The sequence below is a fragment of the Mastacembelus armatus genome, chromosome 8 (genome assembly GCF_900324485.2).
Source record: "Mastacembelus armatus chromosome 8, fMasArm1.2, whole genome shotgun sequence".
NCBI lineage: Eukaryota > Metazoa > Chordata > Actinopteri > Synbranchiformes > Mastacembelidae > Mastacembelus > Mastacembelus armatus.
In genome coordinates, this window is record NC_046640.1 from 10,635,940 (window position 1) to 10,707,091 (window position 71,152).

Consider the following 71,152-nt stretch of genomic DNA (forward strand, 5'->3'; position numbering starts at 1 on the left):
ACCACGTACAACATGAGCAACATTTTTTTATATTAAACAAATTTGATAAAGTATCTGCCAACTGGGAGCTACACATCCAGGTTGTTGTTGAAAAGTAAAAACAGGAAAATTAATTTTAATAAATAAAACAAGCAGCTCATGTTGATGGATGCTGCTTATCTTTCAATATTTGAAGTGGTTTGACAAATGCTTAGATGTACAGTATAGTCAAACCAGGTATATGGAAGAAGAAAAATGACAGATGCCAGAGGAAGAGAACAGTCCTAGGGTATTATTATCTATATCTAAAAATTCACTTTGGGCCTCATAGATGCAGAAAACAGAAATAACTTGTCTGTACACTGCTTCAAGTACAGCTGTGTCAGTGACTGACATAACTTCACTATGACATTACAGTAATTCTTCAGCGCATCCAGCTCTCCTCAGTGTCTGGGCCAGAGAATAAATGGCAGTGACGACGTAGCTCTCTTACCTCAGCACAGAAACTGCTTGCCAAGGAAAATGGAAGTATTTAAAAATGGATTGCCTGTTTAAACAGCATGTAAAATTAAGCAGATTATAGCTGTATAAATCTCGCACTTGCATTTAGGAAGGTTGTCTCTCATCCTCCATTTTTTTCCTGCTACTACAATTCCATCTTTATCTCTCTAGCACTGATTACTTCTTTTTCTAAGACAATGACACAGACTCACTCTAAATTGCCAGTTATGAGGAGAGATGTGCTCACCGTGCCATCGCCAAGGAAATTAGCCTGTGTTTGTGATTTAATTTCAGATCTACAGACTTAATTACTTCTGTGCGTGTGTGTGCTGCTAGGTGTGTGTGCTTGTAAATGTTTCTGTGTACAGTTGTGTGACCCAGCACTTTCGCACATATGATCTATGTGGGGGGAAAAAAGAACATTATGTAAATTGACTGCAGTATAATTCAGGCGGGGGCACCAACAATGATCGCTCTGTAAGATGAAGATAATTCTTTAAGACAAGATGGTTTGGCTCAGAGCTGTCTCTTGGAAACAAGAAATAAGAGCATTGGTATTAAAATGTATCCATCTATCTAGTATTATTTGCAGTGTTATTTGCAGCATCATAGGAAATGTGATGGGTAGAAATAAAAGAAAAAAAGACCTTATTGACCATACTGAATGGAAGCGTGAATGAGACTACAGTATATGTGTACTGTATACACATAATGAAATGCTGATATTCACTTCAAGCAATTGTGGGACCCCAGGCAAGTCTAAATAGGTCACCCAAAGTTGAAATATGCCTGTCCATCCTTCCTGTCCAGTTTTGTGTTTCTTAATAATTTCTCCAAGTGAAGTATTGATTTGAAAAATCAGTTTTTGGCAACATCCATCCACCCTGTTGCAACTGCAGTCTGCAGGTTAAAGCTTACATACTGTGCTCTCATTTTGCAGTTATACAGATGCTTCCTATTAACCACGATTTAATGGCGCAACCTTTTTAAATCACTACTTAGTAACTTTTAGTTTTGAAGTTCCTAAGAGCTGCTAAAGGACTTCACATTCAACATTAGTAATGGAATAGCTGGTGCAAACCAATCAAGGTGTCAATTTCAATTTGCTGCGGTGATATATAAGTGTACTCCAGGGCATGTCAGTACACTGTCACACCACTTTTGGGTGTGGTTATAGATGCAACAGACTTAAAAGTTCACCCACAGAGGGCAGCTCACAATGATTTTAAGCCTGGTGTGAAGTTCCTCTTTAGGGTTGGGCAAATAAAAGACTTACACACAGTTAATAAGGCAAATGTTAACTGCAGGTTTAAGACTAGGAGCAAATCAAATCCAATGTCAATGTAAACACAATTCCTAGAGATTGTGGCCTGTACATTTGGGCCTAAATTTTCCTCGTTATGAACATGTACAATAAACATATTGCTAAAGAAAAATCAGCATCGCTCAGTTTTGCTGAAGAGACCTCTGCAGGAACAGCTAAACTCTGTAATACTATATTAGAGTCCAATACTATATAGAGTATTCTGAACAGTAACTGTGTACTTATTATAGCAGAATGACATACAAACTATATTGCTAAAATATGCAGAAACATTTATTGCAAGTCATATTGTCACTGCAGCACTGAACAGTGTCATCTAACATCGCAGATTTTCCTCATATTGTGCAAGTCTATTTCATACCCATCACTCAGGGGACCTTAATGTTGGTTTGAATTGGACTGAAATGCAAAATTAAGTACATACATTTAAGTTTTAATAGTTTGACACCTTAGCCTAAGGTTGAAAACGCTTGAAGGATAAACACACACTCGTACAGTGTTTATGTGCCATTCGCAGCATCTACACTAATTATTTACACAGGTGAATGATGGGTACGGTGCTGAGCTCTGCACCAGTGACACAGCAGTGTCCTTCTGCCATCTGCTCAAGGGCTCACCAGAACACAGACACGCACATGTTAACGTGCACGCTGCTTCCTGAATGAGGATCAGGTCACATGAATTTTATAGGGCAAGTGACAGTGGCAGTAGAGGAGATCGCTTACTGACACTGAGCATTTTCACTGAGTGACAGGTGAGTGTTTCATACACACAAAAACTACCAGGCTGAAATGATTCTCTCACTATACAAAGTAGTAATAACAAAAAAGACTAAACCTGCAGCTCTAGTATGGATACCTGATATAAACAAATTCATATAAGCTTTGTCAAAGCAAAGTTTTAATGTCATTCTGTGAAAAGGAAAGTTAACATACCAGAAAACAGAGAATCACAGTGTGCACCACACAAGTTCAAAATCATAATTCAGAGAGACAATGATACAAGTGAGCCTTGAGCTCTACATCAATATCGCCTATTGATTTCCCCTTTGTCCTGACACAGAAAAACGAACAATTTCACAACAATAGACTGTTCTACTCAGTCTTCTGTTCTCTCCCCCTACTCTTATCTCGCTTCATTTTTCTCTTCAGGCTTTGATTGCTGATGCTGGGAATAATGACATAATAGCAGTAGTCTGGACCGATAGATGAGAATTGGTGGTGGTCAGAGGTGGGGGTGGGGCTGCTATTTCTTCTGGCTAATGTCATCATCCTGGGTCATGACCCAACGGAATCAGGGGTCATTCAGGGCCAAGGACAAAAGCACAAAACAACTGTGGGGAATTTAGGACTCCGGAATGCTGTTTATCTAACACATCGTACATGATAAACATGAACAGTCTTAGTATCAAACACATAACAGCCTAACCACTGAAAATATATAAATGAGAGTGTAACCTCACTGTGACCTCAAGTGCACATATGTGGCTGTTCCTCAAAAACCCATTTAGTATCTTTTAGGAGCTGTGGGTTACACAACTATTAAATATACATTGGCACTTTGGCTGTGCACTTCTCTGCCTTTGTCTTGACAAATGAGGCCAGCTCTGGTGTTTTGATAACACCGTCTTTGCAGCGATATCCTAATGCTTTATTTACTACCAGCGATGTTTCAAAAACCTGAGAGCAATATATGGGTGGCAGCAGCAGGAATCGGACTATGTGTCCAAATGGCTCTCCTGGCTCACATGTACACACTCAAAAGACACAGGATGAGGTGGCGGGTGTTTTTGGCTTGAAGCTTGATGAGTTTTTAGTCTCTTCCAGTGGGTATTGTAATAGCAAAGAGGCACAACACTGACCTGTAAGTAGAAGAGTGACAATTAAATCCAATTAGAAATGTGCATTTGCTGAAGAAAATGCAGTGTGAATGGTGAAAGCTGTTGCTTCCAGTGCTGCTGGGGAAATTACCGGTGGGACAATGTAGAAGCGAAAGCTTCTTTCTTTCTAACTGTAAGCATATTGGAAAAAGATAATTTGGAAGATTTAAAGACTTAGAGGTTTGTAACTGGCCATATGGTGCCACCAATAACATGTTATACTGAGCAATCATGAGATTTCTTTAGCATGTATACATAAATTAGTTACATAAACTCTTTCATACAACACTATTCAAAAGAAATATTAATAACTCATTACTTATTCCCAATATTACCAAAGTGGGTATAAGCCTCTAGGTCCTACAGATGCTCAACATCTGTGAATTGGTTCTAAGACAGATCATCACCCATAGACTTCAATGGTAAAATTATCATATTTGAAAATTTATATAAAATAGAAATATGCAACTAATACCAAAGGTAATAGAACTACACTTGGTAATAAGCTTCACAGTTTGATGTTTATATGATCTTTATAGCACAAAGCTTTAAACAGTCACACTCATTAGCTGAGGAAGATAGAGGCATTCCCTGAAAAGCCGCCGCGACTATGGCGACTGGCAAAAAGACAAAGCCACTCCCCCCAGCTCTCCTGAGAGGAAGAGCTGGGCCTCCACTCCCCATGTGGTCACAACACAAACAAGCCAGAACCAAGGACTTCAAAGCAGCCACACACAAATGCCACACACAGCGTCTGTCTGAGACGTCTCCGGTCATGTGACTCCAGGCCAGGTGCACACAGACTGGGTCCTTGGCAAAGCAACGTGGTCGCTGCCCCTGTCAGTTTTGATCAGCAGCCAATCAGGGGGCCTCCCTCCTTTGAGGTGGCCATTTTGGGGGTTCAGGCCACCTCCCAGATTGGCTGAGCACCCGCTGCTCTCCAATATGCCCACCCGCTCCCCACAGTGTCACAACAGGCCCCTCATTCACACTCCTACAAGCCCCCACCCCCACTATCTTTCTCCCCCTGCCAGGTGGGACCAAACACATGCCCGCTGTCTCATAAACACGAAGATGTGCCAGTGCTGCCCGTTTAGCTGTGAAGAGTCCTGAGAGACATCCAACTATCACACAGACTTGTGGTGGAGCCAAACGTTTCAGGGAGGAACCAGACATCCAATAAGACCAAACAAGCCTCACAAAACTCACAAAACACGACAGCACAAAAGCAGCTGGCAGACAGGCAGCACACACAGGCATTCAAAGTTAATCAGACAACAGAAAGAACAAGGCAACAAAAGCGAAGGAAGACAGAAAAATGGCCAACAGCTGTTGACAAAGCAAATGCCTAATAAATGATTTTCAGCATGAATAAACACAATATAGCAGAACTCCACAACATATTTATAGGAGAGAGGAAAGAAAGGAAGACTAAATAAGAAATTGCGTCTCCCTTCTTTCCATTCATTTCCTGCAAAGACATGACGAAGACCGATATGTCTGATCATCAAACCACAGCGCCTTCCTGGAAATAGCCATGTGATGTAGGCAGGAGAGGCATTAGGAGCTACAGCAGAGCTTCAGGCCTGCTGATGGAGTCAGACCGACTCACAGTGATGACAGACACACAGGGGAAATCAAGCCAATCACTCACTCCCCCTCACACCTTCACATGCCTGTCTCCTCCCTTTGCCTCTAAATAACCACACTCCTGCTCTTTTCTTTTCTCTCTGCCTGCTTAGCTCTCTCAGCCTCCTCCGCCATTGATCTATTAACCTGCCTCTCTCAGCAGAGGAGCCGGGGTTAGTCTCAGCCATGCAAAACCAATTCAGCAGACAGTGTAATGCCATCCACTTCAGCTAAGCTTCAACTAGAGCTCCTGAACTGGAAATTACATTTTCACAGCTTGCTAACACTGAATTAATGCCAATTATAATGGCTGTTGTGGATAAAGATTCAGCTAGATCTTAAGCCAGAGTCCTAGTTATCCGAGCCAAATTTTAATATCACTGGGGTTCAGTTTTGGAGAACTGCAAGTTGAATTGAAAGCAAGACAACACTTGTAGCAAACCCCCCCACCCCCACCCCACATCTGCCACTTTTTTCTCCCTCTGTCTGCTCATCCAAATGAGGTCATTTTAAAGAGTTAGAAAAACTGTAAGAAATAGAGATCATGGCAGCAGCAACATTACCTGCATCGTGTACAAATGAGGGAGTTTAAACGGCAAGTAAGAGAATTTGGAAGACAGAGGAACAGTGAAACAAAGTGCTCTTGTGTCTAGTAGAGAGAGAGAGAATAAATGGAGAGAAAATGATGGCACTTAGGGGGGAAGTTAATAGTGACAAAGTACTCCTCTGGAAGAAAGTCCCCCGAAATTCATAGCTGTAGCTACTCAGCTGCCACAGAGAGAAGAGAATGTAAGCAGTTATTTTGACAGACGTGCAGAGTTTTTGGAAACAGTGAGTGTTTGGAGACAAACTGAGTCATAGGCAAACGCACAATATTTTTCAGACAGTATGCCACACTCAAATTGAATGCATATAACTCAGAATGCCAATGTTTCCAACGCAAAGTGTTGGGATGTCATACAAATTTGGGATGTGAGAGGCATTCAATAATTGAAAAAAAACATATATACATATATCTATATGTGTGTGTATATATATATATATATATATATATATATATATAAGCAATACATGGAAGTCCAGAAAAAGTAAAGTGACACCAGTTCCTTATGATTTGATTGTCCATTTGTTGTCTTTTGTATTACATACCAAAATCTAATTTTACATTTATTGTTCATATTTGAAAAGGCAAAATTGCAACATAAAATTAGCTTTTTTCACAGCACCACAGTGATCATCATGAAATCCAATGCTAACTGGTGCTTTGCTTTCAAACTGGAAGACAATATGTAAGATAAACTGCAATGGGAAACTTAAAATGAAAGTGCAAACTGGATTTTTAATAAGATAATCAGTTTGCCATGTTTGCCATGTCGGCCTAGGGGAAGTCAATCAAAGTCTTGCTTTTTTATTCCAATTTTCATATTAAACTTTAATTTTGATAGACTTGAACTTGATTTTGCGACAATTAAATTAAACAAACAGTTTAAATAAAATATTATAAAACTGATTCCGATGACAGCATTTAATACACAGGTTACCAGGAAAATCTGAATTGTCTTTGATCTTTGACTATAAATAAAAAATGCCAACCCCTTAATTTTGATTTATGAGCTGGTTTGATGTTTTGGAAACCTCTTTTCATGCTTTACTCATTATTTTCAACAGACCTACAGTGCAAATGCTGGCTGTCTGCTTGGTTATGTTGCTCCTGTCAATTTCAAAATCCATTCATATTCAAGGCACTTTTCTTGTAGTGTGATGTGTAGCTGAAATTAGAGCCGAAATATCACACATTGTGCACGGCAGAGCATCACAAGTGCAGCGTAATTCCCAATGATGATCACACCTGTCACTGACACCATCTGGAACGTTGGCGTTCTGCTCTCAGATTCAGCCCTCGCTCTTGATCCTCTCCCTGCTCATGTCTGTGTCCACAACTCTTACCTAGGCTGGTTGTGTGTGCTTTTGATAAATCATTTATCAGCTGAATCAAGCAGGTTAGGCATCATAGCCTCCTCTGATGATGGAGACGTGGCGCATTTAGCCTGAAAAATATCCAGCCACTATGTGTTGGTGAAATGCCAGTGGAACAGGTATGAAGTTGGTAGGCAACTCTAAAGTTGCTATTAATGTGTTTGTTTAACAAAAACATAGTTGCCTGACAATATTACATTAACTCATGCCCAAAAGATAGCAGATTTACAAAAAAAAAAAGTTTTATTTAAACATATTAACAGAGCATTAGAGAACGCTGGAGACAACCAGGCCTTGTTGTGTGATGGTTCATCTGTGGAGGCTGTGCTGTGGATGTACACAGCTCATTAAAATGAGCAGCGATAATGAGAACAAGCTTGATTATCTAGCTAATGACATGTTGTCTCATAAAGAACCGCAGTGCTACAGCGCTGGGATTAACTAGTGTACAACACTACGTAGCACAAACTATTTCAGTTCCATTGTCAGATGCTAATTGTTTCACCATGGGCAGATGACCAGTGCTAATATATTGTATGCTTTGTAAACAAAAGCTTGGGTCAGCACGGGTTCCCCCAGATATGCAATTTAGTAACTAAAGATTAGATTTGCTCACAAGTGGTATTTAGACATGCAAATTGTGTGAGATTTCTACCATACAGATGAATATAGTGGAGGTACTGTAGTGGAGGCTTAAAGGTTAGATAGACGTGGGCATCTTCCAGCTGTGAATGTGTTTTAAGGTATTAATATGATCAGATAAAATAGGGGCGAGCTCTCAGTGAAACTACTTGGAATAAATACAAATAAAAATAAAAATAAAAATAAAGGGTGAATAGAGGTCTGCTTGTGCTGCTCACAGAATGACTGAATAACATTTATCGTGTCAGACAGCAGCTGTGCGGGGATGTAAATAGGCACAGTGGAGCTTGATGCATACACCAGTGTTTAACAGGTATAAAGCTAAACCTTGTAAACCATCTTAATTTTGTTAACGTTTGCTAATAAGCACTAAACACACAACACAGCTGAATTTAACGGAAATGCCATTGTCACTGGGGGGAGGGGGGACTTTGGCTACCGTTGGCTAATGGTTAAATTTTGTTCTGGCCTGCACACAGAGCAGTAACAGGTTTCTGCAGCAGGTTCCTGTTGAAGGAAACACAATACACATCTACTGACTGAGAGGCTGCAGTGGTCCAGTGGCCGTCTGCCCATGAGCAGAGGGATGTTTTTGTGTATGTGTGCCCATTTGCTCTCTTCCTCACACAGAGCCTCTATTGTGATGTTTCTGGCGTGCTGCGGTAACATTTGACTGGGGGCTTCTGCCAGATCCCCTGCCTGACTCTCTCTTGGGACTTAAAAAAAAGAAAAGAAAAAAAAAAAAAAAAAAAAAAAAGAGGTGAAAAATCGCATCCTGAATTATTTTTGCTGTGAAAGAGCATGAACAAGAGTGGCATTCTTGAAGGGCAAAATGTCAAACAAAATGAAACAAATCTTTTTTTGTTATATTCATGAGAAATCAGATTTTTTTTTTCTTTCAAATGCTATTATTGAATCCTGCATTTAAGACATTAATAACGTGTCATTTCAGATGTGATTATAGATGGCACCTTATCTGAGAGTCTCCAAATGTCTCTTAAATGTCAGATTATTCTATTTGCCTTTGTAGTGTAACATCAGTAGCAGAAGTAGAAGGTCTCATGATCATCATCACATTTCCAGTGCCACAGAGCTGTTGACATTTGGGATATTTCAGCCAACAGACTATTTTGTTTGGAGAGCACTGAGCTGTGGGATCAAGTGTCAGCCCAGGTGACTGCTTTCTTTTTCCTTAGAGTAGCTCACCCCTCTCTGGCCCCACACCGGAGCCCTCCTCACCTGTCAGTCAACCTTCTTCCCGCTGAGTGACAGCTCTCTCAGCTAGTTGGGACAGAGTGGAGACTGAGTGAATCCAGTCACATCTGTTGTTTTACAGGCAGTCTGCGTTCAGCCCCAGGGATCTCATTATAGCCAGGCCTGTCGACAGAATCACTCATGAAGCACTCAACCACACAATGACACACACATACACAAACAAGCTTTCTGACAAAAATGGCAGGCATATGTTCCTCATGTTCACCCAGCACAGATATGCATCTATCCATCCATCAATTTTCTATACCACTTATCCTGGAACACCTATGGTCACAGGGAGTACAGATCTGTCACCAGTCTTAACTAATTGTCAAACACATATGTAAAGACAAATGAGAGAACTGGATGACATTGCAAAGAAAAACTGCTACTTCAATGCAGCCCACGACATGCAAAACAATGCGTGACACCTCTCGGTATTCACTGCCTGTACTCTGCTGTGCACCTGTCGATCCGGGATTAAACACTGCCTGCAAACAGACACCAAAGGTGAGCAAATGCAGCCTTCAAAGTCAAAAAGGCAGCAGCCAGGAGGCAGGGAGGTGCTGGTTTAGACTGCCCACTGGCTCAGCGTCACTTCTTGATGAGTCAAAGTAGGCTGATTTATGTCACATTACTGATTCTCACTGGCATGACGAGCATGGCTTTCCATGCAAATCGCCAGGGTCTGTTTTGGTGTGCGTGTATGAGAGGAAGGGGAATGAACAAAGAATGAGTGAGTGTAAAGGGCAAGGGGTGTGAAGGATAGCATGGATAAAAACAATGTCGGTGTATGTGTGGTAATGCAAGCCATTGTGTCACTGTAGTTCACTGTGAAGGCAGGTTACCCATTTACTTCCCACTGGTAATTACATCCTTCATACATCCATGTGGTTACACACACACACACACGCACACACACGCACGCGCGCGCGCACACACACACACACACAGACACACACACACACACACACACACACACACAGTCCTATCTGCAGCTGTGCCCTTCATTGAAATAACTGCTATGGTGCTCTCCTATTTAACAAAATAATAAATGAAACAGTGATTTCAGATTCTTACCACTGGGTCTTATTTTAACTGTTTTCCCCACCATTTCTATTTTCATTGCACTCCTTAATGTAATGACATTTGCAGGCATTGTAGCAAAGTCAGAGTACAAAGTACAAAGGGCCAAAATTAATCCAGGAATTAGTTTTCCATTCAAGTAAGCCCGGTTAACCTGTATGATTGTCCAACTGTTTGTGTTTCTTTTGGCGAGGTGTGATATGTTCCCAGACCTTTGTAGTGAATTTAATATCTGCATCACTGTTATTACCAATAGGAGTAATGGCCACTGATTCAAGTTTTAATATCTTTTCAGTTAAGTGGTGGAAACTGTGTACCTTGAAAGCTAGCACTTTGTCAAAAGAAAAGGTAAAATCAGCTGCTAGTCGTATATCTATTATATAGGCAGCATATACCCTGCACATACAATCTCAGTTTTTTTCAGTTCTTATTCTTTCCCTATTCACCACTTTCCCTCTCAGTGCCCATTAAATAATTCAGCACACTCCTTGCTTTTAGTGAACAGCACTGGCCCACGCTCCCCAGTGTCTGTTTTGTTTGGACACCATGCACATGCTGGGGAAACTATGTCAGTGTTTTTTAGCACTTGAGATTCTCAGTCTAGCCGGTGGATCAGGAGTGGACATTAAAATTCATTCAGGAGTCATTTATATTCAAAGACATGTCAGGCGTGAAGAGAGGAGATGAGATGATAAACACTCGAGCCTTGGGTCGACATGCACAGACAGCAACCCTGGGCCAAAGCAAGGCCACTGTCTTCTCAGTCAGCTCACCTGGGCTGACTTGCAGCATTCATGTCCACACAGACCAGTTGATCTGCCTCGCAGAAGATTCAGAAAGAGACGATGCATCAACGGACACCGTCAGGATGAGTCTGACAAGAATAGTCTTGATTTGGATGGTTAAATACCTCTGTTCAAATTTGCCATTTGCCCTGCATCTTCTCTGCAGAAAGCAGGTTATGATGGCTGCGTTGCTCCAACTACAGCAGATTAATCTGGCTGTACAAGTGAAGAAGAACAGAAACTACGAAAAGAGTCAAATCCTACTCTAAAAGAATTTTAATCCAGAAACTATCTCAATAATGCACTGGCTGAAACTGTCCTTGATATGATGCATGGCTGCAAGGCAAGCTCCACCACAGTTAGCTATTTATAAAATAATCTCTCGCCTGAGGCTACACACCAGCTTAGACAATTCTTTTTAACCAGTGTCTTATCCAGCCTCACGTCCATCCTCCAATAATCATTTAAATGCCCTCTCCCAACTCCTCTTAATGCTGTTTTTGTTTTTGCCACCCACTAAAATGTTAAATGACTTAAAATTGTATCATGTTACAACTTCATTATTTTTATGTTGAAGTGTAAGGTATTTGTACCATGAAACACAGTGGTGGGAGTGCGCAGATATGTGCCTGTGTAAGTACAAAAAGCAAAGGGGAGGTGACATTTATAAATGGTGGTATGATTGCAATCCTGTATACCCACATACTGAAGAAAACAAAATGACTCCACTTCTCAAAAAGGTTAGCAGGAGCGACATTTGTGCAAAGCAGCAATGATCCCAACAGCAATGATCCCAACACATTGCAACACATTTTTTAAACAAAAAAAAAAAAACACTGACCTGGCCAGCCAAATATGTGGTCTTACATCAACAGAACACCTCAGGAGTTTAAAGCAGAAGGCAACAACAAAACCCCTCCAGCAAAGAGCATCTGTGAAGAATGACAAAACATCTCTGCACAGTTAATTGTAATCATTATCACTGGGCTTTGGCTAAAATAAATTAAATTATATTTAACGGACAGAAATTGCAATAAATCAACAGTTTTAGTGATACTGACCCAGGGGGGGCACTTGGTTTATTGAAAATGCTCTGTGAATATAACAATGCTGCATTTTAATGGATAAAAAAAAAACAAAACAAAAAAAAACGCACTAACATTTTACAAAAAAGAGAAAAGGAAGCCATTGAAAAGAAGAAGGTCAAAAAGAACATGACAAATATTAAAGCATCAAGCTAGTCAATATCTGACATACAAGAGAATAAAGACATGTATTTCATCATCTAATAGAAGATGTAGAGATATATGTACATGGTTTGTTTGTTTGTTTGAACATGAGCACTGGACGCTGCTCCAGATGAAAGAGACAGATTTACATATAGTATAGCGCCTTGATGTGCAGTAGCATTATCCCAGCTGCAAAATAAAACATTTATACAGATACAGCAATGTAGTGTTGTATATGCACTGATCAGTGAAATGCAGACAGAACAAGTCTTTAAATAGGATCATCTGCATTTGCAGATAATGTACAGAGGCACTGAATATTATATGTCTATGTGGTGCTGTAGAGGAGACTGAAATGCTTGATAAGTTCCATTCATAGCCACCTTCATGGTCTAACATTTTTCAAAAAAAAAAAAAAAAAAAAAACCAACCGAGATGGCTCATAAAATGTCCTCTCAACTGCACTGAACAAGCCATTCGACTGAAAATTTATGCTTCGTTCAAATTCTAAAAAAAAGGCCTTAACCTTTCTCTTTTAGAGTCTGTTTTTTAAAGCTTTAATGGCTCATAAATCAATCCTGCCTGCATTTTTGCAAAGAACTGAAAAGCAGAGAAGGGCAGAAAAAGTTAAGAAATAAGGTACTTTGGTGCCACATGAGACAGGACTGTAGAGAAATTCCCTTTATTAAGTCTATAATGACCCGATTGATTTTCTGTTGTGGGTTGGCAATAATAACGTAGCTGGTGGATGTCAATGCAGCCACAGTGTAATCAGTGTGTGTTCTGACAGACTTGACTGATGAAGAGGACAAAGACTGGCCTGGCAGGCCTGTGAGATCGCAAATAATTTGACCATTTAGTGAAACAAATGAGTTTTTAATGTGGAAATACCGATCAAGATGTTGTCAGTTCGCTATTGTTGAAAGTTCAAAGGAATTGCTAAACCTTGCGGCACCAAAGTCTGACAGGGCAAGAACCACATGTGGCCAGACTGTAAACAAGCTCACAGTTTAACCAGAGTACCTAAACTACTTTATTTGAAGGTAAAGATGAATATGAGCCCACCTCAAAATATCAATAACACAATTTAACAAGACTGGAAACTGATCCTGCACAAACGTAATAATATGGTAGGTCAAAGATAAAAGCAGTCTATTTGGATCATAAATTACTTTTCACCTTCAGTTTCTTTGTCACACAGGTTTGTCTAAGGTGAGGGTTAAAACCTGCCTGATCATGTGATTGTTTTTATAACTTCAATATTCTCAGTTTGATTGCCAACTCTTTTCTTTTGCCTCCAATAGTGGAGAGATGAATGACCTGAAAATTTCTGAGGCTTATCAGTGCCTCTGTATTAATGACGTTGTTTACTGAAAGAGGCGAGAGAGAACCTTGTCTATCTAAAAGCCGACATGGAGCCAAGTCAACAAAGAGCCTCAATTTATTCTGTTAGTGCTTTCCAGAAACGTCAAGTCGTCCTCTTTTCTCTTGGTACTAAAAGGCAGAGGTTCGATCACATTGTCTCATTCAGGCAAGGTATTATGGGACTAGGAATAATGTAGGCTATTTCCTGGCTGGAAAAAAACATGTTCAGGGTAAAAATGGCAAAAACGATTTTTTAAAAAAGTGATATATAGAGGAAGGTTGCCATAGGATGACTTCAACAATCCCATCTCTTTTCCCATACATGCGCCCTAATGTACACCACAATCACACACACTAACACACTCAGAGGCAGCATAAGCCACACACAGATACAGTATGATGGCCACACAATCCCAAACTGCGGTTTGACACCTTAAGCGTTCGTATCGAGGGCTTTTTCTATGTAAAGTCCCAGCTCTTTTGCATCCCTTGACATTGTCATTCACTGCTCCAACAACACTAGCCATAGGACAAAATTCAAAGAAGCTTAGCAGACTTTGATCCTGCTGAATACAAATGATGACATAGCTCAACAAAGAGGCCTTTCACATGGACTGCTCTGTCACACCCTGCCGTTACCTTGAAGGCACGTGGTGGTCAGATTAACTACACATGAACCTGAGAGTTTCTGCACTATGCAAGGATGCACAGAGCTCATGACAACAGTGAACACAGGTAAAACATGGGTGATATGACCTTCTCATCTACTATATGTTAAAAGCAAAGCAGCGTAGATTTCTATAAGTTGAAGGTGTGAGGGGATTTTTCTCAAGATCAGGTGTAACTATCAAATAGTACACACATTACCTTTATAAAGTCTAAATGTAAACCAAAAATAATGGTTACTGATCAATGTTTGGTTTTTGTAATACTACTACATACATGATATTACTACATGGACTTGTACAATATTGTTAAACTGTTAAATTAGGGCACTGAGACGATTATGCAACTCCAATTTCTGTGTTGAATTATTATATTGTAACATTAATTACTAGAACTAGCTGGACGTCTAGAGCCCTTCAGGTGTAAAAGCTCCTAGTGTTGCACACTATTAGACACACATAACAGCACCTCCACTGAAAAATATGTTGCATATATAAATGATATGTGGCACTGGCAGCATGTATACACAGAACAGGAGAGGGTCAAGCATGGATCCTTAGGGAACACCGCAGACCACTGCAGGCATGTCCAAAAATTTGCTAAGTCAGATTTCAAACAATGTAGGACAGTATTCCCACTGTCTACAGTTCCTCTTTAGTTCTATAGTGTTGTTATTTAGCCAACATGTGCTATACTACTCTCTTGGCTTTCGTGTTGGTGCTATAGAAACGAGAACAGGTTTCCATGTATTGTCAAAGTGATTTAGTGGCTCATATGTGGATATACTTATGTGTAGGTTATAAGCAGTTGTGAAAGCTGCTGAAAGCAGATATTGTGCAAGTGGAATCTGGGCTTTAAAAATAATAACTTTGCTGTCAGAAACACACAATCAACACCAACAATAGTAAACCAGATGAGAGCCCTGGAGAGAGCTCATTAAGTGAGGCCCTCAACAAGATTAAAAGACTTCATAACATCTATAAATAAGGAAAAAGGAACCACAGTCACTGCAAACATGTTCAGTATATAACAATCACCTAAAATTAGGTCTACTAAAGAAAGGAAAACCAAATGCAAAAAAAAAGCTCTGAGAACTGATGATAAAAACCAAGGTTGAATTTCGACAGCCTGTAGATTAAAACACAAAAGGACTTTTGCCATTTATTATAAAAGTGATTTAAACAAGATAAAGTTCCCAGAAGCATATGCTGTATTTAAACGTATCCCCATAAAGCCCTGCCACGACCTGCAGGCTGGTGAGAATTAAAACCTGGAGGATGTGTTCCTTTTAATGCAACATATTCACCTGAGCTCGTCTCTGCATGCATAAAGAAATCCAGCTGATCTGATAAAATAAAGCTATGACTGAAAAATCTTATTTGCCGGAGATCTGACATTTAACAAACCGAGGATGGGCATGGAACAGGACTGTCCAATAAGAGCTTGACAGGGACAAGATTATTGGCATTTCCTGCACAGCTTTGTTTCCAGATAGGAACACTCTTCCTGCTGACAGGGGCAGATACAGGTGACACAGAATGACTTCATAGCTGTTTGTCATGTTTGTGGTGTGTATCTTTGTTTTCTTCTCTTTCTAAAGCACTCAGAAACACCTTTTTGTCCACAAAAATATGCTCTATATAAATGAACAACCATAATCAAGTTTTACTATAATCAACCAAATAACATTCATGAGCTAAAATAAAAACTGTCAAACAGATTCACACCATGAGGGGAAGTATGACCAAGACTGAATCAACTCATACAGGGGTATTTATCACTTCAGCGCCTAAAGCAAGCATGTGCCAGACAGCAACACGACAAAAGGCCTCAACTACTGCATGAACTTATATTTCATTATCACTGCAATAAATAACTACACGTATGTTGCAGACAGGTAGAGACTTTGCAAAGGAATTCATAATAACAAAGCCAGCAGCAGCATCAGTAAGACCCAGGAACAGGCTAAACACAGAAATACATCTAACAACAATGCAGCCACAGCCAGTTTACTGTTCCTGCACTGAAAGCAGCAAGTAGCCTTTGTTACCTTGGGCCTGGGCGCAGTGGCGAGTTGACATCCGACAGACTGGACGCTGTCCCGGAAGCAGGCACAGGAAAACTGTAACATCACCGACGGCTGATTGACAGCCGGCTGACCACCTGGGCAACAGAAGAGGCGTGCACGCGCACCAGGTGGACTCCGCACGTGAGAAGGACTGGGTCACGTGACCAGGCGAAGCGAGCCGAGCTCGCGCTCATTTGTAATTAAAGTACTCTCACCCGTGGCCAGTGTTAGTGCGGGATTACAGTAGGCTATTACGTCAAAGACCAACATCAGACCCGGCTTTAAGGCGTCTTCTTTAAATGACTATTTTTATTTTAAGAAATAAATATTGTTGATTTGATAAAATCAATATTTTGCTTTGATAAAAACCTTTCATAAACTATAAACTGACACAGTAACTGGGCACTGGGTGACTTTCTGGTTGTCCTGCGTGATCTGTCAGTTTTGAGTGGAAATAAAACAATATGCATAATAATCCTCCCAAAACATGAAGCTGTCAGCTACATAAATCACATGAAAACAATAAGTGTCTTTCATAACTTGCCATCTCTTTGCTGCTGGCTCAGCACAGGTTTGTGAGACTCAGATGAGTAACAAGCACCTCAGCTACTGCAAAGCGCCAAGAGGAGAAATGTGTTAGTGACTTCTTACACTGCATAAAGCAAACTAAACGCTGCCACACTTAGTTGTGTTTTAACACTGTTTAGGAAAGTTGTAGTTTCACTGCTTCTGTGTTTGAAGCATGTTTCAGTATTTGTGTTGCCTTGACCGCTGCATCAGCCTGAACTAACACCATTCATTTGCTGTGTCTTCAGTAACAGAGGTAACACTTAACAAGAAAGATAAAAAAAAATAGTGGCCTGTTCTTTGAGAGGAGAAGGTTCTTATACATCATTTTCCAAACTTAATAAAAAGTTCACCCTCTTCTTTTGTATCAGGTTTCTGGAAGATAAGGGATGAGAAGGAGACAAGCAGAGATAGAGGACTGTTGGACACAGCATGTGAGGGTTCAGAGAGGGGTGATATATATTCAGAAAGATGTTGGCTCTGTGTGACTTATTGCTCCTCTATAGCCTTTTTATGTAGTGAAAAATCTTCATGTCGTCTACCTTGATGTGCAGAGTACCGGCTCTCTGGGAGATGATGGACAGCCAGTCTGTGAACTGCAGGCATTTCTTTCTATCCTGTCTCAGCTTTTCACTTTTGTTATTCGTCTCTTTGGCTCTCTGGTCTCTGCAAGAGAAAAGCAACACTGCCTTTCACTGTTCCATCCCTGGCTTCATCCCTCTGTAGCTGAGCATGCAGAATGATTTTTGGGGTTTGTTCCAACAGGAATTGAGCCTCCAAAAATTTTGCATGTCCACCTGCTTTGTTTTCTATTTTTCACTATTGTCATTTCTAATATTGAGTAAAATTTATAAGACTTTTCCTAAAAATGTATGCTAGGTAGGTGGTGTACACAGTTGGAAAACTTATGAATATACGAATATAATGGCTTGTTGTTGTCATGCAATGTTTTTGGTCATTTATTATACAAATGCAGCTTTTGAATTTTACAGCTTCATAAATCTAAAAAAACTGCTATCTTTTTGCATTAGAGTTACTCAAACGATAATTTCATAACTTTGTTTCTTCTACTTTTAAATATCTCGGCCACGTCTCGCTGGCTAAGTCCGTATTCCTTAATCACCACAAACACCAAAGGTATCCCTCACCTCCTCCCGCTCACTCTCCTCTCCACTTCATGGCCTGGCCCACCCCTCTCTCTCAGACAGAGAAACTCATTATAGCTAAGGATTAGATCGATCAGTATGAGGGGGGAGATGCCCAGTGGAGAGGCAGCATCCCAGGGCCAAGCAATTTATACCAACAATGGAGCTCATCTCTGCATATCCTGACTGCTTCATGGAGGAAAATATTCAGCACCAAGCCAATGGGTGGAAACACACATACACAAAGCACACATACAAGAAAGACACACTCATAGGTGCACATTCATTTTAGCACAGTTTATTTCAAGCAATTGACTAGGAATATACTTATTAACACATAACAGCACCTATAAGAAATCTAGATATAGTACCTGAGATGTGACATAAATCAAGCCTTGCTCAAAGGCAGGTCAATATTGATTTTAAGCCAAGAAGCTTTCTTATTAGAAAGTAGTTTCTCTTATTTTATGTAGCTAATTTTAAAACACACACACACACACATGCAGAATGTATATTAGCGTTCTGGGAAATCTGCTGCAAAACAACAAAATGCTACCGGTAATGGAACATTTCCCCTCCACATCTTTCTCTCAAGGCCAAAATTTTCTCCTCTAAGTGGGTTTTGCCTCTACAGGAAAGCTGTCTTGCCATTTCCCTGAAAACCAACGAAAGTAAACACAAGTAGGATTGTGTTGTTTCTCTGCAGCGTGTCTTTGAGGTAGCCTCATCTCACTCATTCTGCACCCTCAGCCTATCTTTATTTCTCAGAGGGCTAATATTGGCTTCAGTACCCAATTCCCTTAAATCCTGAGCTCCTCCAGGTGTGCTTGCATGAGAAAGTACATATGCAAGTTCATGTGGATATGCCTAATGTTGTGGGGGGTTAATAGTGGATTAAGCATCAAAGCAGTGAGCATCAGAGCAGCTGAGCTTTCCATAAATTAACTTCACCTTTTGTCTTTATTTCTTCCTTATTTGTGCCTCATTATTATTTTAGGAGTTGAAATCATGCAAATGAGGACGTGTCTAATCTTGTCCCTGGTTAGGGGTGATAATGGTACCTTTTGTTGTTTACAGTAAAGAATTATCACCAGACTAGAGTAGGACTGGGCACCTTGTGAAGTGACCCTGTGAATGCTGTGTCATTACTTCATTTGGTGGCATCAGCTTAATGAAAAGTGTCCTGTTGAACATAAATTCCAAATGTATAAATTTAAAAAGAACAGTCTACAATCTTAGACACATACAAAATAAAGGATGTTGTTCTATCTCTGTCTAGCAAGACATTTTTACTAAATCACAACTCCCTTATCGATTTATAACCTGGAAATAAAGGTGTTTGCTTTTGAAATTAGTGCAAACTCTTCAGCCCCTAATTAGGTCCATTAAGGATGCTAATTACACACCTGAAAAATGGCCAACAAACAAAATAAGCGGGTGCTGATCCCAGCTTCCCTAAAGGCAGAGACTGGAAACAGTGTGCCCATAATCCCTTTCACCACATGGATGCTGTCCTTGGCCTGAGAAAGAGCAGCATCCCGCAGGCGAAGACATGTTCTCATCTGCACAGAGGAGATAACTGCACCACACCCAGCCTCCAGTCCCCCCCCCCCCCCCCCCCCCCACTTTTGCAACCACCAACCTGCCTCTGCACACCATCCATCTCTTCCGGGCCTCCAAGTTTTTTCTCTTGCAACTAACTGTCCATTTCAGCACACACACACACGCACGTATGTACGCACGCTTGCACGCACGCACACACACACGAGCACGCACACGCACAGAGAAACACACGCACAAAGAGACAAAAACTAAAGCACAACGCTGCTTCAAAATCACTGGAAAGATGAGGCGGCAGAAGAAAGACAGGAGTTAAAATGAATCTGGACAGCAAAGTAAGAGCTTTTTTTCCTTCCTCTTGCTCTAGCTTTGGCGCTCTGTGTGTTTCTCTGTTGATCCAGTCACTTTGAAGTGAGCAGTCTTTGATTTGGACAAAGATTAGGGAATTTGATCCCCATTCTAAAGGAGCTGGCACACAGGGGTTGTTTTCATGGCCATAAAAAATCATTTTGACTAAAAATCAATGGGTGATTCCAGATGGTGCCTTTTCGGCTGGGAGTGAAGTACATCATCTCTGGGTATGTCAGTCTGCCTGCAAAGTGTTTATCGGGCAACCCACTGGCCAAGGAGATTATTATATTGACTCCCCACTCACAGTTCACAGAGGTTCGACAATGACAAGCATCTAGTAGTGACAACAGGTGGATAGAGAGCTGTCATACTGCATGATGACAAACCAGAAGCAATCTCAGCCAAGAGCTCTTGCCACTGCAGATAACAGGGACAGGGACACCACAGTCTATGTAGTCCCTCTATATAAAATGAATCAGGTGGAGTGCAAGCATGCAGTGTCTACCGAAAAGCATAACATTAAATCTGCACCCCTTATAGAAGAAGCTTTAAAAGTTTGAGTTTTTCTTAAACACTAGAACATAAAATCCATACAGGGGCAATATTGAGCTATATAAATGATATGAATCTGTCATCGTCCATAAACACTGAGGAAGCTAACCTGTCAAAATGTCTTGGGTGATTGTGGGCAATGTTGCAAATAAACGAACAGGACTGGATTTAAAATACTGAATCAGATATTCACATATTTGATTCAATCGCTGGTATTGAGGTGGCAGTATACATTTCAATATGTAACTAGCTCGTAGCTCATTTTACTCTTAAAAATAACATCTGAAGTGAAAAAGATTTAAAATGAGGTCAGCCTTCACTCACTGTAGTGACAACCAGTCCGACTGATCATACAAAGTGACAGGCGCCTAAAGTGCATGGTGTTGCATTATGGATCGTAATCAGTACAGACTATTATTATTATGGTGTAAATTAGAGGAATTGAAAGTGCTGTATAATTATTAGCTGGTTGCTGAGAAGCTGCATAGTCAGTTTAATTTTGGACAAGAAACATCAAAAGGCAACTGATTATATAAGCCAACAATTTAGAGTGCAGAACCAGGTTTAGAAGGCAGCTTCTATTGAAAAGAGCCCTTTCCATTGCTGGTGTTCAGAGGGAAGGGTGCGTGATCCGATTCCTTTCAAAACTCCCCTTTTTCTGGATTCACTTTTTTCTTTCTCCTTTTCTCTTTTTCTCCTCCACTGCCAGTCCAGCAGCTGCTTCTCCTTTGGCCAGCCTCCAAATGGATGACTGAGGAGAGTGAATGGGTTTTTAATTTCACTTGTTAACGCCGCTTTTTCTCTGGTTCCCCTCCCTCACCCTGCAGTGCCAACACTGCCAGAGGAAGAAAACTTGAAGTGGGAGGAAGAGGAATAAACAGCAGTTTATGAACAAAACAAGAGCAGGATCTGAACATCAAACTTTCAAATTAAAAGGACATTGATTAAGTTGAGTTGAGCTATTTGAAGACTTTCATTATCCTTTCTCTCTTTTGTTGGTTAATTAATCATGAAGGGTTTTACTCAAGTATCTCAGAGGAGATGAAAAGGAATGAAACACGGCTATTGTTGTTACTCTCAGAGCAGAGACCTCCAACGCTGCAACCTGTCTTAAAAATCCAGTACCCCAGACAGGTGCATTCATGATGCCTCAGGCAAGATGGCTGCATCCTTAGCAATGAATGCGATACAAGAGCAAAGAGAAGCCCACAGGCCACGGTGAAATACTCCTCAGGATTAAACCCTTTTCACCTCACTTAGACAGTTAGACTTTTATAATACCCACCTGACCTCTCAGTGAGACAGTTTTGCGTCAACAAATGAGGAAACGAGGGAAGGAAACCTCCCAAATGTGGTGCGACTGCACCTAGTAAAGAATGCCAACAAATTGAAGGCATTAAAATGAAAAGTAGGTGGAAGAAGGGCCACAAAGAAACGTCTTAGCTTGACGTGTCAGGTGTTCTCATGATGACAGATGACAGAGATTGGCAACAAAAGGTAGCACACACACAGGCGCAAACTATACCCTTCACTTTCAGTTTACTTTAGCTGTTGCCAGGGAAACATTTTAGTTAAATGTGTTTCTCAGTCGTGATAAATACTGAGGACAATGGTGCTGTGAAAACTTCTGAATAATTGTTGGAGTGTATCACCCCTGGATGTTTTAACCTGAGTGCCTGCGGCATGCAGTAGGATGAGTTGTGACATTCATCCTAAGTGAGATGGATTACACAGAGCCAGTTTGATTTGAATAACAAGCAATTTACTGTCTCTGATGCTGCAGAGCTGCAGAGCTGCAGAGGGGTCACAAGCTCGCCAGGGGTCAGGCTTAAAACATCCACTTGTCTTCGCGTTGGTTTACCTGTGTATCCAGCTGGGGAATGGAGAGGGGGTGGGGGCATTCCTCGGTGGCTGCTGAGCCCGGGCTCACACTCAGGAAACATCGGATTATGGGATCTGAACAGAGGTTAAGTGTCGTTACAGTGACTCACACTGGAAAAGAGGAGAGAAGCTGCACAGCACAGACAGAGTGAAAACTCATAAGACACTATAAATGAAGGATAAATGAGAGGGTGGACAGTTACAGGAGCTCCTGTACTATATAATCTAAACTACCACAATAAAATTACAAACAATAGCATCAACATTTCCATTTGTCTTTTAAATAAATGTCAAAAGGTAATATCTAGTCCTTGGCCAGTGTAGCAGCTTGCATTAGGCCAGAATTACCTGCATAACACCTGCAGTTCTATATTAATCCATCTCATTAATAAGCCTACATTATGGGGTGCTGGTGAGATTTTCTATTTAAATAAACAATTTTCGTTTTTATAAGACGCCTTATAATGAAGCCACCTATTTGAATGAAACTGCACATTGGTTATACTGAACCAGAAGAAGAGGAGGAGACATCTCACTTAACAGGTGAGGTGTGCCCTCTTGTGGAAAAACTTCACCATTGCAAGCCGCATTTTCCAAATCAGTTCCTCAACTAATTTCCCAGCTCACTTTTTTGGAAACCTCACAAGATGGAAAGGTTAGCACTAAGTTATAAACAAATTACTAATTAACTGGTGCTATCCTTAAATAAGATTTATATATTTGGTATGTAATGATTAATAAGCCATATATGACAGTGAAAGCAGAAGCTTTGAAAACATAGATTTTATTCATTTGATATAAAAATTACACAAAAACTTGAACAGGTGCTTCAGTTACTCTTCACAGGGACAAGAGCCAGCCTGCATCACAAACACAATCTCCTCAACAAGTTCACATCAACTGCATATAGAGCCAGACCTGTGCAGTTCACCACCAGCAGAGGCCGGGGTAAGTCTGGGACAAACAGCTGAACCCTTTGCACTCTACCTTTCCTGCCTTCCTCTCTTCCTACGTCCCCAAATCCTCCTTACACGCCTCCTTTTCCCCTTTTCTCCTTCATGGTTTTCCTTTTCTCAGTCTTCTTTCTGACCCTCCGTGTCCCTGAGCCCTCCTTCTCTGATTGGTTCCAGACGTGCCACTGAGCTCTTCTTGCCGACTCAACATTCCACAGCTGGAGACTGCACACACTTACGCACACACACATACACACTCCTCCTTACTCTCCTTACTCTCCTCCTCCCTTCCCCCTCTATCTTAGTCCAACTCACAGAGCAAAAAAAAAAAAAAGATGCTTTTTTTCACAGCAGCCCAGTGAAACACCAAAAGCCTCAGACTGAAATGGCTCCAAAGCATTCCTCCAAGCAGTTAGACAGAAATGTACTCAGTGGCAAGAGCTGGAGAAAAAAGAAAAACGTTTGAGAAATCTGGTCATTATGCTGCACAAATGTGAAACCTTAAAATGACGTACAATGAGAATGGAAGGAGTGAATTCACTTTTAAAACATTCTTTGGCTCTCATATATATACAATGGTGTCATTCACATGAGGGATGCTTTCCTTTGTGGGAGGTTTAAGAGTTGCAATTATCACATAAAAGTAGGAACGTTTCCAAATGTCTTCGCAAGTCATACTTAAGTCAAAACACACAGAAAAACCTGCATCACTGAAAACTCGACAAAGGGAGAAACACATCCAGGCAATGAAGTGCACAGAGAAATGAGTTGTGATCCATAAAGAAGATGAATCAGACAAATACCAAATTAGAAACCAATTTTCATGATGCACACTTAACTCCAGATTGAGGCATGGAGTGGAAAAACAGCCAAAAGACACAGAGCTGCATCTAAAGTATAATGAGCAAAGGCAAGCGATCGACTATGATTGAGTTAGGTCAAGATAATACTAGGAACCAAAATATACACAGTCAACATGGAATCTGAAAACTCTGATTATTTGATCTTTCCTGCATGTAGTCTAGACAATGTAGTCAATTTAAACATCAACTTTCAATACACAACTTCTACTTAGTGTGCCGCTCTCAGATGGTTTGAGGGCACTGGTCCCCGTCACCTTCCACACATTCACATTTGGACTTCTTCCTCCTCTTCTCGTCCGACAGCTGGTGCTGACGTGTCGGCTCAGAGAGGAGGAGAGAGGCAGGCTTGCAAAAAAAAAAAAAAACCCACATGCATCATCAGTAACAGATAACAACAGGACGACGGGAAGGACACGAACACAATGAAAAAAAAAAACACACACCTCAAGTTTAGGTAAATACTGTCATGGCAAAAAAGAAAACATAAAATGTAATAATTACTTTGGTCCTGTAGAAGACAAATTGTGTATTCAAAGAACAGACAAATGTTTTTAGTTTGGAGATGATCTTTCTTTTGCTTTATAAGTCTTTCAGTCAAAATGGGAACATGAAAGGAAATACACACCAAGCACAAATTTATTTTGGCACCAGAGAAGACAGTGAGGAGTAATTTCATGAAACCCATTTTATGTTGAACTTCTCCAGCTGCAATAAAACTAAATTCCCAAAAGATCCATTTTCGTCCTTTATGGATGCTTTTGGGGAAAAACTGTACACACAGAATGATGTGTCTGGAGAGACACTGCTAGATGTGTTAAATTTTGGCAAAACAGGACTGAAAAAAAAAGGGGGATTCAATTTTAAAATGAGACATCTGCTGTGCTCTACACAGCACTTTTAAAAATCTTTTGATTGAAAGAAAAAAAAACAAAACAAACAAATGCCACAAAGTGTTTCTGAGTCGGCACATTAAAATCAACCTCTCCTGTGTCAGGTTGGGTCCGGTCCTGGGTTGATCTGTTGGTTGGTGCAGGGTGGCTCGGCTACTCCGACTGCTCGTTCAGTTCCATGTCAGACACCAGGATGTTCTTCTCAGCCTGCTCGGCGAGACTGGAACTGGTGCGGCTGTAACGGGCTCCCTCATAGGACCCCCGGGAGCCCACAGTTTGTCGACGGTAGAAGTAGATAAAGCCGACAATCAGCACCACCAACACCAAGCCCGTCACCATGACAACAATCAGAGTAGGAAGGTGGTCACCATCCACTAGATGCAGAGGATTGAAATCTCATTTAGGGTTATTTCTTTTATTTGAATTAGAAAAGAGGCATCTCTGGTAAGTTTCAAATGAACATAATCATATAATCATCTTACTTACTTGTAACTGCTGAGGTCTCAGCACCTGTGAATAGAAGAAATTAGTAAAAATCAATTGCTTCAGTATTTGGGAATAAATTTGACTGCACTCGATCTCAACCCCTGCAGGGTGATTTCTCAAGCTGCTCCATCCTACAAGCTGTCTCATTGTCCATTTATGCTCTAAACCAAACCAACTTAAAAATTTAAAGTGATGTACAGTATGTGGATCTCTATGAATGAATCAATCTGACATTAGTTCTGCTCTTAATGTTGGTTTATTTGAATTCAGACACAACTGCCTAGACCTGGTCCAGAAAATGACGCACATAGACACAGGTATGTTGTAGATGTAGATGTGTGTTCTTACTGCGTGGTCGCTTGCAGATGACACCATGTGTGCGGTTTCGGCAGGAGCCGGGCTTCCACAGACCGCTGTTGCTCTGGATCCAAAAGCACGAATTCGGAGACAGAACGGAGAAGGCAGCATCGTGCACTTCCCAGTTGGTGTATGACATCTCTGTGTCCTCAGTCCACACTAGACCTCTACCTGTGGCAGGAGCACAAGCACACACACACACACACACACACACACACACACACACACACACACACACACACACTTCAAACTCTGGGTCGTCAGTGTTTTTATCTTAACCAGAGCTAATCCATCATGTCATGCTCTGTCTGACATTTCCATTCATTCATAAAGGTTTCTAATACCACCATTTATCTAATTGCATGAGTAATAATCCTGTTTAAATTAACTTTTTTTAGATAAGCACCAAAAGAAACAGTCTTAATCAGGTTTCCTCTACTTAACTGTTTCACGATTATTCTAGAAAAGAAAGAATGAATTGGGAAAAACCTATTAAATTAAGAAAATTAGCTACTAGCAGAACAGGACAATTTGACTAAAAGCTGCTGCAGAGAGAGATGGAAAAGATTGTTGGCTTCACCTTTCACGGTGATGCCCAGCCAAGCTCCGTGTGCCTGTTCTGCATAGCTCTGAATGTGTTCCCATACAAATCCGTTCTCTGTCTCATCCAAGACAGAGAGGAGTTCTGCTCCCACTAGAAAAAAGAAAAGGGAGGAGATGGAACAAAACAGAATTGATCAGATTTAATACTGGTGCAGCAGACCCAATAAAACACTTCTAAATTTAGACATATTGATGTTTTTTTTGTCAATTTTGTTTGCTGTATAGAAGGTCAGAAGTGTTGTACTTTCAATTCAGTGACGTGTTGTATTGGCGGCACAGCAGGAGAGTGAGTAGAGTCAAACTGATGGAGGTGCGGGGGAGCTTCTGAGACGTTTCCCTACCTTTCTTACAGGACAAGCGTGCGTCCTGCTGCAGTTTTAGATTTTGCAGGTTGAAGGCATAGCAGTGATTTCTGAAAGGCACCCACGCCCACTCTCCCAGTGAGTGGGGGCACTGGCCAGGGTAAGTCCACTGGTGGGCTACAGGCTCATCTGGCAGGGAGAAGAACAACAATGATGAATAGTTTAATCTAAATGAATGATGAAATGCTACCAGTTAAAAATGATGGGTTAGATTTTTACAAGGACCTAACGTCACTACACACAGCACTCATGTATGTTTATATTAGACATCAGACCCACATACCACTAATTTGACAGATAGCAGCTTCCAGTTTAGCATCACACGGAGTCATAGTCCACTGCCCAGTAGTGGTCATGTGACCGCATCCAGCCATCTGATTGGGCTCCCCGTCTTTCCAGTTTGAATATGATACATCTTCTTCACCCAACCAGGTGAAACTCCGTCCCTGAAAACATTAAGAAAAAAGCTGCAATAAAAACCCAGTTCCCCTCAGGCTGAAGAACCAAACTGTGTGAATTCAGTGATACATTATAGTGCGATATTGTGCATGTGAACAGGTTTACTCCATAGTTGTAGAGCGCAATCCAGGCTGGTCGGCGCAGACTGTTGATCAGCAGTGTGAGGTATGCCTGCTGATACGGATCCTTCACCCTGGCCAGGGTCCCATTCAAAGATTCACAGAGGTGCAGAGCACCAGTCCAGTCCAGGAGCTTCTCCACCACCCGGTACGTCGCTCCACCCAGCTCCACAGGCTTTGACAAGGAGGCAGGAATCAAGGCAGGTGATGGAGGGAGGCCTGGGTCTGAAGAAACAATATATCAGACCAGATGATTTACTATAAGTTGACGGACTTCTCTTTGTGGCGAAAGCAATCTTCAGTAAATATTACTGAATTTCACACCTTGTTGCCTTTGACAGATGAAACCATTACTTTCCATCTCACAGGCTCGGGAAGCCCACATGCCAGCATTCTTCTGTGGGTTCCCATGAATCATCACCACACAGTTTCCCTAAGAGGTGACAGTGAAATCATCAGGAAAAGAAGAGATTGAGGACAACACCATGGTACAAGTGCTGAAAGGTGGATGCTGTGAGTACCGGGGTCTTGTTGTGGTGTGGTCCGCTGTTGTCGATTGGCTCACCGGGCGCCCAGTTGGTGTAGCTGAGGAGACCAGTTTTGGTCCACTGGAAATGACCTTTAGAGTCTGAGGTCAGACTCACCCAAAGGTCAATGCTGGTATTCTTCAGCAGGGTGGTCACAAACGCTGTGAGGAGGAGTAATGATAATATTTCCATAACATCCTAACACACTACATCCATTTGATGCTGCTCACAATCACAGCACATACATATTTAACTACCTATAAAAATAATTACACCTAATAGAAAGTAATCTATAATCAAATCAAAAAGTAACCTCACAGGCAAGTGGGTGTAGCCTCCACCGCCTCTCTGCTCGTGACAATATGCCAGATGTACTCTACTGTAATTACCTTGCTCCAAATGACTGGACACCACTGCCAGCACACCTCCCTGTGTCTCACATTTCAGCTTGGCTGCAGACCATGTGACCTTGTATGACTGATCAAACACTCTGAAACACTAGAAACACAGCAGCACACTTGAATAAATACTGTTCAGCTTGGGATTGGTCAGGTTGAGTTATGTGCATGAAATGTAACATTAGGTATGTATGGTTTACCTCCAGTGCTTCACTGTGAATTACACATTATACAGAAATCCTGGTGAGTTGTAGCTCTACCTTATGCTGATAGGAAGCCCATCCATCGGGACAGCCTGAAGATGGGTGAGGGGATGACGGAGTTGGAGGAATTGTCCCTGTGACATTCACTCTCTTACAGATGTAGGGCAGGTCAGAATGGCACTTCTGATCAGACCACTCCGCTGTTGAGTATGAAAAATACAAGCTCATCTAAGTGTACTGCATTTGATTTACTCTCTTGAGTTCTCTTATCCTGGCGGCTATTACCTTTGCTGGCAGATATCTGGATACATCTGCGATCACGGCTGAGGGGGCGCGGGCTCCCCAGTGCCCAGGATACATAGTTGAGAACAGAGTGGTCAGACCAGCGGAAACGGCCGTCATTTTCATAGGTGTGAAGCCCCAGCCACCAGTTGGCACTCTCCGCCTTCGCTAACTAAAGGTGAGAAAGAAACTGTCAGAAAGCACAATAAGGTCAAACTGACTTTTAAACATACAAGGTTGGGCTATAGAAAATGCATAGTACAGATAAAGACCACAGCATTACTGTAAATATGCAGTTACATAGTCCTGATCTGTGGGTACAGTGTGGTTGTTATGCAGAATGTAGACTATTGTGTTTGATAGATATTTCTGTAATAGCGATGGACTGTTCACCAAGATTAAATCAACTCCTACAAATGATGATGAACATTTTGATATAAGTTTGCAGTGCCTTGTGCAAAGTGTTGGCCAGGAAAGTCTCTTCCTCAGCTGAATGGACAGAGGCCAGCGAAGAATGAAACCAGGAGCAAATCCTCTGGGCTTGGTCCCAAGTGGTGCGGTGATCAAAAAATTTATACTCAGCCTCCTGGAAGCCAATCCACTCTGGTGAACTGGTGCCTGACAGGTGAGAGATAAGAGAAGAAGTAAAGACCATGGGGAGACATAATAGGAAGCTTTTCAAATCAGCACTCAGGGCATCAGCGTGCTGAGAAACTGACCTTCAGAGTCTTCTGGTTCCTTCTCAGCACTACCTAAAAACACATAAACAGGGTAAAGGTGTATTAGTGACCCATAAAATGCACCACTCCACAAAATGAGGAGTAGGTGGAAAAAGGCAGTTGTTTAACACCAATTTAATAAAAACTACATTTGAGCTGTAGGATTTAACGTGTTCCAGAACTAATGTACCAATACAGCACAGGACTTTTTATATAGTCCCAAAGAAATCGTTCAGCATTATCATACCTCTAGGGATCTTGCAGATCCAATCTAACTCAGAGTCACAGTGCATGGCTAGCCAGGTCATAGTGCCCAGGTCTGCTGCAGCACACTGCCGAATGTTATAGTAGTATCGGCCGAAGTTCTGGTAAGTGAACTGAGACACATGCAAAATGTTTGTATTTCAAGCAATTTTTAATTTAGTATCAGTTGTAAATAGTTAAGCTACAGCTTTTTAGATCAGATATCATCCTGACTCACTGCCAGCCCGTCACTCCACTTCCAGCTGCCGTTATCCATGGGGTTCCTGCGGTTTAGTCCAATCCAAAACCAGTGCTGCTCATGGTCCTCAGACTCTCTGTGAATCACATCATCATCATCATCATCATCATCATCCTCATCATCACCATCATCACCATTACATCTCAGCTGGTCAGCGGTGCACACCCACCCAAAGGCTTCATGGAGGACCTGCAGAACAAAGTGCTCCTCGTCGGGGCCGCTGATGCTCAGCAGGTTGGCCCCGTGTTTCCGGCAGAACAGATGAGCCTGCAGCCAGCTCAGCTTCTGTTCCAGCTGTGAGGAGTGAAACACCTGCCCAAGGTGATAAGGATGTAATTACAGTTCAAACTACCATGGCAATACAGATAGTAATACTGAAGTACAACCATAGGTATTAGCAGCAGCACAACTTACACTCTTAATGTTACTTGATATTATGAACTATAAGAGTATTTTATGATATAACATTTTCTAAAACTGTTTTTACTACAATATTTGGACACCTGGAATGTAGAAAGTTAATTTGTTTTACTTTGGAAGAAATTGAACATTAATTGTCCTACTTTGGTACAATAATATATGGCCCTTCCTCAAAATGAGAAAAAGTTCATTATTCTCATATTAACTGAGGCCATTACAGTCAAAGCCTGACTTACTTTTGTTGCTAAGCAGTAAAAACATGTTTTTCTAATTTTGTTTTTTTACATTTTGTAGTTAGAATGCGGCTAAAATAGAAAAACACACACAGCCAGTGTGTGAATGCGGCCTGAACCTTATAACAGTAGCGCAGGTTGCTGTTGCTCTTCCAGCCACTGGGACAGGAGCCGCTGAGGCTCGGGGTGGGCTGAGGGACAGGGGGCTCGGGGCTCAGAGATGTGTCCTGGTTCTGGCGGCAGATGAATTTCGCCTTCGATGACGAACACTCCTTCACCTCCCACAGACCTGTTGCAAAGCCCGTCGCCATGGAAACGCAGCCACCGCGGACGTCGACTGAAATAGATACAGGGTAAAATGTAGGTGAATGGAGAGGAAAAGAGGCTGCAATGATGAAATGCGTGGAAACAGAGGAATGATGCGGAGGAAACAAAGTGTGTGGAGAATGTGACTTTACGTTACTTCGAAGACAGTTGGATCCTGCATTGAACTTCTCATTTAATGCTCAAAACAAGGACAACTTCAGGTGTTCATGTTTGTGGTTATGAATAAACCCTTGATATGAGAACTAACAGGTGTCAATACTAGAAATACAGTATTGTCATATAAAAAAATGTCAGCCTTTAACCAGCCAAGCCAACTAAAGAAAGAAAAAACTATAATCTGTACAGAGGTCTAACCCTACAGCCAGAGGACTTGCCCGCAATCGTTTTGTCACTCCAGGTCTGGTTTGAAAATGTGGTGATTATGAATCTAAAATGCACTACAGCGTGACAATTCACATGGATGATTCTCCCTGCCTGGTTTCTCATTCTTCTGCTGCTGCAATGATGCTGGAACACAAAACTGTGACAAACTGGTCCAATTTTGAAAAATTAAATTCAAATCAGAACATACCCCTGTTGGCTAATTTTGACTGCTGCTAATTCTCTTTGATAGTCATATTGTCAGCTAATCAAAGCTGTGTTAGAGCCAAACCAGGATATCAATCTGAACCTGTACTTTGGCAAAAGAAGAAAAAACACCTGGGGCCAATTCTTATTGGTAGATTGAATTCAAAGTTGGGGTTTGTCCAAACATCAGCTGGGCTGATTGTACTTTATTCTGTCAGTTGACTCATTTCAACATAAGGGGTTTGGAAGTACCTGGCTGGTCTCGATTCCAGTTGGTGTAGGAAACTTCATCCCCACTGAGCCAGTGGAAGGACCCAGGGCTGCCCTGGTCATTGAGGCCGATCCAGAATGAATCTCCAGAGCGACCGAACACCAGGCTGTTGACGAAGGCCTGCTCGAACCTTCAATATTTAAAGGGACTTTTGAGGAGGCAGCACTGGCAAAACACACTTTTCTGTCTTTTAATTGTTGCCAAGTAGTCTGTGTGTGTATCAATGTGAGTGTACGCGTGGTTTTATGTACGCACCGATTGGTAATGGTAACAAGGGTGGCTACATGGTCCTCACAGGACTTTCTTGCCTCATCAAAGGTGAGCAGATCTTCTCCCACCCAGTAACAAGTTGGACTGTGCCATTTCCAGCCCTGAGAGGAAGCACATTATGTACAACATTCAATGAGTGGTAACTCAGTTTCTTAATTCAGTCATTCAAAATCTGGACCTTGATGTGCATCAAAAAACATATAGAAGTACACAGTGATGAAAATCTTGAGTGGAACATTAAAATTTATCATTACCTCCAACTTAGTAAGGGGTACGGGGGGGGGGGGGGGGGTGGAGGGGGGGTATTTGACAGGAGGACTGTTCTGATTCAAAAACTAATCGCTTAATTCCTTGGCCCTCAATCTTCCACCAAATTTCATTCACATCTGTTAAACAGCTTTAAACATATCCTTCTAACAGACAAAAAAAAAAAAAACAAAAAAAAAACTAAAAAAAGACTTAAAATGCAGCCTTCTCTCTAGAGGTAAAAAAAAACATAAAAAATTAAATTCTACTTCAACAGTTCAAACAGAAGTCCACTCTTACAAGCTGAGTGTATCTCAAACTCAGAATAAAAAGGACAAGTCCATGCATGCAGAAATAACTTTTCCCTGGCCTCAATCCCTCCTGCCAGCTCATGCACTGCAGCTGTGGACGTGTACAGACGCAGAGAGCAGCCCGCACAGAGGAGGTCATGAGAGGTGAGATACTGAGATACTGTGAGAAATTATAGTGAAACAAAGTATGTATACAATTTGATGTGAATAAACACGAACTCAGGCTTATTGCGCAATCACATTCGCCATTTAAACAGAAATCACAAAGATCAACAGCTGCTGGTATGACTTGATCTGTTGACTCTCACTTCAGTCTTTTCATTCTTTACTATCTGTCCCTAACAGTCAAAACATCGAGTGTTTAACTGTTAGCATATTCCAGTAATGTGTAAAGACAATAACAATATTATTCCCGCATGAAGAAACTGAGTCATCCAGATAATAACTTACTTTGGAAGCAGAAAGGAAAAAAACAAATGGTGTACAGCGCCGTAGCTGTAGTGATTAAAATATAATTAGCAATCCATTAAATGTTTTGAGAAACATGCCCAGCGCTGGGTGGGGTAAATACTTGGGGGGGATCGTGTGGTGTAACGTTGCTGAAGCGATCAGCGGGCTTTCTGCTATTGTTGTTTCACATGTTGAACTGTGAACTGAGCTCATGAGCTTGAGAGAACCTGCACCGCCACAGGGCCCTGCAGCGCATGCCGTGCCCGACGACCCCCATCGCATTACCACCCATGATGTCTCTCTCTCTCCCCATAGACAGGGGTAAAGATTCATTACACCAAACAAAAGGCCCATCCATACAGAGATCTCTGTTGAATGTAACAGCTGAGAACCAGCACGACCCTCGACTTTGGATCATTTACATCATAAATCAACAGGAGGAAAAAAATGTAACGACTGAAGGGCACAGCTCTATACAGTTACTGTCATTTCTTTTCTCACTATGATAAATCCCCTATGTCACACATCAAAAAAACTAAATCTAACACTTGGACAGTGAACATTTTCAGCTATAGTCAGGCAGGAACAAACAAGGTATCAGAGCCTTAAAGTCTCATGTGGAGAGAACTGAGCCGTGTGAAATCAGAGACAGATGTATCTGCATCTGTCAGATGTAATTTAACTCACTGTGTGGATACAGGTATGGTTAAAGCTGTACTATATAAACTTGTCAAATAAAGATACAAACAACTCATAATAAATACACTAAAAATATAAAGTATTCAGATTTTATTTTAAAGCTATATGTTGAGCCTGAGGAAATTGTGTGCGTCCACTCCAGATTGTGTCTCGGGTGCCTGGTAACCTTCCAAGTCTGAGTGGAGAGATTTACATCACAGTTACAGTCTGGGGGCGGACTAATGGACCAGTGGACACATCACAGCTAGAGGAGAGCTCTGGGAAAGGGGGTCAAAGGTAAAGAAACAGCTGAAGTGTTTAGAATAATAATTAGGCTCCCAGTAACACCACAGACTGTCAACAGGTGGAATCAGGGAATTGAAATTACACAGGGGACATGAAGTGAGTGAGTCTTTATGGAGTAAAAGAGGAGATGGAGGACAAAACAAAAAGGATCATATTTGCTACACACTATACAAAGTGAAAAAGAGTAATACTTGTTTGCATTCTTGTTGCTGAGGTTTCCCATCACTTTTGGTTCCTGGTTTCTTACAGATGGAGGGCAGAGTCAGATTACATGGGCTGTCATCCCAGCGGCCCTCCTGCACATGTAAGCAAGACACAGACCGAAAGAGAGAAAACAGCTGTTAAATATATACAAATGGAAGAAACTCGGCGACAGTGTTATTGTGAGGCGATAAAGGTCACGGGGGGTCAGCAGGAATGTGTGGGACACTTACGGATCCCCAGATGGACACGCAATCTTCTTGGGTGTTGCGGAAGTTATTGGGCTCAAACGGGTGCCAGTAGGTGAAGATGACGGGTGTGTGGTCAGTCCATTGGAAGTCCATTTGCATGTTAGTGTCATGAAGTCCTATCCATAATTGGTCGATGTCTGATGAAGACACAGAGAGACAGCCAGGGTAATTATAGAAGAATGAAACAGGCTTAAAATAGAATAAGAGTTCCAACTATGACCTTATATATAAGAAAAAAAACTTTTCCATGAGGTTCAATAATTAGGTTGGAGCACATCCATGACCTAAAAATTTGATTCCACACACCAGGCACTGTTTTTCAGCTCAGAACAAAAGTCAACTGTCTGGTTTCCACTATATTTGAGCTTGATCTCAACATGTGGGAAAACAGTTGGAAACTATATACTGATTTTTAAATGAATGTCTTTTGATTTGGACCAGAAAATACATCCAAATCTATAAGACATCCTTTTGTTTTATTTTATTTTTTCAGGCTGCATACTGAAAAAAAAAACAGCTGAAGTATTGATGCATTTGCTCAGCTGAGCTTAAAATATAAGCTGAAAAATAGAATTTAAAGAGATGTAGTGGATTTGCGTGTGTGAACTTTCTGCGAACCTGCTAGACATCAACATCAGTTACACACACAGCAGTTCCTTCTTTTTTTGTCCTTTGTTAAATTTTTTTTCTTCCACATCTTACAGAAAACAAAACCTCTTACTTCTCCTGTCTAGAATATAGCTTTTCAAATTGTACACCTTATTCCATCTAACTGCCAGGCCACAGAAGTGCATTTGAAGGTCAAAGCACAAGCTGGATGTTCCAGAAACGACAACTAAACTAAGTTAAGGATTGATATTGATTTGTAAGGATTTCATTTCGTTTCCTGCTCCTGGTAGTCGTGCAGTTCAGAGGGAAAGGTAGAAATGACAAATGAATACATCACCTTTCTTCAGGTTGCGCATAATAAACTCCAGCTCAGGTAGGGTGTGGATGCTGACCAAGTTGGCCTCCATCTTCTGGCAGGTTTTCTGAGCTGTGTCCCAGTCTATCTTCTCTGAAGTTAGTTTGTAGCAGCCAGCCTGGAAGGCCTGCCAGCCCACATCACACTCATATTTCTCATCATTTGCCCACGAATCTGTGGGAAACAAACAAACAAACGAAAAAAAAAAGCCATCAAAAATCAGACTTAGTATTTTGGAAGCATTGTAGCTACTGTATTTCACTTTAATGGACTAATGCAAAAGCCTGTATACTGACCAGTAGTGAAGGGGTCCAGGGTGGCATTTGGCCGCTTCTTGCAAACATATGGCAACGCAACAGAACAATCACGGTTTTGCCAGCGACCTGATGATTCAGTCCTGATCACAGCACAGTTCTCCTCCTCAGCATGGCTTGGCTGATCTGAGGATGAGAGAGAAAGACTCTTCAGCATTGCTAATGCCAAGACACCCTTGTTCAAAGCACTTAACCCCCAAAATACACCAGTGGTGAATGGTAAAACACTGCGGTTTAGCTTGAAGGCCACCAATCGTGTGCTTGAACTCGGAGCAGAGTGCTGCTAAAAATGAGAAAGCATCTTCATTCAGCCTTCTCTGGGAAATAAATGTTTTAAAAAAGATCACAGATACTTCGAGCTTTAAAAAGAGAGAAATGGTGGAGCTGGTTTTACAGGCTAACCTTGCTCCCAGTTCAGATATTTAAGCGGCGAGGAGTCGGCCCACTGCCAGCCGCCATTGATGTCCAGGTCATTGAGGCCAATCCACAGAGAGGCACTGTAGCCAGTCAGCAAACCTAAAACAGCAAAAAAAGACCTTTTTCAAATGTAACACAAACAACATCCTCTGTGTTGTTTAGTGAAGGAACACACAAATAAGTAAAACCCACAATACTGTGCTTCCACTCAGGTCTAACAATCTCTCCAGCCAAATCATGATTGTAATGGTCAACACTGTGCTGGATAGATGACTGAACTGTTATGTAAGAGCAGCCAAGTGTGGATTAATATTTACAACACCCCAAAAATCAATTCTTCCTGTTGGGAGAGTGAATGCCAAACTCCAAATAGCAAGTGTTGGTGAGTTAAGACATTATGTCGCAGAGAAAATATAATAGCTGATTTTAGAGGTTTTCTTTGCTGATGTTCAGATAAACTGCTACAGAAACAGAACAAGTATATTTCAAGCAAATATCTTCAACACCGCTGCACATAGATGCACCTACTGTACTGTATGTGTGCCCTGAATTTACCATTTATATACGTCTGCTCATGCAGCTTGGTGATGCTTAGCAGGTCTGCCCCCTGCTGCTGGCAGCTGATCCGAGCCTCGCTCCATGACAGCGTAGCCTGGAAGTTAAACTGGTAACAGCTGTCTGGCAGCGGGTTAATATCCCAGAATGTCTCGCAGTCATTGCCTGAGAGTGAGGGAAAGAAATAAGGAGTCAGTCATGCCAGAGGAGAAAACGGGAGAAAACACCCGTAAAATGAACAGTGTAGTGAGAGGAGACTGGGGTGAGCTTCCAAACCGACCACAATGAATGAGCTGTGAGATGTAAGAATACAGTCATATCTCACTCTTGACGGGACAGAAGCCCCAACGCTCGTCCTTGCCGTAGTCGTAAGTGGTGGCGCACCACAGGTGACCGTCCTCGCGCCCGATGCTAGTGCAGCTGTGGAACCACTGGCCACCATACAGGAAGGGCATGTAGCAGGGGCGGCCGTGAGAGTTCCCCTGGATTGTGTAGATCTCTGGGGAGCAAAAACACAGAAACTTTAAATCCCTGCACGAGGCAGCAGGAACAGGCCTTGCACATGGTGACTGAAGTTAAAGTTAAATGAAATAACTTATCTGTTTTCTTAGCCACTCGTACAATCAAACACAGTGTGAAAACAGAGGATGATGTTACAGTCAAAAAAACAAAGTCAAATATGGTCAGCAGAAGGAAGTTTAAACAAATAAAATACGCAGGTTAATAGGAACTTAATATCTTTTATGGTGAAAACAGAATATGCTACGAATTTAGAAAAAAGCTTAGATCATATCCTGTATATCTATGTGTATGCATGTTTTAGGTTAGTTTAACCAATAATCTATATCTGATATCTGCAGTTTGCCAAAATACCCCAAGGCTGCTGTTCGACAGTAGACTCCACATTCCACTGGAACAGTATGGTGTGAAGAAAAGGGCAGGAGAGAGAGAGTGGGACAGGCTGAATCTGTAGTATTACCAAAACCTGTTAGGCCAATGGAAAGTAGGGCAGACATGTTGAAAGCAGGAGGAAAGTTTTCTAAAGCTCCCTCCCTGACTTCCCTCTCTGCTCCACTGCTGGCGGGCTGTCTGGCCGCAGTGGAACTGCTCTTCGGCTGACTAATGTCAGAGGCATTCCTGCTCAGCAGAGAGCTCAACTTCACACAGAAACTTGTTAAGATCGGCACTTGAAAGTTGAAAATGTCAATGCAACCGATTCCCTCGCCACATAAAAGTAAGACGGGATAAAGAAGAAACGAAAGGGAGATTTTCTAGTCTTAGATATGTGGCAGGCCTTGCTTTAATTGCAGTCAAGCAGAGCCTGCTAACTACAGACTGACATGGCTGACTGAGCATCGCAGGATAGTTTGTCAATGAACAACAGTGACATTTGATATTGGTAACAATGGCTGTGACAGCGGAAATGAGGCTTAGCTGAGAACCACAATAGTTGGACCTAATCTGGACTGTAAACTATATATACACAAATATATTTGAGGTCAAGGACAACTTAGTGTGTTTGCTGGAGTTTACAAACAACAGCAGTGTTTAGATTGGCTTCCTGTCGGGCAGCCTGCCACATGTCCTCAAAGGATCCCCAAAAACAACATTTTGCTCTATGCATTTGATCATATTCAATTTTGGCACTGACAACAGTGTGTGTGTCTACCACACTGATGCAACACCATACAGTGAAGGAGCAGCTCCCTGGGTCACACTGGGTCACTGCAGATTGACTCTTATATTTGGGGAAATGCCCATTTCCTATAAAGATGTCTGCCCTGAGTGTAAGATCTTAATTTTAAATGGATATGACACATCATTTTATCTTATTCTGTCCTTTTAAACATCGAGGTGGCCTAAAGTGCATCACAAATAATCATTTAAGGACTTCATTATCCAAGCAGGTTGTGTAAGGAGTGTGTATGTTCTGTGTTTTTTTAATTAAGGAAAGGAATTTTCATTCCTGTTTCGTTTCCTGTCCAGCAAAGACAAAGGCTGCACATCAGTCTAAAGAAGCTTACCACGATATGGTTTAGTGCACAGATCCTGTGCACCGCCATGCAGCGTCCACTTGTGCTTTGCAGGAGAGGAGCTGGAGGACGAGTTCCAAAGCGAGGGCGACGGAAGGTAGATGTTGAGACTGTTCAGCACCTGGCCACAGTTCCAGGTCCAGCGCACCCTGGGGGGCTCTTGGTCACAGGTGTACACACCCAGAGGAGACCTGTCTGACCTGGAGGTGAGGTTTCCACTAGTCACGCCCAGACACAGGGAGGAGCCCAGGTTGAACAGGCGTCCCCGGGTCACCCATTTCCAACGCTGATTGTTTTCCTCACAGGACGCCGAAAGGATGAGGGAGTGATCCCGCACCCCCAGGCACCCCTGGGCGCCCTCATGGTAGAAAGCAAAGTCGTCAGAGTCCAGAGGCGCTGTGCAGAGAGAAAGAGAGAGAAACAAAAGTCAATAAATGCTGATGAAAACAGGATCCCATGTTAGCAGCTAATGTGGCCTGGGGAAGAGGTCACAGAGACTGGATCGATATCCCCATTATCGAGCGCAGGGCTGGGTAGTTTGAGTGGCCTCTGGTGTCCCTGCCTAACACACCTCAGTGGAATTAATCCTCTAATAATCCTGAAATAACCCTAAAATCCTGTGTACATATTACATGACAGAGCTCTCAGCGGGAAGTAATTGAAACGTCATGCAATAAACTGTAAAAATGGTTGCAGATGTTTTAAATGCGGGATCACTTCATCATGAACCAGGCCTTGGGAATTCAGGGCATTCCCACAGTGTGACCTGGAATAGCGTGGATGTCTCTACCATTTGCCGTGTGTATTTCTGCTGGATACACTGCAGCAGTTGGTGGTTTTGGGGGGATAAAAATATAAGAACCTCTATCATCTGAGTCATGTCATGAAGTATGTCAACAGATCTGAAGTCGATAAAGCCGTCATGATCCTTAGATGTGCAATGAGTGCCTGTTTTCAGTCTGCAGGCTACTCACTACTGTACACTGACGTATTTATAGGCATTACAGTGTGACTGTCTGAGGAGCTATAGCTGCCTACAAGGTGTGACCCACAGAGCTTTACATTGTTCCCATATCCTTTTCCAATATCCAAAATAAATAAAACATTATTGAAAGTGTTGTTTTCTTAAAAAAAGTGTCTAACTTCACACATCCAGAGCGGTGGCTGGACACCACCCTCAGTGACTGGAATTTCGGGAACAAAACCCAACACTGCTTCTCCCAAAAAAAAAAAAAAAAAAACTGTGGTTTTTCTTCAGTCCTGTTTTTCTTCTTTTGGCAGATTGGTAAGTAAAAAGCCAGGGTTCTGACTGTGTGTGTCTGCGGTGAAGGTGGGAGAAAGAAAGACAAAGAAATACTTGTAAGAGGTGTGATTTAAAATTACTTTAAAGAATATCCTCAAAATAAACATAAACCTCCTCTTCCAGACCTGAGATGCAGAGGAGAGACGCTGAGACCCTCAGCATTCCTACTCGGCAGGCTCCCGTGAGAGGCCAGGAAGTGGGGTAGGTGGGAAAGATCACAGGGCATTTGGTTGAAAAACATGTCTCTGCTGTGTGGCTACTTCAGTCCTCGATTCCTACCTCTCAGCTAAAACACTCCAAAACTCCTGTGCTGTTTTTATGGACATAGAGACAATGGACCCTCATCAAGAGCCCCATAAAAAAAAAAACCAAAAAAAAACCCTGTAATCTGGAGGAGACGACTGACACGCCCCCTCCTCTTATCCTCAGCCTCTGTGGTTGAGTTTCTCACAAGCAGTGTTAGCTCATTTGGTTGGTAGCAAAGATAGCAACAGAGTGCTTCAGTCTGAAAGCGCTCTGTGCAGTGGAATCGGATATAATTATCACCCTGATCTTTGGATCTTTTCATAAATCCACCCGTTTTACAGCAACACCCAGCTGATGAGCTTGTTTGCTGTTTCACTTTCCAATGATTCACATTAGAGCACATGTTTAGTCTGACAGGAAAAGCAAACGCTCTAAAGTCACATCAGGAAGGCATGAAAAAACTATAAATTTACAGTGTGTTGTTGTGCACGAAGCATCTCGGTTGCTTTTGTGACCAGATCTTTCCATGAGGCTGTTGATCTAGTTACTCATATGAATGCAACATAACCCAGAGCAGGATAAAATGTAAAAATGTTAACTAGCAGTGACCTGCTTCTGTGGAAAATCACCATCTGCTGTATCCATTGAGTGAAGCGCTGGAAGGCAAAAACATCACCGGCTGCTACCAGATCAACACTTTCTCAGGTTTCCTTCACCTACAACGAAACTGACTAAAGAACTAACTGCTGTGATTGAAACGCTTCATTATTAATTATGGCATTTTCTGGATGAATCATCAGAAAATAGCAAAAAAAAAAATTAAATATTCACCTTTGCAGCTTTAAAAGCCATATTGAATATTTTGCACTGGGCCCTGAGTATAGCTCACAGCCCACTATGACAGACATGTCTTCAGCTCTCTGTTGTGATCTAATGTCAGCTGAGGATGCTGGTATGATATAATCTTAGGTCTGACGCCATTTTTCATTTTCCCAATGGGAATTCATTCTGTTTTTAAACAGAGACCACGTGGCTTCAATGATGCCTGAGGGAAGATGTTTACAAACCAAACCAATCCCAGTCAGAATCAGCATTACACTGTGTATTAATATTGTGACTTTCCTGCCAAAAGCTTTTGAAACCACAAGACGACCTGAAGCCGACGGTCCAGACAGCAAGAAGCAAATTCAAAGAAGAAGTTTTAATTCCAGTCTGGAGGGGACACGACTGGGTGTTTGATCTGAAGAAACTCCCGGGTAGTCAGAGAGCGAGAGTGCAGAACTCCAGATTAACTTTAAGCCATTGAACCCTGTGAAAGCTAAGCCACGACAGCTCTCCTGCTGTGATCTCATCCTCTTCTTTGCCCTGTCACCTCCTTTTTTCAGCTCTGAAGACAGTTTCCTGCTTGTAGAGTCACTAAAACCCACAGCCAAGAACAGCCAGCAATAATCGCCAACAGAGGCAGATATTCCCAGAACCTCCACTTCCTCGGTACGATCATCTACAGAGCCAGGTCTGAGAACAGTACATAGGAATGTGGGTGACTGATCAATAGAGTTTTGGCTTGAGATATTATATGAATGCAACAGACATCATCTCCACAGCTAATTTCAATATCTAAACTACAAGCAAAAGGCTTTTTTTCATAACTTTTCTTATTTTGACAAAATGTCTGAGATGGAAAAAACAGAACTTTAACTGGTCAGTGTGATAAAGAGGCAACCAACAAATAGGCAGGAAATTCCAGCCTGCTGTGTTTGTTTCTTTGGTGTTTTATGGCGGTCTGGCCTCTGACACAACCCAAACTGTGCACAGGTTTTACCTCATCCAAGAAGCATGGGAGAGGAGAGAAGGGCATATTTGCATTTTGCAGCCACACTCAGAAACAGAGCTAACTTGACCTTTGGGGAAAACGTGTGTCAAATTTAGAAAGCAGAGTGAGAATAAGCGCATAGTGTCAAAACTTTACAAAGAGTATACTGGGGGATAACAACCCATCGCAGTGCAGGTTTAACTCAACCCTTAGGAGTCTTCAGCTGTTCTGGTCATTCTGAATACTTGAGATAAGATAAGATAAACTTTATTGATCCCCAAAGGGAAATTCAGGATACTCTTGTTTATCCTTATATGCTGTACCAAACTACAAAATGTTATCATGTCTGTGTTGTAGCTTTTATTTCTGCACATCTCAACTGTGACCTGACAGATATATTCTCAATTTGATATATCGAACCAACATACTGCACCCCAAAACACACACACAATCATATTTGGAAAAACTGTGTTTTTTGACACTAACATGGTCAATATAACATTTTAGAGGTTAATATTTTAAACACAGGTTTCAAAAGTGATAATATAAACAGCTAAAATCAATCTACGAATTTAAATGATCATATTTCCCTTTTTATGTGGTTTATCCATATCAAACAACTACTAGCTCAGCGTTTCAAGCCTGAACCTTAATATTAGTTGAGGGCAATGCTCAACATGACTTTGCTGAGCATCTTAAAACCCTCAAGTGATCACAAAACACCAGTGTGATCAAAGGCTCCTAAGGGTTAAATCATCAATGCAGTAAGGTCAGCCTTAGTTGAGCAGGAGCACCACGGGTTGTCATCTCGCCTTTGTTACAAACAAATCCTGGTGACAAACAACAGCGCCAGACAAGACAAACCTCATTTCTTAGGCTTTTACACACAGTGCGTGAAATTTCATGACAGCACCCTGAGCAGATCAAAAGCATTTTTTTTTTGTTAAAAAACAAAAAAAAAAAAAAAAAAAAGTCACATATCAAACCTAAAGAGACAGCATTTCACAAAACAAATCAACAAAATGTCTAATTAAAAAGAGAATCTCAACTTCAGCAGCAGGGAGGATATGATGGCAGATGGGTGCAAGTCAATTTAAAATGAAGAAACTAAAAAAAAAAAAACAAAAAAGCTCAAAATCTTTAAGGCTGTGCACATAACTGTCTACTGGTGTCCTGCCTCACATCACAGTATGAGAAAATTCAATGAGGAAACTTTAAAACCTTTTGAAAACGGCTCAGAAAATGACTTGACACTGACAGTGTGTCTCTTTTCTTTACGTGATCCTCTCCAGCAACTTTTAACAGTCCACCTCATTCCCCAGTTAACTCACAGTATTTCTAGAAAACATTGTTTAGGTAGTTTCACCCTGCACAGTACACCATGACATGTAATGGTCTAGTAGCTGTTCAGGACTGGACGGACTGTGTTAATTGCAGCCTGTAAAAGGATGTAAAGGTCACATCTGGCCGCAGGGTGCCAAATGAAGCGTCACTCCTGGATAGTTTCACAACGTAGCCCCCTAAAAACTCATCCGGCACTAAAATAGAACAAAACAACTGGGGGAAAAACAAAAGAAGTGCACCTCTACTCTGCTTTAAATAAACTTTATGCATAAATAGAGATCACATCAGAGAAACTAAGCCCACAGCGTTTTCCTCCTCCCTCAGTTTTTCTCTCCACATCTGTTTCCACTCACCGCTCGGACTTTTGGTTCGTGGCATACCAAAGCACCTCATCCACAGTGCGCGGAGAAAATAGCTCTGATTGCTTTTTTTAAATGCTTTTTCTGACTGGAAGTCGGCACCAAAACAACAGCACGCACAATCAGCCTGCTCGGTTTTTACATGACTTTCACATCAATGGAATTAGGAGAAATTGGAGCTTGTTTCTCACCAGTAGCGCTGCCCTTCAGTTCCAGACTGAAGATGAATAAATATAAAGTGCATTTGTAAAACATTAGTTGCCGATTTCTCCATGTTCCTCTTGATTCCTGGTTTCGGTGACGGTCGTCGTCTTGCATGCTCACAGCTGTACCACACGCACACACACACACACACACAAGCTGAAACAAAAAAAAAAAAAAAAAAAAAAAAAAAAAAAACAGCCGAAGGAGAAGGAAAAAAAAGTGGCGCTGCAGCAGGAACTGGTCGAGTGTTGGACTCTGAGGACGGATGATGCAGAGTTAGAGGCGAGTTTCACCGCTAGAGCTCCGTCTGCCTCCGACTCAGATTAGACCGGAATGAATGGAGCAGCGTCACGGGATCAACTGTGTGGCAATGTTTGTGTGGTTCCCAGCATAAGGTCCGGGGACCTATCGGCGCCCGGGACAGCAGCCCCCAAAAAGACAACCAAACATTAATGAATGAATGAAAATACTTCTGCCATCATGAATCTCATTTTAAGACTATAACGCCCTCACTCTCAGTCAGCAGGACAAAGGCAAAACTTTACTTCAATTTTGAAATTCACATGAAAAACTCCCCCAGAAAAAATGAAGATCCGGTGTATTACGGCGTTGCAAGTGTATCTAATATTAATAACTTCCATCTATAAATCATTCATTTTGCCCTGCCTTTGAATATTGAGTTGAATATGCTGTATGACTTTTAGGAAAAAAACCCGAACACCACCAGCTGTAATGTTCAAATAATAAGCCAAGTACTGAATGTCAAAGACAGGGCTGACCCACGGGAGTCCTGAAATTAATAACAATAACCCCCTAGTCTTAATTAAAACTCAATGTATTGACAGTAATTTTTTTTAAAATTTCTCCTGCTGAGCTAAAGCTTGTTAGTAACAGGACTCAGGATCACTGTCAGTAATTGTGCTTTCTGATAAGGACATTTTAAATTCTGACCATAAACATATATATTTAATTCTACTGTCAAAAGCTGTGTCTATAACAAATGAGAGTGCAAAATCAATGTGTGAAGTCTGTTGCCAGAGTGTGTGGGCCAATTCTATTCAATTTGTGGCTTATTATGGAGTCTCATCTACATTCCAGTTCCTGTGCTTAAACATTATTCAACATGCCACAGCAGGGACAGAGGATTAAAGCACTCAGTAAATACTGGCTTTAGTGGATATATGAATGTTCTCCTTCACCTTCTCCTGACAGAAGCAGGGTATCTCCAGACCTGTACCGGATTTAAGACGCTTTACTAATTTTGACTTGTGCATTACACAAATACTGCTCTCATCCATAAATTCATCTTTTTTCCAGATCATTTAAGGAGCAGGCTATAGTCAATGTGACGTTACAATCTACATATAGAGTCTGTTTCCTGATCCATTTACTCACTTATCAGAAAACCAATCTGAATTTCGAATATAAGCACTAAAACCCACCAAGGATTCTTTTAAGCACCCTCTTGGTGGTGATCAATGGAAGTATTTCCCCTGAATATAACTTCAATTTATAGTCTGTAAAGCCAAGTGTATACAGAAAAACGATAAACAAAAGCTAAGCACAGGCATAATGCTCATTATAATGCTCCCATGTTGTCACAGGGAGCAGTGATGTAAACCCACTCAAACAGAAGCCCAGAACAACAAACACATTTTAACCAATAGTATTTAATGGTTTATGGTCTGCTAAGGCCCAATATCCCCCCAACAGTACTATTAGGTAAACCAGCCCCTTGCATTTTATTGGCCAAAAATAAATTCAAACATACCTAAATAAATATGTGTGTTTATGGAAGGGGGTCAATCAAAACAATAACAGTTCTAATTAAAAGGCAACTTGAAAAACACAACAGTTTTCTCCATAAACTGGTTAAATTGAAAAGTTTCTTTTAAAAAATGTAAAAGGGGTCGTTCCTCAACAGCCTCCACTCCATATCAAGCAACACGACTCTTAAAACCATTCATTATAAAAACTGAGGTGGAACACTGCCACCAGCTGGAAGTTAGAAGCTTTGGTCACAGGAGTTCAACGAGGAGATGTGAGGGTGGGGTACAGGGGGTAGTATCTTCTGGCCCTCCTTGTAACAACCTATCCGGGCCTGGAATTTAAGTGGGGCAGGGGATCCCAGAACAGCAAGTTGGATGGCATAATGCCATATATATTTAGGGTTCAGTACAATGATAGGCCAGACTCGTTCTCTTGCTTAGGTTCAGGGAAATGAGAACAAACAAATGTTTGAGCTTGGGGAGTTCAGATTATCTTGGTCCAGAATGGCTCATGCACGAGTGTATGGTGTGTGTGAGTGTGTATGGGTATTTGGCCTCCGCAGTCCTTTCCATCTGGCCAAGCTGAAGCAGTTCTATACTTCTTTTTAGCTTCTTTTTTTTAAGCAGAAAAGGAAAATCCCAAACATTGAACCCCACTTTCCACTAACACAGTGCCAAACCTGTCGTCTAGGGCTTTGACCCCCAGAACAATGCCACTCTTTTGAGAATGAAGGACAGGTAGGCCGGGGTGAGTAGACATGAGAGGGATGAACAGCGATAGGGGGTCTCCCTTCCCAACCTGTCCATGAATTCTCACCCACCCCTTGCTGTCGACTGGCCAGCTTCTCTCGGGTTCTTCAAGGCAAGGTGGGATGCTGTTGCCCCACCCGGCTCTTTCAAATGGTTCAGTTAGTCAAGTTAAGGAGTGTAGGCTCAGTTTGAGGCGCTGCTGTTGGAGGAGCTGGATGTGGAGGCCACAGCCATGCCTGAGGTGCCCGAGGACGCCACTGACTTACGGATGTGTGGCATGAGGAAGGGGTCACTGGCCAGCTGGTGCACATCAATGCGATCCTCCTTACGGTAGACGAGACAGCGCCTTATAAAGGCCTGGAGGGAGAAAAGAATCAGAGGAATAACGTATGAAGTATAAATATATAAGCCTTTAAAATATTTGAGTAAAATCACCTGAATTTTCATAGTTAAAGAGTGTAAAGACAGAATAAATCAGGGTTTTCTGGGTGTTGAAAACGCTGAACATCACAACTAAAACAGTGAGATCAGAGGGTGCAGTACCTTAGCTTCAGGTGTGACTACTGGTTTTGGGGGAAACTGCACATCTGTTGCCTTCAGTATGGTGTTTTCCTGCAGGATGTCCTGCTGGGACTGGTTGTGGCCAAAGGGCTAGAGAGCAAAGAGAGGATTAACAAAACAAACATTACCTTCAATTGTGGAAAAAATATTAAATTTCCTAAGATCAAACATCATTTTATCTCCTTTACCTAAAACTCTAAATCCATCCAGCTTTTATTTTTACTTTTCTGCAATAAAAATACAACAACTCAATCACTCAAATGTCTTGCTTTTCCCACTTAGTGTCTCTTACCTTGCGGCCATACAAACACTGGTAGAAAATGACTCCCACAGACCACACATCCACCTTGTTGGAGATTTTGGGTGGTTCCTTCCCAACCACAAAGCATTCAGGAGGAAGATACCTACGGGAGAAAAGGGGAGCCTCATTAGTATGTTCCAAAAGATGCCACAAAACCCTATTGAAGACTCAACTTCCAGTTTAAATCTTACCAGTATGTCCCTGCTCCCTGTGACGTCAGCTCCATCCCATCCACCGAGTTGTAGCTGTCATCATCCATGATCTTTGAGAGGCCAAAGTCTGTGATCTTGATTTCTCCGCAGGCAGTGCCGTTCACCAGGAGGATGTTACCTGAGGTGGGTGAGGACAGGATGTAGAGGCCCAAAGAAAAGATTTATTTTCCCTTTTTACTGAGGCAAATAAGAGTAACACTATACATTTACAGTTACACTGGAACCTGTATCCAGTATCAGTTCTGTTAAACGTATAACAATTGCTCAACTTTCCGATGTAAAAAAATAAATATGGTCATTTTAATCTTATTGGAATAATGGCCATTACAGGATTATAAGACATCTGACCCAGTGAACTGAATGGGTAGTGTGTGAACTCACCGGGTTTAAGGTCGTAGTGGATAATGGGCGGTCTGATCTCATTGAGGTACTTGAGAGCGTTGACAATCTGCATGATGATGGAGCGGCCCTCTTTCTCTGACATGAGCTTATGCTGCTTCAGGTAAAAGTCCAAGTCATTACCCTCACAGTACTCCAGGACTGTGCAGAACCTGAGCCATAACAAGGAAGGTGTATCAAGCCACTACAGCAGGAATTAGTCTAGACAAAACCTCTACATACTAAAAAAAAAAAAAAAAAAAAAAAAAAAGACAATAAAATCAATGTTCTGCCTTAAATTTGACACCACCTGCATAAACAGCAGTAAATGTCTTGGCACATACTTGGCATTTTAAAAAGGAAATAACTTACGAGTCAGTGTCAAGTGAAAAGTAGTCATAGAGTTTAACTATTCTTGGGTGGTCCAGCTCTTTATGAATTCTATATTCTCTGCATGCATGCCTGAAACAAAGAGCAATTTCAATATTTACAACCTTCATTTTAAAAGTGTCTCTTACACGCAGTGAATCTCAGAGCCAGAGTAGATACACAGCAGTCTGCTTTTAAAACTGAACACTCACTTGTGATAATTTTCCTTCTTCTCATCCCTCCAGTTCTTGTTTAACTGGTGAATTTTGACAGCAACGTACCTTTGCTCTGTTAAGTCAAAGGCCTAGAAAATAAATATCTCCTGTTAGTTAGGATGTGCGCTTGGGATGGCTCTTTTAGCTGCCACGAGACCCCTTCTTTAACATTATATGTTCGTAATATATTTATTCCAAAAGTCTCTGGAAACAAAGAGTTTTTTCCTTCACAGGAAAAGGAAAAGTTGCTCTCACCTTGTAAACTTCACTGAAACCTCCCCTTCCAAGTAAATGTAGTAGCAGGTATCGGTCATTTAGCGTAGGGTGATCTTTAAATCTAGACAGGGTTCAAAGCAATGCAAGTTCAGTAAATTTAACAAAGGGGGCCCTCAGCACAGACCAGCTACAAAAGGATCATAAGAAGGTATCGTACTGAGAATTATCCTCATTGTGAATCCTCTTCAGCTCGCGAATGTGCAGGTTCCGCACTCTCTCCAACCTCTCCAGCTCTGCCTGGATCTCAGCCTCCTCCTGCAAAGGATAAGAAGGTACACATGAACAACTAGCCTAAAAAAAAAAATGAGTATGTTGGCACAAATACATCAAGCATTACCTTCTTAAGATGGCCTAGTCTTAGTTTAAAGATTTCCTCCTGCTCGTGGTACTCTGCCTGTGATAACCTGCAAGAATACAAAACAAGTCGAAATGCAACTTCAATCATATATTCATGGGAAAACAGTTGGTAGAAAAGAGAAGGCTAAACAAAACTATCGTACGCTTCACTTTCTGTTCCATTGGTCTTGCTTTTGCGTTTGTTTTGCTCCAGGCTTGGAGGTGGAGTCTGGGCCATGGAGGGTGGCTTGCGTTTGGCCAGCAGCTTCCTCTGCCTCTCTATGTCCTCTCGCTGGGAGTTGATCCTTTCTTGTTGTCTGGCAACAGATAATACATTAGTGCAACAAAACACATTTTTCTTTGTGTGTGTGTATAACAAGCTCTGGCTACGTGGCTGAGGAGCTTCCATGAGGATACTATACACTCATGGTAAGCTGCTTGCCTTGACTGTTAAACATAAATAATTATCATATATAAAGTATGCTATTTTTTCAGTTTTGCTTGTAACTCTTGAATTAGTACAGAAAGCACGGAAGAAGATGCTTAAAGATAAAACATAGAGATCCTCACTTGATAAGGTTCTGGAAGGCATATCCATCTGTCCACTGCTCAGTGAAGGACGCTCCATGTCTCACCGTGGTGAAGTGACCCAGTCGAAGCCTGTCCTGCATGCTTTTATCCCGGCATGCCATCTTCTCCTGTTTGGACTGAAGGAAGAGCAGAGAGCGAGAAATACGGTCATCAAATCTGGACTGCTGGTTCCATATACCTTAAATTAGGGCTTTTTAAACTAGCTCACATCAAAAACCTACACTGACCCACTGACTTTGGAAGCTAATAGCTTAAAATAAGCCACAATACTATTCAATGAACATACTTTTTCAATCAGCAGCTTCTTTGACATGGTCACACACTTATTTAAGCGTTCCTTGTATCGTTCCAGCATCCTCTGCTGTTCATCAATCTGTCTTCTCAGATCACAGTTTGTCTGGAGCAGAACATATAAATAAGCAGGAAAAAAATATTTTTAACTGTACAGACCAGAAGGGATGTATCAACAATAGCATTCATTGAGTGAAAACAGAGAGAACATAATATTCTCAAAAAGACTGAACAGTATGGAGAGTAACTGAAATGAAAAGGTTAGTACCCGCAGTAAATCGTCGATTCGGCCCTCCTTCTTCTCCAGATCAGAGTTCTTGTTGTTCTCCATTGCTGTTAGTTTCTCTATAGTAAGGTCAGACTACAGATACAATGAGCACAAAAGCAGAGTTTATGGTAATAGTCTGTCATTCAGTGACTAAAGTAGTGCAAAAAAAGTAATCACATCTAACATTTATTGGAGATTCTTGCTGGTTTACATGCTAACTGCCTTTTGAATTACCAGCCAGCCTGATAGTGTGCCAAGTACCTGTGTAGCTTTATGGAGCATGTGAAGAGAAGAAGGCTTCAGTGAAGACGACGAGTGCTCTGTGTTCACTGAGCTGACAGAAGAAGGGCTGCCCTGCTGCACCTGGGAAGCACAAACATTAATCCCAACAATAAACTTACACAAACCCAGTGTGCCCTAATGTGTCGGTTCCACCTCAAGGGTGACTGCCAACATGTGTGTTTGCATTGAAAACCTCTGCATTTATATCAAGGTATTTCATTTCAAAAAAATAAGTTCCTCTTTATTATTACTTCCAGTGGATGTAGATTTTTTTTCACGAACTTTTGTCAATGATGAGACGTTATGAACATATGTCACTGCACGTTGATTCTGTACAAGTAAAACCTGCAAACAAACTTGACCTGTGGATGTTAACAAATGCAAAAGAGAATGGCAGGAAAGAGTTAAGTGACGAAAAAAAAAAAAGGCATGAAACAGATCATAGAGCAAACATGCTCACCGTGACAGGGGGGTTGGAGAGAGAGTGCTGTGGGGAAGAGCGGACCACTGGTGGTATTCCCCTGGCAGGGCTGGTACCAGGACCGCTACCTCCCGCAAACTGACAGACCCACAAAGACAGAAGAAGAGGAAAGCAGTTCAATGGAAAGATCAAGATGGCCAAAACAAGGGGTTAGAAAGCAAGTATGAAAAGTTATGCACCCAATACGAACGCCTTTATGGAGGAGAGAAGCTCTGCTCAATACACACAAAATAAACCATCTACCACTCACCTCAAAATAATCACTAATTTTATGTCCCCTTGCTCCGGCTTTGCCTGGAAGAGGAAGGCAGAGAGTTCAAAGAGTGTCTGATATTCTGGAAACATGAAGCGAAGATCAGAGCAGAAGGATAATCTCACCTTGGCTGCTGTCAAAGTGGTCTGCTTTCCTTTTTCTTACTCTCTGGTCATTCGCCTTTTTCTCAGGAGTCTGTCAAGAAAGTAGCATAAATCAGCCGAACGCACAGAAATGGAACAGAGATGGCATAAAGACATTTCTATTTATATATGACAGGGACTAACCTCTAGTTCTTTGTCACTGAGCGAGCCCACACTGCATAGACTCTGATTGGATGACTCATTTTGACTCTGAACTGAGCCCTGTTAAAATAAAAAAAATATATATTAAAAATTAAGCAAAATGAACAATTAAACCCAAAGGTGAAAGAGGACTGTGTATAGAAAACTCTAGCCTCTACTTGTTGTATCCATTCACTTGTGAGAGTGTGCACAGAGAGTTAGATAACAGAGTAAAATGGGAGACAAACCGAGGGAAGGCACGCAGAGGTTTGGCTATATGCTGTCGCCATTAACATCCCACTGAATCTAGACCTGTATCAGTCCTAATGCCGGTTCCCTAGGTGATGCCTGTCAGTCAAATGAATCACATCAGAATTCAGCAGGCACTGTCCAATCAGAGGGAGATACTTAGTCATTCTGTGCACACCAGAGCTCTCGCGCTGAACCCTCCTAAAATGGCTGAACATTAGGCATGCTGCTGGGGATGTATTCCTCTCTCTGTCTGTCACCTTTAGATAATGTCATCCATTTTTCTCCCATTCACTATGGTCTTAAACATTCTTTTCTTCTCTCTCTGAAGAAAGCTGGTGAAAGATGCTGTGCTTGATCTAAGAACACCACCTTGTTTTTACCCTTACCTGCCACCCCCCTCCCACCCCACCAAAAATGGGTTGTTTAAGCAGACTTGTTCAAAAGGAAATGCACTTCGAACAATTTTAGGAGGCCTTCTCTGTTCTATTACCAAAAGGTGTGCAGGCTCTTTGTCCTCAAAGGATAACAATTTTCTTTTCTTTTATGCCAACTCAGTGATGACAGAGAACAGCAGTGCCACAGGGCTGTTCAAGGTCAAGAAAAAAGTCTAAGCTGCTGTGTGACTTTGACGGGCACCAACCTATATTTCTTCATAGCCATTTGTTCCACACTTCTCTCTCGCTCCCCCCTGTCTTCCCAAAAAAATGCATCGCATCTTCTATCGCACAGGGTGCCTGTGGCATGATGCCTTAGAGAGGGCCGCCATTTTCTCTGCGACAGCAGCCATGCCATGCTCCGGGCTCAGCTCTGCCTATGGCTGGCACAAGGCCCACTCCTGGCGCTGACTCTCGCTCCCTAACTGTTCCAAGATCACCTTCCACAAAGACATCTCCATCCATGTGGTAAACAAGAAGGTGGAAGGCTAAACGCTGCCTTTACACACACCTGGTCAGTAACTATTTCTGCATTCTTCTTCTGCGTTCACTCCTCCTCCCCCCTACCACCCCTGTCCCGTCTGTGGCCTTTTTGGCAGGCATCGCCACTTGCATATACAGCCACTACATCATGAGCCAGGGAGAGATGCCATATCACACCAGCCAAAAAACACAGACACAGCTCAACCTTCTCCAGTGACGGACAAAGAAAAGGAGTGGGGCCAAGCTTGGGCAGGGCAAACAGTAGAATGATACCCAGGGAGAGTGAGACAAAGAAAGGAAGAGATTCGCAAAAATGTGTAATCAAGAAAATCAGTGATTATAAGCACTGTGACAGGAGGGCGTCCCCATGCTCCACCTCCACGACATCTGCTGCGACACAAACCTTGGCCACGCCGACCCCAGTGAAGCGAGCCTCCAACAGCTCCTGCCGCCGGGGGTCCAGGCTATGCAATTCTTCCATCATGGCTGCAGAGACAAGAACACAGATTAAGGAAGGTGATGTGAGGTCTAATATATCCAAGCGGGAGTGACGGATCACTGTTTCAAAACGCATCGGTTGTGATGAGTCATGGCTGTTTTTAGCTATATGGATGTGGAAAATTCCTGTTCTGAGTCATCAATAAGCCTGACAATAATGTTTCCCACCATATGTGTGTTCAGAAATCACCAGCCATGAAACTTGAGCACTTGGCCAAAACTACAACCAATATAGTATATTAAATATGCATCAAAGACCTTAGCCAGATGTGTAGAGAAGCTGCCTGGAAAATTAAAGCATCATTGTGATAACGCCCCGGTACTATAGGCCTAAGTTACATGGCGCTGGACTTATGAAAGGTCACTGATGGAGCTACTGCCAAGTATACTGAGAGCAATTGAAAAGGCCACAACACACAATACGTGCCCAGTTTGTTAGCTGAGGTTAACGTTTAGGTTGCACGCCCAACACTGGCTGCTAAGACTGTCTGTTACCGGTGGCTTTATATACATTAGTTACATTAATAACGTAACACCCAGCATTCAGGTCCATTTAGGGTTACGTGTCTCACACGGTGATTGGGTTTTTCTGGCTCAGTTAGCCTGTATACTGACCGGGACAACGATGTGGCTCCTCATCAGTGCACGGTGAAGCGAGGTAGCTAACGTTAGCTAACTTTAAATGCACGAGCTAACAAGCCGAGCTAGCTAACGGTTAATGTTAGCTAGCTGCATTAAATCTGGTTTTGTCAAGTAACACATCAGGCAAATATTGATAAATGTTGGCCCGGTCATCGCTGTCCGATTATACACCGAATATCACCACAACCAGTGTCCACAGTGGTACATTAATTTAGAAAAACACATAAGATAGCTGGCGTTACGTAGCCGAGAGGCTAGCGTTGACTTGTCTGTCAAAAAGAAGCATCTCCTCGGTTGTGTGTTGTCAGACGCCTGGACTTAGCGTAGCAAGAGACAGATATGTTGTTTTGTTCGACAACCTAACGAGATACTTACTGTAATATGTTTTTTCGGTCCTCCAAAGGGCCTGTTGTTAACCCTGAAACCGTCCCCGTTGTTTCCCTGGTGCTCAGCAGACCCTCCCAGGCTAGGCCGCATCCACAGCCGCGTCCCTCGCCTGCTGATTGTTAACGATCAAGACACAGGAGCACGATGCAGCTCAAGGTAGACGACGGTGGATCCCCTCGGAGGCCTCGACAACTTCGGGTATCCCAAACCCGCCTTTCTGTCCTCTTTAGACGGGGATCCCCATCATATCCCTCTTCCCGAGGACCATAGGGTGCCTACGTCGGATATCTTCCTCCTACACAATGGCGACTCTCGAGATTCTGCGCTTTTCACCAGGTATAAATGATGTCTTTGAGCTAGCGTTAGTTACCCCTTATCTTCTTCTCCCCCGGTGGTGAGATCAATTTCGGGTCCTGGCTTCCAGCTCAATCAAAACAAAGTTCGGCTCCACTCGTCTTACTCACCGCAGGGGATAAACCAATCTGTTTGGGAAGTTGTGCTGTTGCGAGTCGTTTCAGCTGAATCCGGATCGATTCGGTTCGGTTCTAATGTTTTTGCAATGTAAACAATAATCAGTAAAATCTCATACTTTCTCGTGAGATTGTTGAAGTATTTTCACCTTCGTCCAGTCCACGCCTGCCCCAAATCTCTTGTCTGGACCAATGGCAAATCCCCCTGTACACAATACAATTTAATAGTGCCCACCCACACAGCCACCCAAAAGATCACTTATCACAAAGTTGCCGTTCCCGTGATGTTCACACTCACATAGTATACTTACCTAATATAAATTGCACAATTAACCTTTTTATTTCAAAACTGACATTCAAGTATAAATTGGACTTTTTAACCATTCAAGATGCAGATCAGTATCAGGGAACCAGTGATTCCTTTGTTAAACAAAACACTCTTGAATGCAGATTTTGAATATCAAGTGAAAATACAGCCAACAGATTGTAGTACAGGCTTTTATTAATCTTTAGCATATAGAAAGAAGTCAATAAGAGGTTTTAAAAATTAGGTATTTTTTCAAAAACCTTAGTTCATTAAAAACAGCATCTGGTATAATAGAAACATTTCTGTATTGGTAACCAGCCCTTTCTCAGATTACTGAACTCAGTAGAAAATGAGAAACGATCACTCCTGTAGTTTGGGTTTCAGCAGCACCAGAACACTTTCCATAAAAGAAGTCCATCAACATTATGGCAGCTGAGATAGTGTAAGTCTTTACAGCATTTAACTATCCAGTTGCACCCCCTTTATGGCAACCACACCTGAGCGTCACGCTTCCATACTTATTTGGAAAAATGCCAACATGGCTTTGACTCTGCTCCTCGTTTCTGCTGTGGTTGAAGGTCAAGCCAGGTGGGTGCCGTCCTCTGGCTCAGGTGGCTGAATTGGAGCCTTGTGGTACTTGCACTGGATCCACACTCTGTACATGGTGAGCTGTTTCCCTCTGTTTACTTGTAGCCTTCTGTCCACGAGGTTTTGAACTTTTTCAAGCCCTGCCTCGGTGAACAGCTCATGCAGCTCATCTGAAAGGAAAAGATCAGAAATATTTTCATATAACCGATTAAAGAACGACTGCAAAATAATCTCAATAAATCCTTATCAAGGTGTCCTCATTTTTACCTTGGGTAAAGAAATACACTCTTGTTCCATCCCCTCGGACATAAAAGTTTTCTGACAGACACCTTCCTAAAAAAAATGAAGGTCAGTAGCGTACCCATTGTTTTACATTACATAAACAGTTACTCATTAGTATTGCTACACTGAGCTCCAGTTTTAAAGGACATGTGCAGCCAGACTTTCTGTTACCATCTGCATTAATTGTCTATCATATTATCCAACCTATTTAAGAGCAGCATATATTGACTGTCATTTAAAATGTCCGATCATGTAAATATCCTGTGGTGTCAAATGACGCACTGGTAGATTCTGAAACAGTGCTACAGAATAAACAGACCTAATAAATCACATTTTAGGGTTTAGTATTAGTAATAACAGCGCTAGTAATGAATAATTAACCTTTCTGAATATGTTCAGCTTTTTGGACTGCAGCATGACTAACCTTTCTTGAAGCGGAGCTGTGCCATGTCGTAGCGCCCGTAGTCCCTGAGCAGCATCACTCCCCCAGGCTTCAGCAAACGTGCCAATCTACTGATGGATGCTTGCATCCTGAGAAAGGGGTGACACTTTAAAGACAACCCCAACAATATCTAATGACCCACAAAAGAGATGATGGATGACAGGGAAAAAGTTCATACTTGTTGGGATGCAACGCTGACAGTACAAAGATCAGCACAATAACATCAAGCGTTCCATCGGGGATGGGGTAACTGGCTTCCACATTGCTCAAGTCGTGAACAAAGGCGAAGCAGCGGCCAGGGTCATAATCAGGATTAGTCTGATGACAACAAAGTGATTTTATTTCATTAGAGAGGCAACGACTCCAAACTCGCTTCATTATCCCAGTTATCTCACCTTAACTAATTCCACAGCAGTGCTGGAGAAATCACAGCAGTAAACAAAAAGTCCTGGGTCACTGCAAAAAAGCAAAGATGAAGTAAATATACATTTTTATCATTATGAAAAAAGAAGAGTTTTTTGAAACCTTAAAATACCAGTATCTTGTCTGCACATACTTGTTGGTCTTCAGTATTGGAAAAACTGTATTCCCCACACCACAGCCGACCTGCAGAGAGTACATTGACATGTTTATTCAGTCTGCAATCACTGACATGGAGTTACTCATTCAACAGAATGAGAATCTTCACAAAAAAACATGCATTTTCACAATTTTTAGATAATATAGAACACTGACAGGGCTGCAGTCCCCAAAATGTAGTATAGCAAGAGAAAATGTTTCCATTGGCTAAACAGTAGGAGATCTCACAGTGTGATCCCTGCGAATTCAACAGAAAAAATACGGCACTCAAAATGTTTTCTTTAAAAATGTACTTCTGAACACAACCTAAACAGATCACCAGAAAATGTTTTAGATATCAATCCTCCAGCGATAATATCAAGACAGAATGTCTGAAAACATTTCATAATTAATTTACTGTATATTGTTCTATTTTCTTTAAGAAGTGTTTTTATCTGCATCCAAACTGGGCCTACATCAAAATACAAACTAATAAACAATCATGGGATTCAAGTTAGTGCAGTAGTCCATTAGATATTTGGCAAATTTAAGAGAATTCTTCCAATAAAATGCGTTTTTTACCAGAATGTTAACATTGACAAGTTCACATTAATCTCACATTAATCTCTCACCTCCAGAATCCGATATGTAGCAGAGGAGCCAGGAAAGTCATCATCAGTGTGAACTGCAGGAGCAGCTTCTGTGCTTTGTTCTTGATCCAGACTGTCCTGCTCCTGGTCTTCTGTGCCACAGCCTTCTGGATGGAATTCATGGTTCAGGCTACGCCGGGGGGCCAATTCTGGGAACTCTGTAAAGAGCCAGTGTCGGTCTTTGAAGAAACGGTTCTCGTGGATTGTGTAAAAGTCATTCCAGTACTCATTGGCCCGGTCGTCGTATTCCTCTGAAAGAAAAGACGAGATAGTAAAGTCAATATTAAAGTATAATCTTGCACATCTTTCAGTGTTTTTAAATAAAAAAAAAAGTCTTGCCCTGGGTTAATAAGACAAACACTACACAAAACCAAAGCACAGAACTGAAAATAGCATCTTTCATTTACATTATATGAGCTGATTTGTGTGCATCACAAATATAAACATTCTCCACTAATGAAATAATCAATTCCTTTATCTTTTCTCATGCTGATCTCATGCAAATGAAATGCAACCTTGTTTCTCTGGAGGCAGTGGCTGACTGTTTTCTAAGACTTTCTTCTTAGCAGCTGCTTCTTGTTCCTCAGTCCACTCCACATTGTCCCTGTCGACAACATAACACTATTATCCAGAGTGGGTGAAGTGATGTGGTGAATATAGGCACAGAAACACCTGCTGAGACACTGAAATAAAGGGTTTCAGGCAACATCCAGACACGAATGGTAAAAAGTTACATGAAAAAACAATAGGGATATTTTTGTATTTATATTATTTTGGGATATTTGGATTCAGAAGTATTTATACTGTAAGACAAAAACATACAATATTGCATTAAGACCTTATAACCTTTATCGTCATTTAATCAGTGACAGGTCATAGCAACCAAGTAATAGATTGTAAGTAGTTTGATCCCAAGACTCGGGAGCAGGCACTGGTGCCTGTTATGGTTAAGCTGGGGTCAGGTACCCCCGACTCTTGGTATTAAACCCAGACTGAACACTGTAATGACACTGATGCACATGTGTCTGCCCTTATGCATTTCTCTTAAATGCTACTGACCATGCGTTATGCTGGAAGACCTGTCGCGGGTCTGTGAGGAAACGTGTCCCGAACTGAGGTCTCTTCACATCCCCGGTGGATGAGTCTGACAGGACCAGCCCTGTTTCGCCGCTGTCTCCCTCCACAGCGACCACGGCATGGGGCCCCGCCATGTTGGATCTGACGCCACGGAAGGAGGGCGTCGCATTTAATTGTGGTGCATTCACGGACTAGCAGAAAAATACTGCAATAAAGACCAATATTAGAATAATAGTACACCAGAAAGAGGGATGTGATTTTCAAGGTGACTCTTGGACTGGGAAAAACACAACATATGTAAAATTGAGTTAGTTCTACAAACACCCACTTTGACTTTAGGTTTTAAAATGAACTTAATGAATTACTTTGCAGTTCTGGGTTTGTATAGTATTTTATTTGTAATGAACGTGAAAGGCTACATTTCACTGTAAAGTCGAGAGTCAATGTGGGCATTTGTAGATCTTATTAACTCTTGTATACAGTATGTAATGTTTTATTTTTCAGTCCCAGTTTGAAAATGGCTGAATGGCGCCCTCTACAGATGTTATGCTGCTTTTAAAGTAGATTCATTCCAGTAAGAAACTACATATAAGAAACCAGATTCAGCTTAACACCACAGATAACTAACTCAGCGTGTTATATACTGTCCAACAGTGTATTTTTCTGCTCAGGATTTTGGAGTCGGGGCTACTGATGTACTGAAGCATTAAATCCCTGCAATGTTTGCACACTAGAGGGAGACATATGCCAGGATTAACCTGATAAGGCTCACTGATTTCAATGCAATGTTTTTTTTTGTTTTTTTTTAAAAAAAAAACAGCCTTTTCAAATTCTTACCAACAAACAGCATTTTTCACTTGTAACTTGTGTACAACTTTAAAACTGACATCCAAACTGGCCATTATGCTTTTGTTTATTGACCTCTGCCAGTTTTCTCCATAGGACGTTTTCTTCCTGCCAGGAAGCCCACAGATAATAGATACATGCAGACCACAAACCAACATTAAAAGAAAAATACATTGTTTTTACATTGCAGTACTTAACTGTGAAACTCAATTTAAATATAAGAGACATTTAACATAATTATTTACCCAAACTCTGTATTACAAACTACTATTGGAATATGTGAATACCTGGTGCACAGCTAAGCAGATAACACTGGTACCTGCTAGCAGACTCTGCATGTTTGTAAGTGAATAGTAGTTGTACCTTTTGTAACCAAATACTGACTATGAACTATATTAATACTGGATGACTAGCATAGACAGGATGTGCTGATATACATATGTTGTGGTATGTCTGAGGGGAAGCGTAAACCAGAGAAATGCTAAAAAATAATTGGGTGACAAATGCTTGGTAGTTCAAACTGAAAATAAAGACTAAGCTCTTCTTGTTTCCCTAATAAAAAGGCATATGTTCAAAGCGTTTGGCATCCAAAATTTATTCATGTCAATTTTCAAAGTAAACATCTCACAAAGTACATACAAAAGGAGTTAAATAAACTTCTATTTCAGACATTTTAGGTAATTTATTTCTTTGGATCTGAAATATGAATGTCAAATTACTTGTCTTTTAGGCGACTGTAAGCTCCTATAAGTCTGATCTTAATGAAATTTAAAAGCAGGGATGACATTTGTTGAAAGAAACCCATATGTCAAGCATCACACAAAAGTTTGGGAAGTCATGTACAAGGAGTATTTATACTTTTCCTCAGTGTAAAAACTAGAGCTAACAGCACATGTGCAAAAAACAAACAAGCAAACTATGCAATGAGGTCGCAGGCCATGTCCTGAGAGAGGATCTGAATTGTACAATCAAAATACACCTCACATTCTACTCTTGTATCTATAGTGGTTACAGAAAAGCAAAAGCAAGTCTATTATTAGCACCGGCAGGACATTACGGCCACCATTGCTTGTTGTGCAATAAAATCTGCTCATATGAACACAAAATGAATATGGCATCTCAGTGTAACACAGTGCTTGTAATTAGAAAACTGAAACCAAACAACTGAACCAAAGCATTTACAGCACAGCAGAAGCAGATCAGATCACTATGATCCACTTTTATGAATAAAATGAACAAAAACACCTCAGCAAATACAAAAGCAGCCAGTGATTGCATGTTTAAAGAAACATGACATTGCATTTATGTTGTTATCACTGTAAACCTTTTTACAGTTTTATAGTCAACATTGCTGTGGAAGAACAAGTTCCACAGAGGACCACGAAAGTACAGACCCTATTTAAACTGCCAGTGTAGTAGTTTGTCTTAATGAACTCCTATCCAATCAAACGTACAATACTTAGAGAATGCTATAGACATCACAGTGTCAAAACAGAAAACTGAACTGAACTGCAGCCAAAGGTCTGCGATGTACATTAACAATTTTAGCTAATTTTACAATATGTACAAAGATTACATTATGTTGTTGACAGCAATAACTACTTGTCAGCTACAGCAGCTGGTCACGTGACAGTGTAAACCACATTCTTCCCCTCTGTCTGTGCTACTACAGAGTACCACTTCTGTCCTTGGCCCCTGAGTTTTTGTCACTGCATTCAATTGTTAGTTTCCTTTGTATGCTACGTTGGTGAAGGTGGATGTTGCTCCTTTATACAAAGGATTGTTTGCCTGTGAAATGAAAACAGAGACAGTGCCGTTCAATACAGAGAGTAGCCATATTCTGCGACATTTTTTGATCGATGATGCTATTGATTATTTCTCACCGTATCCCATTTGGCTTTGGCTCTTTCTTCCTCAAATTTAGTGAACTCTCTGCGATCGTGGATGGTGATCAGCAGCTTCCAGATGAGCAGGCCAATCAGACCCAGCAGTAGAATGGCTCCAGCCACCGACAATAGCACCACTAAGATATCTGGACCCTTAGGGCACTCTGAGGAGCCAGAGACATGGAAAGGGCAGTGAGAGAAAGAGAGTTCAGTTTCCAGAGTTGGCTTGTAAGATGTCTGTTAAGCACAAAAGCACACTCATGAAGTTAAACAGCCACTGCACTCCAGCGTCAGACATTGCACAACAGTTCAGTGCATCATCCTTAACTTATCTCAGTTTCTGTGGTGTGGCAGAGTGTAGCCGTGGTTAACTGGCTGCTGATGTGTTCTTTGGAGAATAAGATATTACTCAATGAACACACTGTTCCCCTTTTACGGTAATTTACCACACAGGATGAAAAGGCAGTGACAGATCCTAGTAATGTACCTAAAATATAGTATAATATATACTATAAAATAGTTCTAATGTCTCAAACAGACATACTCTTACAGTACCTGGCTCTTTCACCACAAATAGAATAGATTTGCCACTCTCATCTTCGTAATACTGGAAGTGCACCACGCAGTCATTCTCATCTTTGTACGAACAATTCACAGCATTTCGATCATTAAAAACTGGGGGATGAGAAGAATAGGAGAAAGAAGCAGGGTTATAAAAAGCCATAAAGCATGCAGTGATATAAAAAGTAACATTTATCAGCACATAATGTTGTTTGATTGTACGTATCAAGTATATGATCAACTCAGAAAAACAACAGTACAACTTTTACAGGCCTGATTACCGTACTTAGTAAGAAGATTAGAGATCCTCACCCAATTCTTCCACTAGTTTAATTTCATCTTTGCAGATTCTATTGCAGCTGTTGTCTTCGGTGTACTGTCCCCGCTTGAAGTGCTGACACTCAACACACTTCCTGAAAAAAGAGTCCTTTTAATTGTAGTTTTACATACAAGTATAGTGTAGTGTATATGTAATGTAGTGTATATACTACTGATTCTCTTCAGTGGAAGTCAAAGTATGCAAAGAGTGGTCAAAAGAAGAAAAACACCTAAGAGCATTGCCTTATCAAGATGAACCCATGTTGACATTTCTGCTGTACATGAAGTACATAATTCTGTTGAAATGAATGAGGGAGTAGTTTGTTATCCTCCTGGAATGTCACAACACCAGCATAGAATAATCCTAATGTAATTGTTTTTTTGCTGTAGATCATTTTACTGGAGAGCATCAGGGCGTCAAGGTAAACAACCTGTAGGATCATATAAATACAGTTTTTTGAAAACTAGTGGCAAGGATGAATCCTTTATATTTTGGACACCCTGTGTTTTTTTCCCTTACACCACCACATTTAAAAATGTCACCTTTTAACCTAATTTTACAGTAGACCGCATGAAATTTACTGTTTATTAAATCTTTAAGTGATAGAGTTACTTTTTTATAGTGCAGGAATCTGGGCAGGTGGGGCATTTCTGACAGGTAGCTCCATAAGCGCCAGGCTGGGTGCACTGACAAACGCCACACTCGCAGTTACCCCGGCCGCTGCACAGCAGGCCGATGCTGGACATGCAGGTGTCTGTGCGTGTAGTGCAGTTACAGTTTTCGCCTTTCCAGCCGGCATCACACTGGCAGAATCCGCAGCTACACTTCCCATTATCTGAAAGAACAAAAAAAAAAGGATGAGTAGGTTAATACTGTAATACTTGAAAATAATGTAAAAATGAAAAGAAAACTGTGATTATTTGTTGCTTTTTTTCTTAGTGGAGATGTTAAAGGGTTAAAGTTTTCTTTAGCTTCATTAAGATATGTTTTTCACTGTCCCATCACATAGAAGGAGCCAGGCAAACAAAACTATGAAATTACACAATTGGAAACTGAGTAATGTGTGCCTGTCTGTTCCTGAATGGCTATATAAGGACCAGTCTGAGTGTTACACCATGGGAGTGAGGACATTTTGGGAAAGGGAAACTGAGAACATTTTGTCCAGGCATGACTTTCTCACACACCTTTAAAGGTCTCTATGAGGGATTTAGTTTTAGGGTTCAGGTTAGAATTAGGTTTAGTTTGGGCCATGAGTTGCTGTTAGATGTTTAGTTGTGATGGCTGTGGTTAGGGTAAGGGGATTGGGGATACATTATGTCAGTGAGTGTCCTCACAAAGACAGCTGTACATTTTCGTGTGTGTGTTATTGTGTTAGGCCTATAGTGTCTGAAACTGTGTTTTAGAAACATGTTACATGCTCAGGCAAGTGTAACCATGGATGCATCAGCAGAATCCGCAACCATACAAATTCAGTGTAAAATGTTACTTGTGGTATTTGTGCACTTATCTGTTGTTACTTTTCAAATTTAAAATTCAGCTGCTGTTTGTAGTCGTTTGACTTATCATGGTTGATTGATTAATGAGAAAACAAATCATTAATCTGCATTTTAAAACAATGATGGATATCTGACAACTGCAGCTATAAATGTGTACTATTTCAATTAGGTAATGCCAAATTCATTTTATTGAGTTACGTTTAAAAGTCTGAGTAGTGCTTAAAAATATTTCTGTGCAGTGCTGTTTATCTTTACAGGATCTCTTCCAAACAATGCTAACTAACAAAATAACTTGAAAGTTGTTTAATCTTAATCAGCAAGGAACATTACAGTTAACTCTTAGTCATTACTATTCTAACAAAGGCAGGAAATATTTTATTCTAAAGGAAGAGACTAATGACCCCATATCCGTAAAAAGAGGCAAACACACACACACCCAAGCACATCCTCAGACAGCAGAAAGCACAATGCCAAGTCATTTAGGAACAGTTACTGTTGCCGACAATATCTGGATTAAAGCCTTTCTCCCTGGATTACACAGCAACACCTGACATCAGTGCATTAAGATATCTTAGAAACAAAGGCAGAACCCCCACAGATAACATGGTTCTTAACAGAAAAGTAAACAGGATTTGGCACTGGATGACTAAGAGCAAAGTGGGTGAGTCACGTCCCAGCTGGATCGGACTTGAGGAATGATTGGTCATGAAATATTACAGAGTGTCTAAGACCAAGGCTCAAAAAACTAATGTTGTAAACTTGAGGAAACATTTCCTGAGTCTCCACCCTGACTGACTACTGCGGTTTCTCTTTTAAACTCTTTTTATAATGGTAGTAGGATAGAGATGTGGTCACTGGTGGAGTTCTCGCAGGTTAATAGTTAACAGTGCCATTGCTTTGCAAAGCAATTGTTGAGTAATCTTTCTTGTTCTGTCAACAAGAACAGCCGAGAAATGTAGAAAACAAAATCTGTTATACATTTGGTTAAAGCCTTGGAAGTCAACCTGTCATTGTTACAACGGATATTTGTTCGCGGTGTAGTGTACTTAAACTTGACGAGTGTGAATAGCTGTTTTGTTCTAATTAGTTGTAGAGGTGATTCACACACATATAAGGGAGCTTTAAGGTTTACATCATTGTACTCCCCCTGTGAGACAGTAATCCTGCCCATTAATCACAGGCGTGGGCTTTAGAGAAGGTTAACATGGGCTCCAGGAGATAAGGACATGAACAGGGATAAAGACAGAACAGTAAAACAGAACATTGCACTGTTAGAAAAAGAGAAGGAGCAACACTGAGGAAAGTGGGGATAGAGACAGACTAGACAGGGAAGACACCGGGAAAATTGCCAGCAGAGGAATGCAAACTTTCCTGTTCTCTGTTCTCTCATATTTATGAGCCCTGGGGCCGTGCCTGCTGACTCCTGCTCCCTGGCCCCACATTGGTCCCACAGCCCCTCAGCAGAGGAAGAAATACACAGCCATAGGGAATATCACAGAGACAGAGCTTTTTGGAGCCCAGGGTCACGGTAGCTGCAATTGAGCTGGGACCGAGGGACGCTTGGTCTTTGAAGACAATGACAGCATGACTGGAGTGAGACAAAGCGACTTAGTGGTCCCAAATTGAGCTCTGTGGACTTAGACCATTTAAGGCTTTATGCGTATGTGTGTGTTGATGTGTGGGTGGGGTATTGAGTGAGTGTCTGTACCCAAGCACAAGCTGGGTGTCACCACTGACAGCTTTAATACCAGTTTCTCAGAAAAACAACTTCTCCTAAGAAAAACTCCAAACACCTTATTGTTGGTATAAGGATGCATGGCTGCTTTCCAACACACATATTTTTCCTCTATGTTCTCCTCAGGTCATGGTGACCCACAATCCTCTTCCTAAATATTGAATTTTTAGAAACCACACTCCATCACTGCAGGGAACATTTAACTTGTCCTTTTATGTTAAAAGTGTACACTAGTGAGGATTATGCTGTCATGAAGTCGGAGGTGTCGCGAAAGGGAGACATCCTGATGTTCTTTCTTTAGTGTGGGTCAAACTCCAAAAATGCTGGCTGCAATGCTTCCCATAATGCAACTTGATGGCCTATTTTAGATATTCCCTGGTCTGGTTATCACTTACCTCTTTCCAACTCTATTATGCTAAAAATGTTTGTTTCCAAGCCTAGAACTGGGTAACACTGGTTTATTTTTTCAGACAAACGTGGCTCTCGTGGAGCTGGGTGAGTGGTACTCCAAACTGGTGGAGTTCCCTTTTAAAAACAGAAGGAAGTCTTCAATTTAAATGAGAGTTTCTATGTCCCTGTAATGTTTCTCGTCTAGAGTCTGTTTCCTGGGGCCAGGGTAAATACATTCATCTAAGGCGAAGCTCACTGACCTGAGTGTTTACTTTTTTTAAAATCAGTATCCACAGCCCTGCCTAATGTAGTGTATGTAAAGATAAAAGAGCCGTTTCCCTATGCCACCTTTACAATCACACACCCAAACTGCTGTTACATTACCCAATAACAAAGGCTATTAAAGGTTTATCACTGTGATTGAGTAACTTTGCACTGAGGTGTGCAGACTTGTAATAGAGAGTGATAGAACAACATGCTGCGCTGCTTTTAGTGGTAAGAATACCAATTAAACTCAGGCTGCAGTAATTGGGCGTGTTGTCTGACTGTTCTTTGAAAGAGTACACACACCACATTTATTGGCCTGACAAGGAGCTGGTCATTTTCAAACATTTCTGCTTATATTATGCAGCTATTGCAGTGTTTCCATGTCCTTTATATGCAAGCAAAGAAACAGTTGTTGATTTTTAATTTGACAACCTACGAAAAGAAACAGAAAACTATGTAAACTGGCTAAGTGAGTTTACAGACTGATAAATAAAGACATACTCAGCTTAGTCTTTGTTTACAATGTATGCATTTATTCCAGACTCAGAAACCAGGCTCTAAGCCTATCTACAGTTTTGTAAATACCACTATGTGGTATTTACAAAACTGATACTGATAGTGACTGGAAACAAATAGAGCATTGCGATTAGGTCGGCTAGAGCCACAGACCATGAGGAAAAGGAAGGGATGGGTAACGTCACCTTTCCTTCTAGCAGTGACATAGAATTACTTCAGCCAAATTACACTTATTATCTAGCCATGTGCATGGTTTTGGTTTTAGGTATATCTGTACCTTGATGGAGCAGCGTGTCTTAAATTTTGGTTTGGCTGGTTTTTGAGTTTGTTTTCCTTTCTTGTGACCATTGATTGCTTGCTGCTGCATTAGGAGCACCTGGTTTCTGTCATGTCACTACTGAAGCATCTCTGCTTTGATGTTTTACCAAAATGCCGCGATGGTGAGAACTAACGATTATGACAGAAAGAAATGCATCTACTCACCAGAGCAAAGTGCTCCCTTGAAGCGCAAGCAGTTGAAGTCATCACACTCGCAGTACTTTCCCCACACCTGACCAAACTCATTTGCATGACAGGAGCACTGTCCGCACAGACAGTCGCCTCTCCCATTGCAGATTGGGCTGCCAGGCTTTGGTATGCAGTTGACATCATCAGAAGGACTGTAGTCCTCCACTGAGCACTCGCATCGTGGACCCAGACGACCCTGGTGACACTGACACACACCACACTCGTATGTCCCGTTGCCGTTGCTACAGAGGGGGCTGTTGGCTTGTGCCTCACAGTTACAACTACAGGCAAAGTCCACTGTGACCTCCAGGGAATCCTTAAAGCCTAGAGGTTTGATGGTAAAAGTGCGACTCTTCTCCTTAGGGCAGCTACGCAACTGAGCTTCCACACTGAATGACACCTGAAGAGGAGAAAACATCTCTGTGATAATGTGTGTATAGATCCTAAATGTAGGACATACAGTAAAATCATCTCAACATAAACATACCGTGTCACCAATCTTGAGCCCAGTGCAGGACTTGAGTCCACGGATGACCTCTCCATTCAGGCAAGTGGCATTGAAGGAGAGATTCAGCTCCTCAGGGACTCCTAGTGTCTCTAGCTCCACTTTAGAGCGAATTTTCTGCACAACATAAAATTATCAATGACATGATAGTTAGTTTCATTACAATACAATTAAACTACATCAATTTGCATGACGTACTTTTTGTCCCAAACTCATGATGTACTTACAGCATAAGCCTCCTCAATGAGCTGAATAACATTCCCAGAGTCGCCGGACAGTGTCCCCACAGTTGTACCTGGAATGAGCTGACTGTACCCCTGTGAAGACAGACATGACGGCAAGATGATGATTTAGTTTTTGTTTGTTTTTTTTTTATATGAAAAACTAAAACAAATGCATGTTGTCACACAAGTGGTATAGTTTATTTACCTTGTAGAGAGGCACCACATAGCTTGTCACAGCAAAAATTAAATTAATGTTGTTTTCAGACATCTTCTCAGTCAAAAGCGCCAAGGAAGGATAGTCCTGGACGACACAGGAAGGAAACTGTTATGAACCAAAACACCCTGTCCAGCAACTTGAATAACTATTAAAACTCAAGAAGAAATAATGTTATATTTCTTTCTTTACCAGTACAGTAGATTTATTATAAAGATTATTATTATCAAGGTAACACTGTCCATCATTGGGTTGGACTATGCCAGCTATACGTCCATCCAGGGCGATGTGAGTTTTGGCATCAGTTGTGAACACCAGCAGGTGTGAGGCATCCGGACGCCAGCCAATCTTCTCCTAAATATGACGAACAACAAAAAGAACAAGTGAAGGAAAGATATGTATGTATGTATGTATGTACACACTCAGTTGTGCACATCAGTGAGAATGTGTATGTGTATGTCTGCATGATTTGAGTTTTTTTATACCTTGCACACCACAGCCTGTATGACAGCATCCAGCCCTCCCTCTGGAGCATCTCTATTTCTAGACACCTGCTGTTTTCCCACCTCCTCAGTGAAACGAGCTACCTTGTCCGTCAGTGACAGCACATTCTTGAACCCGAACTGAGGCTGGCATTTCTCACTAATTCTGTTTAACAAACAGGTAAAAGAGGGACAAGGTATCAGTGAAGAAGGAAAATACATTTTAAGTAGTTTAACTCAACTGAACAGTTGTTGTTTCTCCATTTCAGACCAAACAAATCAAATCCTCCAAACCTACCCATAGCAAGGGTTTGTCACTGCCTCTGGAGGATACATGTACATGTAAGGGGATGTGGTCTTGTCAACAAAGGCTCCAAACCCCATACGCAGGTTGCTTGTGGTGCGACCCATGGCCACAGCGAGCTCGTTTCCCAGGGAGTAAAGGCGGTCCAAGTCATCTTTCATTGAAAATGAAAGATCCATCAGATAGTAGAGGTCTACTGGGTAGTCCTCCACCTGTTTCACTGACACAGTAAAACGCTTGGTGTCACCTGGGAGGGAAAGAGTAGAAGGGAAGACAAGCAATTAAATGCACGGCAGTTTAAATGAGCTCAAAAGGCATCCCTCAGCATTTAATGTCTTTTAATTAAAAAAAATTAAATATTAAATTCCAGTATATGAATCAGTCTGCAATCAGCCCTGATGCATCAGGGTATTAGTTCACACAGCACAATGGTCCTTGTGTGTGGTGTCACAACACAAAACTGCCAGTGTAATGTATTTGGTCTTGTATGTTTGTTAATGTCTAATCATGTCTGATAGCAGCTTTAAGGGTAATGTCTGATTACGTACCTGGTCTTAGCGTCATACGGATTTTCTGAGGCTTTATTTGCGTGACAGTCTCAGCTGTACCCAAGGCCTTATCACTGAGCGGTGCATCCTCCAGAACAGTTAGAGTGCTGGAGGGAAACTCCAGAGCTGCCTTACTGCACCCCCCATTGAGAAGATTTTGCTTCAGGTCACAGCGAGACAGGCTGGATCCCCCCTTTCCAAACTCCTGAAACAAACGGTAAACACTCCTGGTTTATTCACCTGGTTCAGGTGTATCCCAAGTAGAGGAGTCCTGGAACCAAACCCATGTTTCTCTTATCTTTTAATCTTATTTGGTCAGACGACTACAATTTTTAAGCATACTAAAGAATTATCGTGGGCAAACATAAGAGGTGGATGGCAACATGAAAAAGGTTCTTGTGAAATGTGGTTTCTGTTGTAACCTGCTGCACAGAGCAATGATTGGGAGGGGCAGTCACTGTGTATCTGCATGTCTGGTGTTATTACCTCCTGAGAGCACCATGCGCAGCTTGGATGAACGGACAAGCACTGTTGACAAGTGGTGACTCCTTGTGATGTGCAGATGGTGGAACCTGTGATAACCACATTAACACAAATGTAACACAAAATGTACTTCTTTATGCTTAAAGTCGAGGCAAAGTCCCATATGTCATTTTTAAAATAAGTTAGAAAGAGTGCCACACAAATACTGATACTATCCATCCACCCATTATCCATATCTGCTTATTCCTAATTAGGGATCTGCTGGAGCCTATCCCAGCTCTCTTTGGGTGAAAGGCAGGGGTACACCCTGGACAGGTCACCAGTCCATCACAGGGCCACATAGAGACAAACAACCTCACACACTCACACTCACTCCTACGGGCAATTTAGAGTCACCAATCAACCTGACATACATGTTTTTGGACTGTGGGAGGAAACCAGAGTACCTGGTACCACAGAAAGGCCCCTGCTGGATTTCAAACCAGGAACTTTCTTGCCGTTAGGCAACAGTGCTAACCACTAAATCACTGTGCTGCCCCAATACTAAAATAAATAATTAAGTCAATAAAAATTGAGTCTCTAGAGAGTGCTGCACATATGCCCAAGAACTTGATGCTCAGTGATAGTGATGATGTTAATCCTCTTTCTGATTTCAGAATCATATGAAATTGCACCATATATTTCATCCATTGTAACTCGAAGCGAATGAGTTGAACCACAACCATCTACTGTTATCTAGTGGGCTCCATGGGTGTGGCTCAAAGGAGTTGAACGCAGGAGCACGGTGACTAATTTTAATTTACCATAGAACATGTTTAATTTGAGTTAAAACAGTAGGTTATTACTTCAGGTCTTGACTAAATGTGTGAAACCACATCAGAACTAAACCCACTGGCAGTAGAGATAAATACACACGGCTGGACTGAACTCAAAACA

General features: G+C 41.5%; 4 protein-coding genes across 5 annotated transcripts in view; all 4 read right to left on the reverse strand.

The window, feature by feature from the left end:
- Nucleotides 1-23,207: 23,207 nt before the first annotated feature.
- mrc2 (mannose receptor, C-type 2) lies at nt 23,208-44,360 on the reverse strand. Its single transcript, XM_026325928.2, has 29 exons — nt 44,234-44,360; nt 38,969-39,373; nt 37,270-37,443; nt 36,945-37,109; nt 36,375-36,488; nt 35,955-36,098; nt 35,641-35,832; nt 34,677-34,831; nt 34,434-34,538; nt 32,237-32,352; nt 31,963-32,111; nt 30,936-31,153; nt 30,333-30,475; nt 30,143-30,239; nt 29,909-30,038; nt 29,662-29,694; nt 29,394-29,560; nt 28,946-29,114; nt 28,718-28,860; nt 28,449-28,557; nt 28,054-28,220; nt 27,857-27,965; nt 27,519-27,757; nt 27,238-27,400; nt 26,934-27,083; nt 26,570-26,683; nt 25,981-26,160; nt 25,633-25,656; nt 23,208-25,520 (listed from the first exon to the last, which is right to left on the reverse strand). The coding sequence occupies exons 1-29, from the start codon at nt 44,358-44,360 to the stop codon at nt 25,300-25,302; spliced, it is 4,422 nt and encodes a 1,473-aa protein (XP_026181713.1). The 3' UTR covers nt 23,208-25,299.
- Nucleotides 44,361-45,896: 1,536 nt separating this feature from the next.
- Nucleotides 45,897-55,251, reverse strand: tlk2 (tousled-like kinase 2). 2 transcript variants are annotated; one of them, XM_026324960.1, is made up of 21 exons: nt 54,548-55,251; nt 53,436-53,518; nt 51,867-51,944; nt 51,705-51,774; nt 51,577-51,620; nt 51,306-51,404; nt 50,825-50,926; nt 50,564-50,656; nt 50,291-50,401; nt 49,984-50,120; nt 49,578-49,730; nt 49,415-49,481; nt 49,235-49,332; nt 49,057-49,138; nt 48,799-48,890; nt 48,590-48,679; nt 48,221-48,390; nt 47,819-47,957; nt 47,619-47,730; nt 47,309-47,416; nt 45,897-47,122 (listed from the first exon to the last, which is right to left on the reverse strand). In XM_026324960.1, the coding sequence occupies exons 2-21, from the start codon at nt 53,514-53,516 to the stop codon at nt 46,949-46,951; spliced, it is 2,100 nt and encodes a 699-aa protein (XP_026180745.1). In that variant the 5' UTR covers nt 53,517-53,518; nt 54,548-55,251; the 3' UTR covers nt 45,897-46,948. The 2 variants fall into 2 exon arrangements, with proteins under 2 accessions (XP_026180745.1, XP_026180746.1); XM_026324961.1 differs by lacking the exon at nt 51,306-51,404 and having other exon boundaries at nt 54,548-55,250.
- A 258-nt stretch (nt 55,252-55,509) lies between these two features.
- Nucleotides 55,510-59,073, reverse strand: mettl2a (methyltransferase 2A, methylcytidine). The gene is made up of 9 exons (XM_026324962.1): nt 58,916-59,073; nt 58,372-58,460; nt 57,839-58,107; nt 57,205-57,254; nt 57,044-57,104; nt 56,827-56,966; nt 56,631-56,737; nt 56,192-56,257; nt 55,510-56,094 (listed from the first exon to the last, which is right to left on the reverse strand). Exons 1-9 carry the CDS (start codon nt 59,065-59,067, stop codon nt 55,916-55,918), a joined length of 1,113 nt encoding a protein of 370 aa, XP_026180747.1. The 5' UTR covers nt 59,068-59,073; the 3' UTR covers nt 55,510-55,915.
- A 1,291-nt stretch (nt 59,074-60,364) lies between these two features.
- Nucleotides 60,365-71,152, reverse strand: part of itgb3a (integrin beta 3a) — an 11,503-nt gene continuing 715 nt past the window's right edge. The window contains exons 2-15 of the mRNA XM_026325112.2: nt 70,220-70,305; nt 69,734-69,938; nt 69,180-69,432; nt 68,885-69,047; nt 68,592-68,753; nt 68,391-68,486; nt 68,189-68,278; nt 67,944-68,078; nt 67,433-67,856; nt 63,158-63,380; nt 62,539-62,639; nt 62,221-62,340; nt 61,663-61,829; nt 60,365-61,567 (exon numbers count right to left, since the gene is read on the reverse strand). Coding sequence (XP_026180897.1) covers nt 61,502-61,567; nt 61,663-61,829; nt 62,221-62,340; nt 62,539-62,639; nt 63,158-63,380; nt 67,433-67,856; nt 67,944-68,078; nt 68,189-68,278; nt 68,391-68,486; nt 68,592-68,753; nt 68,885-69,047; nt 69,180-69,432; nt 69,734-69,938; nt 70,220-70,305 — 2,291 coding nt within the window. The 3' untranslated portion in view covers nt 60,365-61,501. The remainder of the gene's footprint in view (nt 61,568-61,662; nt 61,830-62,220; nt 62,341-62,538; nt 62,640-63,157; nt 63,381-67,432; nt 67,857-67,943; nt 68,079-68,188; nt 68,279-68,390; nt 68,487-68,591; nt 68,754-68,884; nt 69,048-69,179; nt 69,433-69,733; nt 69,939-70,219; nt 70,306-71,152) is intronic.

Excerpts from the sequence above, each read along its gene's own strand:
- mrc2 (XM_026325928.2), bottom strand. The coding sequence starts at position 44,360 with ATGCAAGACGACGACCGTCACCGAAACCAGGAATCAAGAGGAACATGG. Across the intron at positions 34,539-34,676 it reads GCGTGTCCATCTGGGGATCC|GAGGGCCGCTGGGATGACAG; the intron begins GTAAGTGTCCCA and ends TTACATGTGCAG. Across the intron at positions 30,039-30,142 it reads AGTGGAGTGACGGGCTGGCA|TTCACTTACCAGAACTTCGG; the intron begins GTGAGTCAGGAT and ends CATGTGTCTCAG.
- tlk2 (XM_026324960.1), bottom strand. The coding sequence starts at position 53,516 with ATGATGGAAGAATTGCATAGCCTGGACCCCCGGCGGCAGGAGCTGTTG. Across the intron at positions 50,927-51,305 it reads TCTCCAACCCCCCTGTCACG|GTGCAGCAGGGCAGCCCTTC; the intron begins GTGAGCATGTTT and ends TGTGCTTCCCAG. Across the intron at positions 50,121-50,290 it reads AGAAGCTGCTGATTGAAAAA|TCCAAACAGGAGAAGATGGC; the intron begins GTATGTTCATTG and ends CTCTTCCTTCAG.
- mettl2a (XM_026324962.1), bottom strand. The coding sequence starts at position 59,067 with ATGGCGGGGCCCCATGCCGTGGTCGCTGTGGAGGGAGACAGCGGCGAA. Across the intron at positions 56,258-56,630 it reads ACAGCTCCGCTTCAAGAAAG|GAAGGTGTCTGTCAGAAAAC; the intron begins GTTAGTCATGCT and ends CATTTTTTTTAG. Across the intron at positions 56,095-56,191 it reads AGTGTATTTCTTTACCCAAG|ATGAGCTGCATGAGCTGTTC; the intron begins GTAAAAATGAGG and ends TTTTCCTTTCAG.